This window comes from Alosa alosa, chromosome 3, assembly GCF_017589495.1.
Source record: "Alosa alosa isolate M-15738 ecotype Scorff River chromosome 3, AALO_Geno_1.1, whole genome shotgun sequence".
NCBI lineage: Eukaryota > Metazoa > Chordata > Actinopteri > Clupeiformes > Clupeidae > Alosa > Alosa alosa.
The window spans coordinates 7,211,247-7,280,769 of record NC_063191.1 but is presented as its reverse complement, the minus strand read 5'-3'; the positions used below and the strand labels follow the sequence as shown (position 1 = coordinate 7,280,769).

Genomic DNA, 69,523 nt, shown 5'->3' with positions numbered 1-69,523 from the left:
TTTTGGGTAGAAATGGTGACATGGAACCACATTTACAGAAGTTAAATGTCAAGCTAGGAAATTCAGACTAAACCTAAAAGAAGTGACTGGTCCTGCTCTCTATTAAGATTATTGTCTGGCACCCACCAGAAACTTGACCAACTGAGAGTTAGGGACCGTTCGTTATTTATAAACGGGATCACCGGAGGGATTTTGAGTGCTTCCATCAAAAGTGGCATGACCCTCCCCTGTCTGCTATTTAATTTCCAGTGACCCTTAAGCAGCATTTTCAAAATGACATGACTCCCTGGCTAATTGTCGATGTCTTCCGCCAACTCTCTAACGCACTATGAAAGTACATCAACTTATACTATAGCCCTTAAACCAACCTCGCTTTCTGATCTTACACATCACACTTCACCAAGATGGTGGCCATTTCAGTAGATTTACTCACTAACATTGTTGTGGAAACACAATAAGCATGGAAACTAAATGCACACTTCCTGCAACTGCATTAGCCTAACGAGAAAAGTTACTCCTCTAGTAAGTATTCACATGAAATAAAACAATAAAGCATTGAGACCATTCAACAAAGCACACTGGGTAATAACAAATTCAACACATGAACTTGTTGCTATGGACTCGTCTCTAGGCTTTCTCAGTCATTGTAAAGCTGCCGAAGCTGAACATTATCCAAAACTCAATTTCTCAGGCGAAGGCGTCAATTTGGGAGCTTACACTCCTTCCTTCTCAAATGACTTGAAAAGGCCGTTTGCACGATTTCACAAATAATCACAGGGACATGCCAACTTTTTCCGGGTTTATCATTTTAACGTTTCCCCGCTGTCTTGCCGTTTTAATATTTTCCCGTAGAATATCCCATATTACTGTAATAGGCCTACTCTCATAACATTAGTCCTGCATTCTGGCCTGTCTCTGTTTTGTCCTGTTGTTACACCTTGCCCTTCCAGTGAAACAGATGTATTCAAATCATCGTTTTGCTTGCTTGAATGCGAACTCAGAGTGATGTTAACCTAGGCCTATTTAAGTTAACGGCGTGGTTGTCGTGGAGACCGCGATTCATTAAGCTTGCAGTGTTGGCCGTAGGCTATGCCTACGTGCGCACCTGCCAGGCTACTCAGCTAGACAAAGAATCGTATATTCACTCCAAGTTGGCCTACCATAACTTACCAACTACACTGTAGACCATAAACTGGCTATTTATATGACCAAATGTATTTGTTCAACTTTATGAAGCAGAATTACGTACTGCTACTTGGAACGTAACACATTTGTGTTGGCAGGAGAGAGAATGACAGCGATTAACAAATTGCACTTGTTGCTGGTTACCAATAAATAGGCCTACTATATATTTTTTTGCAAACAACAAAAACAGAAAGGATGGAGACAGCAAAGCTAGAGATGGGCAGGAACGAGGTCAATTGGTATTAGAAATGCTTGTCAAAACGTTAGGAGCTGGATGTGTGGATGAATGAAGCACAAGTATGTTAAGCATGCACACTGTTTAAAGTTAGGCTACACGGTAAACTACAAGTAAACCAAAGTTAAATTTAGCCTTTTAGGGCTGGATAAAGTTGACCAAATGGATATAGGCTGTTAGGGCGTGAATAAAGTAGGCTACTTTGTGGCTCCAACCCTTCCAACGTTAATGGGGGCCGAATGTTGACATTTTCAGATTATTTTTGCGTGAAAAACCGGGGAAATCTCCCTTATTTTCATTGTTCAATGTTGACAGAGCTATGGAACGAAAGAGAACGTTATATGGCGACAGAAATCAACAATCAAACAAGCCACCACAATTTTTTGCTGTTTTCATTAATACAAAAGATGGGTGATCCTCCCTCCTAGACAAAAAAAAAGTTAGGTGACCCTCCCTTAACAAAGAATAAAAGACATGACCCCCTATTTTCCTCCGGTGACCCGTTTATAAATAACGAGCGGTCCCTTAGTTAATACAAGTAGCCATTGCAGTATTGTATCAAGGGATGAAAAGGAACCATTACAGTTAGTTTATGCTAATTATGTGAGGATGTGGTGTTTTGTTGATATAATTGTTCATCAACATACATGTATGTACTTCCCATTGACTCACAGTCTTGTAAAGTCTTGCACAGTACAGTCTAGCTTGACTTTATGTAAACATTACATGTAGCTTGCAGAACCCAAAAGATAGCCCTTCAGGGAAAAGGCCTAGCAGTGATCAGAGAGCGGCAGCTACAGTCAGATGTCGTGTGGGTGGGTGTAAAATCTAGAGCAGTCAGTGGTCACTCTGGTCACTCAGTTCAGACTGATTATAGATAAATCATCATATATAGATGATTGTAGTTCATTTAGAGAAGTTTTGTCAGAACATGGTAGCCTTTGCTGAAACACACAAATCCGACTGTTAGATCAATTAAATGACAAAGCCTACTGACATAGGCCTTTATCACAGCAGCCCACAGGCAGCTGAAGCAGGGCTGTTCACTTCCTGTTGGCAGGCAAACCACAGGTGTTCCTAAAAACATTAACGAGGCCTCTGGTTGAAGTAACTGTGGCCGAATCTGACACTTAATTAGAAACAACTTTGCTCACACAGAAACAGGGCTGTTCACTTCCTACTTCGGCTGCCATGATAAAGGCATATTGCAGTTTCTCAATGCCAACCTATTAAAATAATAATAACTAGATGAAAATATGACTGCCGCTAAGTCCTGTACATTCTCTCCGCAAAAATAAATCACGCTTGTCAAGATTATAGATAAATCATCATATATAGATGATTGTAGTTCATTTAGAGAAGTTTTTGTCAGAACATATGGTAGCCTTTGCTGAAACACACAAATCCGACTGTTAGATCAATTAAATGACATAGCCTACTGACATAGGCCTTCATCACAGCAGCCCACAGGCAGCTGAAGCAGGGCTGTTCACTTCCTGTTGGCAGGCAAACCACAGGTGTTCCTAAAAACATTAACGAGGCCTCTGGTTGAAGTAACTGTGGCCGAATCTGACACTTAATTAGAAACAACTTTGCTCACACAGAAACAGGGCTGTTCACTTCCTACTTCGGCTGCCATGATAAAGGCCTATTGCAGTTTCTCAATGCCAACCTATTAAAATAATAATAACTAGATGAAAATATGACTGACTAAGTCCTGTACATTCTCTCCGCAAAAATAAATCACGCTTGTCAATTTGTCTCCATCTACTACTCGATCCCCTACTCTGCATGTGTGTGTTTGCTTTTGTCTATATATGTGTTTCTCTGTGTGTGAGTTTTCACTTGTGAGTGTGTGTGTGGGGAAATGGTGTGTGCGCGTGTGTGTGTGTCTGTGCGCGTGTCTGCTTGCCTGCATTTGTGTGTACATATGGAGGCGTAGGTGCCACCTTTACCCCTAATGTGCATAATGGACTGGATATTGGCTGCTGTTGTACACCTTTCTATCAAATTTGGATTATGCCATGATATATGCTTATCTTCTAATCCAAATAAAGAATTTAAATGTGTCTGTGTGTGCCTGCTTGCCTGTATTTGTGTGTTTTTATGTGTGTGTGTGTGTGGTTATGTATGTGTGTGTGCGTGTTTGTGCATGTGTGCATGTACGTGCTTGTGTTTATGTGTGTGTGCGTGTGAGTTGTGCTAGAAGCAACAGAGATAGAGAACGACTTCAACTTCTTAAGCAAGTGTCAACATTGAATGACAAAACAGTAGGTAAATTCCTCTACGCTAAATTCGGTTTAATGCTGACGTGCATGGGTAAATGTAAGTTGCTAGCAGACGTCTAGCTTGTTGAAAATGTGTTATTTTACCTTCATTTATTAACGTGTTTTGTTCTTTCATAGCTCATATGATGTCTTCATACCTTGAATTACCGGTTACTTGCCTACTACTTACCCACTGAGGCTAGTAAAGTGGACCTTGGTTAGTTGCGTAAGATAATTCTCTATTTACATCAAGCTTTACATTGAGGTAAAATCAATTGTAATTTCCAAGGAGATGAACTCTCATAGGTGCCAACTCTCACGCATTGGCCGTGAGACACACGCATTTGATTAGTTTCACACACTCACACGCCACACCCCCGATTTCTCACGCTGAAGTGTCAACCCGGTCGGTCAGATGCCTGAAAAATGAGTTTAGACTATCTATAGATCTACCTGTTGAGCCACGGTTATGCTTTCAGAGGCGGTGAGAGGGTTCAAGAGCACCCCTGTCTGTGGAATTTTCTCAATTTTTCTCTCATTTGCGATGCTACTTCAGAAGCCGTCCCAGTCGCATTCATTCCCCAGCATTTCCCCGGCTTCAGGTATGCTTTGAGTGTTATTGAGTATTTTTCACGCTGAAGTGTCAACCTGGTAGGTCAAATACCTGACAGATGAGGTTCAACTAAACTAAACCTATACATATGTTTTATATGGTTCGCGAGAAAATTAACATTGAACCGACGTGCAATTTAGGCTAATCATATTTGCATTTTGCACACAGTGCACACCCATTACTCACACAACACGTGGCAAACCCAATATCACAATAAACAGCAAACCGTACCGAATACGAGGATATAAAACATGCCTCTGTGCAATAAGTGGTTCCTGAGTAATCCGGTTTTAAAATTGCAACACATTTCTACATAGCCTCATTGGGGCGAAATTATAATGTATTCTAATGTAAACTATTTGTCAGTAGGCCTACATACATTTTTGTAAATTGCTCAGCCATAGATTATCCCACTATCATGGTTCTTATATTGTCAGGTTCCAGCCAATCATATTACAGATACATGAATATATTTATATTGGCATGCTTCCTAGTGACATTAATGCAAAAATATGAAGAAAATCAAATAACGAGATACAAATATTGATATAAAGCCTGACATAAGCCATATGCAAACATTCACATCATGCAGATATGGGTACATCCTGAAAAAGGAATAGCATGTACTGTAGGCTATAGGCTATGGCCATTACAATGACCAATATATTATCTTAAATAAACTAGCTGAATAACACAGGTGACCACTTCTGCATAATTTCATGGACACACATTTCTGAACATTTCTGAACTGTGAAATGTAGCATATGTTTTTGTGGTTGTGAACTTATTGCAATATCACTATAACTATTCCACCTGTGTGTGCATGGTTATAATTCTGAAGTGCAAAAATATCTTAGGCTACAGCACAAATATTTCCATAAAAAATAAGCAAGTCTGACCTCTGAATTTATTTTGAAAGTGCACCTGATTGATGCATTTAAAAGTTAAAATATACAAACATTTCTTAAATTCTTACAAAACACACACCAAAGTGCCAAATCCTCTGCAGTGTTGAAGAGATCAGTCATCCCCCTCACTTTTGATAAGGTAAAAAGCCTTATAGGTACACCAAATAAATAATAACCTATAGGTTTTACGGCTAGGCTATGTAAAACTCCCCATTACCAGCATCCGTCACTAACCAAGACTGCACAATCTCTATTCACTCTGTTGGATATCTGAAGCCAGTTTGTCTACTTAGATACTGTAAATCCTCAAATTATGGCCGGGGTCTTAAGACAAAGCATAGGCCTTTAGGGGCAAGATTGTATTTGAGACAGCCCTTTATTTCTTATGCGAGTTTTATTTTGAGACATGGATTTTCTTGAGCTGCATACTGGTAGGCCTTCAAAAGCATGACATTTTCGGTTTAGTTTGATATTTAATTTACTTTTTTGGACCGTTTGATTATATTGTTAAATGTTGGGACTGATGGGCACTGAAATCTGGGGAGGTATTTGATGATCACTATTACGTTACATGTAGTTGAAAGAGTGTCGGGATTTCAAACAAACCATCTGCTTTCATCGTTCATTGAAGCTTGCTGTAATGGAAACCTTATTAAGTATAAAGTTATTTTAAATTATGCATGATTTACTTGTTATTAATTTCATAGGCTGGCTTTATTTTTTCTTATATAGAAGTATCTAAATAACCTGTTAAAATGTACCAGAATTCAGGAAATTGCATCAAAAAAAATTCCCTGAAATTTAGATACCAATGTTCATTTAACTCTGGGACCCTGGTCCCAGGGATGGATACTGCGGGCCTTCCAGGCCCAGACCCAGGGGCCCAAGGTGTCAGGGGCCCTGAAGCCCAAAGCCTTTGCATGGAATCATTGCCTCAATATCAACACATCAGGATGTAGGCTATGAATCTGATTGAATTTAGTATTGGCCATCCCCAAAATGCTAGCCTGGCAGCCAGACCCACATTAAAATGTAGGGGTCTGGGCACTCGCCCGTAGCAGTGCTCAGTCCGAGGGGGATAATCGGTTGTCTTTCAAATTCCCTCTGCACTAATGGGACAGCACTGAGTCCCATGCGTTTTCCCACCAGCGAGGAGCTAGTTGGCTAGTTTAAACTTTTGCCATCTCAAAACAAGCTTAACTCGTGTCACACTGTTGGCCAACAGCAATATCCATCTTCTTTGTTTTCAAGTAGCAGGGAATTCAAGCCAAACTGTTGCAACTGTGCCATTAATCATTATGTTATGCCCCCCTAACGACTCTATAGACTCTATCGAGCTCACAAGCCAACGGAGAGTTGCTAGACTAGCCCTGGAAGCATATGTAATTTGCTGCCGCTAGGGTGTGTCTAGATTTCTAAGCTACCAAAATGCACCAGAATACAGGAAATCACATCAAACAAATGAAACAAATTCTGGGGGAAGACCCCCAAACCCCCCTTCCACATATGCGACAATTAGTAGGGAGCCCTTAATACATGTGGGCCCAGGGGCCCAAAAGTTCATAATCCGTCCATGCCTGGTCCCTACACCTGAGAACCACTGATGTATGTTTTTTTTACTGTACGGTATAATGCTGAATGAGCCAAACAAAAATTTCCGAATCAAAATTTTGGTTGGCCCCACCAAATCTCACTCCAAGGTTTTTTGAAAAGTTGGCAGCCCTGAACTCCATAGCCTAGGTGTCCATTCTCATTTTATCTTGAATAAATTATTGTGCCCTTTTGAAATTTGTTTGGCATAGATCCTGTGTTGTTTTTATATTATGCACAAGAGGGTCTGATGTAGCTAAGCCTACATAACATCAGTGAAACCTGTGGATGGAAACATAAAAAGAGCCAAGTAGCCTAGGCTAAATAGTACATAGTATTTGAATTTGATTTTAATTGGTTAGTAATTTTTTTACATTCTGTTATTTCATATTTTTGGTTTGATAAATGTAGTTTCATCTGAGAACCCTGATACTATGTTAATGAAACTAGGATTTGATTTTATTCACAGAGACACTATGAGGAAAAGGAAAGGGCACACAGACATCAGGCACTTTTTTGCTAAAAGGTGCTGGAAAATATTAAAAGATCTACAAACAATTACATTAAAAGGTGTAAAAAGGCACCTGTGTGTGTGTGTGTGTGTGTATTGGAATCATGTGCGTGTGTTTGCATGTGTTCATGAATGTGTGTGTAGTGTACAGTCACTAAATGTACACATATATTCTTGAAAAACATGCATTTTTTGATCCCACAACTATGCATTGTTTTTTGCTTTTTCATTTTTAACTATGTGACGCTATACATCAAATGAGTGGATATGGGATGGATTGACATGGCTCCGGAGGCCAACATACAAAAAAATGGTCATCCTAGGCCATACGTTTCTTGACATATTCTCAGAAAACTGTGTTCGGCCATCTACAGGCCAGTTGGTGTACAGTCAGTATACACATAAATTAATTTACAAAATTCCATGAAACTTGGCTTGCATTTAGAGGGTATCGTAATGATCCTACACCTCCAATTTAAATTTTTTTTGGCTATGTAGGTCACAGATACCTCACGATTACAACACCTCATTTTGCTTTTTTTGTTTTAACTAGGTGGCACTATAGAGTGGTTATGGGATGGCTTGGCATGGCTCCTTCAGAGCAACATACCAAAAATGGGACTCCTAGGCCCTACGATTCTCGAGATATTCACAGAAAACTGTGTCCACCCTACCCTCCTTTAGGGGTCCAGTCGGGCAGGTGTGTGTGGGGGGGGACGGATCAAAACAAAAAGCAATGATTCCGTGTCCTCCTTCTGGGGCTACATGCCCACCAAGTTCCGTGCACCCCGGTCTTTCAGTGTCCCGGGAATCATTGATACGAAATCACTGAAGAAAAAAAACATCTGACCCCACATTATAACAGCCCTCACATCTGACCCCACATTATAACAGCCCTCACATCTGACCCCACATTATAACAGCCCCAAACTCACATCTGACCCCACATTATAACAGTCCTCACATCTGACCCCACATTATAACAGTCCTCACATCTGACCCCACATTATAACAGCCCTCACATCTGACCCCACATTATAACAGTCCTCACATCTGACCCCACATTATAACAGTCCTCACATCTGACCCCACATTATAACAGTCCTCACATCTGACCCCACATTATAACAGTCCTCACATCTGACCCCACATTATAACAGTCCTCACATCTGACCCCACATTATAACAGCCCCAAACTCACATCTGACCCCACATTATAACAGTCCTCACATCTGACCCCACATTATAACAGCCCCTCACATCTGACCCCACATTATAACAGCCTCACATCTGACCCCCACATTATAACAGCCCCACATCTGACCCCACATTATAACAGCCCCAAACTCACATCTGACCCCACATTATAACAGCCCTCACATCTGACCCCACATTATAACAGTCCTCACATCTGACCCCACATTATAACAGCCCCAAACTCACATCTGACCCCACATTATAACAGTCCTCACATCTGACCCCACATTATAACAGCCCCAAACTCACATCTGACCCCACATTATAACAGCCCCAAACTCACATCTGACCCCACATTATAACAGTCCTCACATCTGACCCCACATTATAACAGTCCTCACATCTGACCCCACATTATAACAGCCCCAAACTCACATCTGACCCCACATTATAACAGTCCTCACATCTGACCCCACATTATAACAGCCCCAAACTCACATCTGACCTTCACATAATAAGTCCTCACATCTGACCCACATTATAACAGCCCCAAACTCACATCTGACCCCCATAACAGTGACCCCACATTATAACAGTCCTCACATCTGACCCCACATTATAACAGCCCCCAAACTCACATCTGACCCCACATTATAACAGTCCTCACATCTGACCCATTATAACATTATAACGCCGCCAGGGCTCAGTGGCCTGGTGTGGGCACTGACTGGGACTGGAGACTGAGAGAGGAAAGAAAGGAAAGTTGGCTGGGAAGTTTAGACATGATCTATAAGTGACATACTACTATGGTCCAACCCCAGGCTTGATAGGGCACACTTGTGTTTCTCTATAAGTGACAATCAGCATTGCATCTGAGCCACCGGACCACTAGAGCACTTACCAGCAGGCCCCCTCATGCCCTCCCCCCTGCTCTACCTCAAACCTCAAGCGCCAGTGCTGTAACAGACAGGAAACACTATAAAGATGCATTCAGAAGCAGTTTAAATTACAACTCACTTATCCACTACAGTTATTGTTCTTATTAAAATCCATGTTATAACAAATATGACTAATGCTTAGTAGTAGTAATAATAGTAATAATAATAATAATGATGATAATAATACATCGAGAGAGAGAGACAGAGAGAGAGATGGAGAGAGAGAGAGAGTTTGTGTACGTGCCCCAATGTTTATGTGTGTTTGTGCATGTGTGCTTATGCGTGCTTGTGTTTATGTGTGTTTATGTGTGTTTGTGCATGTGTGGAGTTATGCGTGCTTGTGTTTATGTGTGTTTGTGCATGTGTGCGTGTACGTGCTTGTGTTTATGTGTGTTTGTGCATGTGTGCTTGTACGTGCTTGTGTTTATGTGTGTTTGTGCATGTGTGCGTGTACGTGCTTGTGTTTATGTGTGTTTGTGCATGTGTGTATGCGATGCTTCGTGTTTATGTGTGTGTTTGTGCAATAATGCGCGGCACGATGCTTTGTGTTTATGTGTGTTTGCATTGTGTAATGATAATTATGCGTGGCTTGTGTTTATGTGTGTTTGTGCATGTGTGCTTGTACGTGCTTGTGTTTATGTGTGTTTATGTGTGTTTGTGCATGTGTGCGTGTACGTGCTTGTGTTTATGTGTGTTTGTGCATGTGTGCGTGTACGTGCTTGTGTTTATGTGTGTTTGTGCATGTGTGCTTGTACGTGCTTGTGTTTATGTGTGTTTATGTGTTTGTGCATATGATTTAATGCTTGTGTTTTGTGCATGTTTGTATGCGTATTGCGTGTACTTGTGTTTATGTGTGTTTGTGCATGTGTGCGTGTACGTGCTTGTGTTTATGTGTGTTTGTGCATGTGTGCGTGTACGTGCTTGTGTTTATGTGTGTTTGTGCATGTGTGCATGTACGTGCTTGTGTTTATGTGTGTTTGTGATACGAAATCACTGAAGAAAAAAAACGAAAACGAAAAAAAAAAACATCTGACCCCACATTATAACAGTCCTCACATCTGACCCCACATTATAACAGTCCTCACATCTGACCCCACATTATAACAGTCCCAAACTCACATCTGACCCCACATTATAACAGTCCTCACATCTGACCCCACATTATAACAGTCCTCACATCTGACCCCACATTATAACAGCCCCAAACTCACATCTGACCCCACATTATAACAGTCCTCACATCTGACCCCACATTATAACAGTCCTCACATCTGACCCCACATTATAACAGCCCTCACATCTGACCCCACATTATAACAGCCCCAAACTCACATCTGACCCCACATTATAACAGTCCTCACATCTGACCCCACATTATAACGCTCAGGCTCAGTGGCCTGGTGTGGGCACTGACTGGGACTGGAGACTGAGAGAGAAAGAAAAGGAAAGTTGGCTGAAGTTTAGACATGATCTATAAGTGACATACTACTATGGTCCAACCCCCAGGCTTGATAGGGCACACTTGTGTTTCTCTATAAGTGACAATCAGCATAGCATCTGAGCCACCGGACCACTAGAGCACTTACCAGCAGGCCCCCTCATGCCCTCCCCCCTGCTCTACCTCAAACCTCAAGCGCCAGTGCTGTAACAGACAGGAAACACTATAAAGATGCATCCAGAAGCAGTTTAAATTACAACTCACTTATCAACTACTGTTATTGTTCTTATTAAAAATCCATGTTATAACAAATATGACTAATGCTTAGTAGTAGTAGTAGTAGTAGTAGTAGTATAGTAGCAGTAGTAGTAGTAGTAGTAGTAGCAGTAGTAGAAATAATAATAATAATGATGATAATAATACATCGAGAGAGAGAGAGACAGAGAGAGAGATGGAGAGAGAGAGAGTTTGTGCATGTACGTGCTTGTGTTTATGTGTGTTTGTGCATGTGTGTGTGTACGTGCTTGTGTTTATGTGTGTTTGTGCATGTGTGTGTGTACGTGCTTGTGTTTATGTGTGTTTGTGCATGTGTGTGTGTATGTGCTTGTGTTTATGTGTGTGTGTGCATGTGCTTGTGTGCGTGCCTGTGTGTGTTTATGCGTGTGAGTCTGTGCATGCATACCTGTGTGTGTGCATGTGCCTGTATGCGTGTGTCTTTATGTGTGTTTAGACAAGTTTAGACATGTTGAGAAGTTGATCTCTGCATCTGTGAGAAAATGGTTAGTGCTGCATGATAGCAACCTCAGACTCGCCTACTTTTAGGTCACACTAGGCAGAGATGGGTTTTGAAACTGGCCTCGGTTTGTTAAAAAAAAAAAGTAATGACATCATAGAGTCCACCAATTATACTAATAATAATGCTTATAATTATAATACATAATTTAGTAACAGTACTCTTTGTCTGTGTGTGTGTATGAGAGAGAGAGGGATAGAGAGAGAAAGAGAGAGAGAGAGAGACAAAGACAAGACCAGCCACCTAACCCTGGGTATAATTAGAATGATAAACCACCCATTTTTCTTTTCCCTTTGGCACTGAACTGGTCAGAACAGATACTATTTGTGCTGTCTCGCCGTGTGTAGAGATAGAGTTTGTGTGTCTGTTTTTCACACACCATGATCAAACCACAAGCGGATGTAACACAGAAACGAGCATTCTATTCTATTTGTGTCCCACCTGTTTTACACAAGATGCTTTCCATGAGTATTGATCTTCTACTCTGGCTACAGAAAATAAAAAGTGTGCTACACTCTGCGAGCATTTTCAAAATCATTCTCCCTTTGCTCATGAACACATGCTTCAGGTTTCTTTTCCCCTGGTCTTCGTCTGGTGGTGAAAACTGATGCTCAGGGTCTTTTGTTATTTCTAGTACGTCCATTCACTTTGAGGATCTGAGTAGTTGTGGTCTCAAAGGCCAGTGGATATGAGAGCACAAACACACACACACACACACACACACACACACACACACACACACACACACACACACACACACACACTGTCTCACTAAATTGCATTATCCACACTCAATTCTCACTGGTACCAAAAAACAAGTACCAAAACATGATTAGTTCATATGTATATCATATTTCACATGTAAAATTCATTTTATACAACCCCACCTCCATCTTGCCTGTTCATAATTCTGAGAAATTCTTGATTGTTTGTGTTATGTTATGTGTGTGGGAGTGTGTGTGTGTGTGTGTGTCGTGCTTGTGTGTGTGCCTGCGTATGTGCCTGTGCATGCAAGCATACATATGTCTACTGTGTGAGTATGTGTCATACGTATGATTACTGTGAATGTATGTGTGTGTGTATCTGTTTGTGCACATGTGTGCACATGAAATGGGTTAACATGACCCCTGGAGGCAAACATACGGAAAAGAACTGTGTCTGCCCTACCCTCCTTTCGGGGGGTCCAGTCCAGCGGGGGGGCTACAGATCAAAATGAAAAACCACGGTTCCATGCTATCCATGTGGGGTTACATGCCCACCAAGTTTTGTGGTCTTTCAGTGTCCCGGGAATCCTTGTTGGTGTACGTCACTAAATGTACACATAAATTATTTTATTGTAAGGCCCCCCATGAACGAAAGTACAGAAAACTTGGCATGCATTCGGAGGGTGTCATAATGATCCTACACTTTTAATTTTGTGCAGTTTTGACCTTGTCAGCCAGAGATATTGTGATGAAAACACCTAATTTTTTGTTTTTTAATTTTTTGCTAGGTGGCGCTATACATGAAATAAGTGGTAATGGGATGGGTTGACATGCCCCCTTAAGACCAACATACATAAAAAAGGTGGACCTCCTAGGCCCTACGGTTCTCGAGATAGTCACAGAAAATTGTCTTCGGCCACCTACAGGCCAGTTGGTGTATAGTAACATAAATGAATTTATTGTGTGGCCCCCCAAGAACCGAATTCCATGAAACTTGGCGTGCATACAGAGGGTGTCATAATGATCCTACACTTCCAATTTCGTGCAGTTTTGACTATGTTACGTCACAGATACCTACGATTACAACACCTCATTTTTACTTTTTTGTGTTTAACTAGGTGGCGCTATACATGAAATGAGTGGTTATGGAATGGGTTGACATGGCCCCTTGAGATCAACATACAAAAAAATGGTCCTCCTAAACCCTACGGTTCTCGAGATATTCACAGAAAACTGTGTCTGCCCTACCCTCCTTTCGAGGGGTCCAGTCCAGCGGGGGGGCTACAGATCAAAACGAAAAAAAGATGGTTCCATGCTATCCATGTGGGGTTACATGCCCACCAAGTTTCGTGTACCCTGGTCTTTCAGTGTCCCGGGAATCATCATCTAAAAGAAACATTCACAAAAAATCCATCCATCCAAAAATGACCTTTGTTTTTGATAGCTGTTGAAAACGGCATGGAACTGACAGAGATGTTTTTGTTTATAAATACATAAAAAATAAATAAATAAATAAATAAATAAATAACATTATGCTGATACCTTTTGCTTTTCCCAAATACAATGTAGCCTACAGGTGTAAGTGACCTTTCATCAATCCAGTTGCAATAGATAAACTGTGATGAACTGCCCTACTTGTGATTGTTTAGAGATTTTAAAGGTTTTATAACAATGCTACATCTTCTTTGGCTATTCTACAATCTATTCACCTTTTCAGCACCAGTAGGCTACTTTCTGTGCAGCCCTAACATAATACACTCAGGCATACCAAACAAGCATACACAAAAGTTTCAAGAGTGGGGGATGGAGTAAAATATGGAGACAAATTGAAATGTGATTTATTTTCGCGGAACGGATGTACAGGACTGAGCGGCGGTCATATTTTGTACCGCTATGCGGTACATCTAGTTTTTGAAAGTGGTTGGTCAGATCGATTTCAATATTGATATTCTGTTTTTAAGTGACAGCCCTTACAAGCACATAGTCTATATCAGCAGTGCACCGTTGACAACCCTGCAGTTGCAATGTTGATTTTTTTTGTCCTGCTAAAACAACTTTATTGTTTACAAGGGATGGGCCCTGGGATGTCTGGCTGTCTTTCCACTTTGTATTGTCTGTGTGTAGTAATGTATGGCCACCTTTATACGGCCACATTTACATAATGTGGAGGAGCCATTCTTGAGAAATGCCTCCATCTAGTGGTAACTGAGAGCAGGTTCTACATAACAAGTAATCTAATGAATAGAATGGTAATTACATGTAACTGTAACAAGACATATTTTTATTTGAAATCGAATAATTCATTCATCATACATCCAGGGGAGCTTCACTTCTAATGGTGCCTTGTTGCGTAGCTGAGAAAAACACTTCCGTCAAGACATCTTCAGCTTCACGTATGGCAGGCTTGTACAGGTTAGAAAATTTAGAGCTGTAACAAAGTTGTCAGGGGGTGAAAAGCTGTTAGAAGATGATATTGTCACAAACTCAACAAAATATCCTTTCCATTTAAAATTATAATACTGAATCCGTTTAAAAGATGCCAATACTAAATATTTGTTTGAAATGTTTTGGTTAATTAGTGTGTACATAGTTGTAACAATATGTTGCCAAGTTTAAATGCACTAATCAATTGAAATGCACTGATTGTTTAACTATACTTAAAGGTATTTCTTGTTGTATTTGATTTAAGGTACTAAGCTGTCCTTCACGTGACCATGTACAGTACCATCAAAATGAACATGGAGATATTAACATAACTATAAAAGCAGGCATCAAGCTTATTAGTACATCACTGCAAAGTGTTACTTTAATGTCTACATACATATATATGATAAGTGTTTGAGACTAATGATTTTTGCGTATTGCACAGTGGTTCAATTTGTTATCAGTGATTAATGCATCATGGAGGATGATGATAATGGTAGCAGTTTGACAGTTACAGCCCCTCACCTGGAGGGGGTGCTGTAGCCCCCTCAGCACCTCTACTTCCAGCTTCTCTTTCAATAGTACATTTAAAGTGTAGATATTAAAGCAATTAAGCTGTGGTACAAGGCCTATACTGTATAGACCTGACACATTTCCCAGTAAATAAAATACTAATGAATTAAAGAGCACCTACCTGTAAATACATAATATGCTACAGATGATGATGAGGATTGTCCCTGATATGGCAGCAGTGCTGATGTAGATCAATTGGGATGGATCTGGTGAGACTATGAGTGATAAGGCAGGGATCATTACTGATGTTACATCAATGTGCTCAATGTACAGGAATGCATATGGAATGACTAAGAGCAGTTACCTGAAGTAACGGTCAAGTTCCATGTTTCTGTCTTTTGGGCTTGAGAACCTAATACTTCACATGTGTATATTCCCTCATCAGAGACCAGGACGTCGGATACATGCAGCACCGTAGTAGAAGGATCAACACCCATCCTTTCTGAAGTGAAGCTTGTTTTGATTTTGTCTTTTTTGTCTTCCAATACTGGGCTATATACAAACACCTGGATCCCATCCTTTGCCCATTTGATTATTGATATATCCATTCCAGATGTGTTACAGTGCAGCGTGACATTCTCCCCCAGAGGTGTGTTGATGGAAACCACTTTATCTGTAACATCAAAGACAATAGCATTAATAACTATATGTGATAATTATATTAAGATCCTAACAGTTAACAGTGACAATACTGTTGACTAATCTTCAAGAGAGCAGTGTAAAATAGCAGTGTTAATAATGACTCTTACCTCCACTTGAAAGATGAAGCAGAGGTTCAAGGTTCAAACAAATTGTGTCATTTGACAAATTCCAGATTGACAAGGGAATGGTAGAGTAATGTCTATGCTCAGCTTGACTTTAAGAGCACAACTCCTTACATTTGTAAGGCTTTTGTTTTAAAGTCAGCAAGTTCCATGGCCATGTCACATCCATAACATTTTATAGGAAAAGTTTATGCTACACATACAGTGTTGATGCGACAATGTCCATCAGTGTCTGTGCAAAGCTGATTTATATCAATGTAAAGTGTGATGACCAAATTGTGCCCCTTTCTTACTTTTAAAACCTTTAATGGTGCTTATGGATGTGACTTTATGGATGTTACATAATGTGAATTTACAAGACTGGAGACTTTGTTATACCTCAAAGCCGATAAAACGTCTGTTCTAGTGGCATGTCAGTTTCAACGCATTTCACCTTAGTGTTTAGGCCTACAATTGACATTTCAAAGATTATTAGGTTGATCAAAACCACAAGGAGGCCTTGCCTAACTATTAGCAAAACAAACATAATATTAAAAAATACCTCCAGTGATTAGCCAAGCCATAGCCTATTTTCTGTTGCAGATCTGTTCAGCCTGCCGCTCACGTCTGCTTAACACAGTTTAATTTTAAATGACGCGATATGCCAGCATTTGAAGTGTCAGGTCCTCTGTAGCTAATACCCACAGAGTAACATTAGTAACGGCAGCAATAGACTAGATGTACCGCACAGCGGTACAAAATATGACCGCCTCTCAGTCCTGCATATTCTCTTCGCAAAAATAAATCACGCTTGTCAATTTGTCTCCATCTCCTACTCTTGCAACTCATGTGCATGTAAATGAGTGTGTGCTAATGTCAGTTTGCTTTTGTTTATAAGAGTGTGTGTGTGTGTGTGTGTCTGTGCATGTGCGTATGCGTGCCTGTGTTTGTGTGTTTATGTGTGTGTGTGTGTGTGTGCGTGTGTGTGTTTCCATGCGCACATGCGTATGCGTGCCTGTGTGTGTGCGTTTATGTGTCTGCATTCTTGTGGGTGGGTGTTTGTGCATGTGTGTGTGTGTGCTTGCCTGTCTGTATGTGTTTATGTGTGTGTGTGCTTGCCTGTCTGTATGTGTGCAACTGTGCGTGCGTGCGTGTGTGTGTGTGTGTGTGCGTGTGTGTGGATGTGTGTGTGTGTGTGCACATACCATAAATATTTTGTCATCTTGGGTGCAACGGTTCAGGTAGGGCTAGTTATTCTGTGTTCCCTGGTGTTTCAGTAACCCGGGAATCACTTACCAAAATTGATGATGGTAAAAAAAAAAATATATATATTTTTTATATTTTAAATGACTTGTTGTCCTGATTCTTCCTGTGGATCTTATTGGGCACTGAGGAAGCAATAATTTCATCGCTAGTTTTTCATGATTACTATTTCAATTGTTTCATATAAAAATTCACTACTTAATTATGTGTTTTATGTAGTTTGTCGAGGACTGGTTCAGACATGTCACATCCATAACATTATGAAAACCACATCCATAACGCCAGTTTTTTTTCTACATAATGCATTACGAAAATGACGATAGTTTCAAAACACACTTTTTTGTGTTCATTCAAGTCTCCTTCATGGTACATATATCATAGTTTCGGCAGTTTCCTTCAAAATTCACAGAGTTTGTAGAAAACCTGTAATCTCTCACAAAAGTGTGTCCATTTCATGTCACATCCATAACGCTGATAAAATGCCTTGTATTCTTAGGATGAAATTGATTATATGAAATTTGAGGATTTCTCAGTATTCAGAGGACAGAGGTTGCATTAAAAGTTATGCAAATTAATTCAATGATACTAATGTTGTCCCCACTCTAAGGCATTTTGTTTACCAATATGAGTCCAGTTGTCACATCCATAACGCTGGAACTGCCCATATGTAAACCCCTGGATGCCCCTTTAGCCATCTGGTTTTTGCTACATTCCTGCCAAATGTGTTACAGTGCAGCGTAACATTCTCCCTCAGATGTTTGCTGATGGATTCCACTTAAACTGTAATGACCAATATAATAGCATTAATAATAACATGTGACAGTGATACTGTCCCTTTTCAGTAAATCACCGAATGTACTGTCAATGTTGGCAATGACAATATTGCTGACCAAGCATCAAAAAAGCAGTGCAAAATCACAATGCTTATAAGGATGTTACCTCTACATGTAAGATGCAGCAGAATTCCGCACAAACCCAGATACTGTAGCTGAACCTTTTTTGCCATAGAAGAAAGTCCTACACTGAAGAAGGCAATAATGGTAATCATCAGCTTGTGAACAACTGTAGTCCAAAAGAAAACCATACATAGGAGGAAGTGGTTGGCAGCCCTGCCCCATCAGTCAGTCTTTGTACTGTATTTCTTAAGGTAATTCTGTGTTTTCTTTTCTGAGAGTGCAGGAGGATGATGCTAGAAGTGCTCACTTTGGCTGGAGATTTCCGCATTGTCCAAATTCTTTCTTAAAAGGACATGATGAAGAAACAAAATATAACATAATACAATCTGAAAAAGATGATAAACACAAACATAGCATTTTGAATCAATCTACCTACCCAGTTACATAAACAACAAACCCAATAGCACCCTTCACTTCCCTTATTAACCCCCTACTATCCATATCTTACTCTGATACCTAAGGGCAGGGCCGCCATTGGGGTGGGTAGGATGATTCTAAGGACCCAGCACTGACATGGTCTGTGTAAAAGCAATTTCTTAATGCCAATCTATTCAAATAATAATAAATTAATAGTTCCTATAATGGCATTCTCTTTGACTATAGATGATAACACGCGTAAACCTGTGGGCAGCACCACAATGAAAGCTGTGTCTGTGTGTCTCACCGTGCGGTTTTCTATGGAGCTGCACTCAAGAGGCCTGGGAGCAGCAATTAGACAGGACATTGAATGATTGTGGTTCTGTATGTGTTTTTACACAAACCTTTACATTTTAAGTTTTAATTTGAGGTATTTTACAAACTGGAAAGCAAAAAGACATGAGGACAACAACAGCACTGAACTGAAACAGTCCCAAACTCTCATCTGACCCCACACAACAACAACACTGAACTGAAACAGTCCCAACCTCTCATCTGACCCCACACAACAACAACACTGAACTGAAACAGTCCCAACCTCTCATCTGACCCCACACAACAACAGCACTGAACTGAAACCGTCCCAACCTCTCATCTGACCCCACACAACAGCAGCACTGAACTGAAACAGTCCCAACCTCTCATCTGACCCCACACAACAACAACACTGAACTGAAACAGTCCCAAACTCTCATCTGACCCCACAAAACAACTAGGGTGGCCATCCGTTCAGATTTCGTCCGGACAGTCCAGTTTTTGAGCCCTCTGTCTGGATAGAGAGTGTGTCCTCCTTTTTGGACATTTATCCAGATTTTGGCATGAGTGGCCATCTGTCCGCATTTCATGAGCACATACTTAGGCTACGCCTCATTTCAAGTCCTCTGTACCCATTTCTGTTACATGTCATCATTTCTGGCCCTCCACCACCGTAGCATGGGACACAGGGATGGATTACTGCACGGGCCTAGGCCCAGGAATCATTGCCTCAATATCAACAAATCAGGATGTAGGCTATGAATCTGATTGAATTTAGTATTGGCCATCCCCAAAATGCACCAGAATACAGGAAATCACATCAAACAAATTAAAAGAATTCTGGGGGAGGACCCCCAAACCCCCCCTCCCACATATACAACAATAAGTGGGGGGCCCTTAATACATCTGGGACCAGGGGCCCTGAAAGTTCATAATCCGCCCATGACGGGACATCACAAAACTCCACCGATTTCCTTTTTGCGAAGCAGTCAATGCGACAACTCCCCTCGTAAATGAATGAATGAATGGTATATACATGGCAATGCATAGTAAATCCACAAATGGATCTTGATGGCAAAATGATAATGAGGGGCCGTGGCCTATTAGTTAGCGCTTTGGACTTGTAAGGTTGCCGGTTTGAATACCGACCAGTAGGCACGGCTGAAGTGTCCTTGAGGAAGACACCTAACCCTTCACTGCTCCCCAAGTGCTGCTGTTATTGCAGGTAGCTCACTGCGATTAGTGTGTGCATCACCTCACTGTGTGTTCACTGTGTGCTGAGTGTGTTTCACTAATTCACGGATTGGGATAAATGTAGACACAAAATTTCCCTCACGGTATCAAAAGAGTACTTATACTTACTTATACTTACCTCAAACCTCAAGTTCCAGTGCTGCAACATGCAGAAAACATAAAGGTCCACTCTGAAATGTAGTGTCATTTTACTTACTCACTTAAATACAAATATGCCTAATGCTTAGCAATAATCTTAATCATAATCATACACCATGCAGTAACAGTGACCACTGACCACTTTGTCTGTGTGTGTGTGTGTGTGTGTGTGTGTGCATGCATGTGTGAGTGTGTGTGTGTGTGCATGCCTGCTCTCCATAAAGATTACCCACCAGAAACTTGACCATGACCACACGTCTCTCTTTAAAGGATGAAAATGAACCATTCCAGTTATTATGTTATGCATGTTAATTATGTGTGTGAATTCGGTGTTTATTTGATACAATTGCTCATCAACATACATGTACTGTATGTACTCTCCAGCGACAGCGTCAAATTCCCATGAAATTTGCGGAAATCTAAAGCCTAGTGGTGACCAGAAAGCAGCAGCTGCAGTCAGATGTGTGTGTGTGGTTTTAAAATCTTGAGCAGACAGTGGTCACTCAGTCCAAGTCTCCACATTAGTGAGGAAGAAAAGGGGGGGGGGGAATAAAGAGAGAGAAGAGAGAGAATTCCAAAAATAATTCAGTGGAAATGCATGGATTCCAGTTGCTGCTACTGGAAGAAACTGGAATCCATGCATTTCCACTGAATTATTTTTGGAATCTGATCCCTTATCATACCTGTTCATTCTTACTCGTTGGTCGACTTATCGTGACTAAATTCAAGATGGCTGCAAACGCTAAACTTTGTGAAGATACTGTCTATATAAATCGTCTTGTAAGTAAACTACCAATTGCTTTTTCAAAGTTCTCAGTGTCTCGTTTTAAATGTCAGGGCCCTCAGAAGTCTACCAATGAAGTGTGGAGATACATGGAGCCTCGTAAATGGGTGTAAAACAGTGATTTATTTGCATGGCTAGCCCGATGCCGAAGCACCACTATTGAAAAAGCTGTTGGTAGCATCGGCTAACTAGCGCCAGATTTTGGAGTGCAGGGGACAAGCCGAGATGGGCTATGAGACATACGTTCACACTCTGTATCATGTTTCAATACACTTCAGGTCAATATCACACCGGAATTCCCCTTTAACAATATCTTTGAGAGAAAAATAATTATTGGACTAAATCGGTCACGTTTGACTGGGAACACAACATGAGGGTTAACTACAACAACAGTAAGCTACATCAACTGTCCGTCAAGTCCTCCTTTTCTGTCAGCATATGGCACTGCAGACTCTTCGTTCTCCTGTACTCTCCAAATGCTCAGTGACAGTAGGGTGTGTGACACTTTACTTGACAGTATCGACATAAGAGTGACATGACCCTGTCATGACACTTGAACCCGAACCCTAAACCTAACCCTAATCCTAACTCTAATTTATGACAAAAACCGAATGTCACTTAATAACAGAAGCATAATGTCATGAACGTTTATGACTTGTTTATGGCACGTTCATGACAGTGTCATTTCACTCTTATATCGATACTGTCAAAGTGTAACCATGTTAACACTTGTGTTAATTAATGGAATGCTGTCCTTTCATCCTGTTGGTTACACATTTGTGTGTGTAGATTTGAATGATCGGTAACACAATAGTAGTAACAATCAAAAGTATAATTTTGGACAATAAAGGTACCAACATTGGTGTTCCTACAGAGAACGATGACAATTTTTCCTTTTCCTAGGGGTGTGACTTTCGAAACCGATGTCTCGAATCAGTGTCGAGTCTTCGAAGCAGAAGTGTTTCGAAACACTGCTTCAAAACGTGGTTCAAAACAGCCATGTCATGTGACCACTACTTTGAAACATTGTTCAAAATCCCCATGTCATGTGACCAAAAACCCCATTTCATGTGACCAAAGATTCAATTAAAGTGAGACTATTCTTAAGATGTAACCATGATGGTGCAGTGGTTAGTGAGGGCGTTTTTTGCACGTTAGGCCTAGCCCAGGCTGCTCAAATGTGGTTCGATCCCCGTTTGATTTAAGGTATTGTTTCAGATCGTATCTGTTTATGTTTTCTTACTTCATCATTAACCACACAGTAGACTGGACGAGATCAACGAGACAATAACGGGGAACAGGTGTGGAAGCAGAAACGGAGGGAAAACTAACAAGACAGGAAGCACAGACCAAATAAGGAGATGGGGCGGAGACAAAGACAGGTGACAGGCAGGTAACACAAAGCACATGGGGAACCAGGCAAACACAGCACACACAGGACACTACACAAAGTGGCCACCAGGGTGGCACAAAGTCACTCCATCCAGGCAGGATCCTGACACATACTGTACATACAACACTTCTGAAAAGAAGCATTCTCAACTGTCACTCAGTCTCACCATGTTTGACGGGCACAACAGACTCGTCAATTTAGCCACCCACAGGTGCTCATCATCATACCTACCTACAAGCCTCTTTCCAACCTTTATCCCCTCTCCTCCTCAAGCTAAGATTTCAGTGGAACATTCTCACTCCCTCTCTCTCTCTGACTTGCCACAGATAGAAACGAGTGGGGGGTGGTATAACGTATGACTTTTCATTGTGGGACTTTCCTCTCTCTCTCTCTCTCTCTGTGTTTTTTTTCTCTCATCAGTCCAATGTAGGTGAGAGTTCTGAAGAATAACAAGACTTATTGTTATCAGCCAACATTCACATCACTAGACTCCTGCATTAGAACCCGTAGGTGGACCCATTGTCCCCCAAAGTACAAGTACTGTGTAAGCCATGACTGGATGGTCAGAAGCGCAAAGTTTATAAACATTAAAGGTGTTGCCAGTCCATATTCAATAATTTAATGGCATGATTTTGTGATTTTTATGTTAATCAGACATGGGTGTTTTGTTGGGCGTGACATACTTTAAACCAGGGGTGGGCAAACTTTTTGGCTCAAGGGCCACATTGGGTTTTGAAAATTGGCAGGCTGCACAACAACCATACAACAAAAAGGAGAGTGAAAAGCAGTTTGCAGTAAAGCTAACCAACGTCGTCTCTATTGCAGGAAAAAAATAGCGAGCAGCCTGATAACCAAATGAAATGCTCAGCAAGCCGGATGAAAGTGCTTGGCGGGCAACAGTTTGCCCACCCCTGCTATAAACCAATGAGAATGACATCTGTCATTCCCTTTAAGAGCAAGCAGCGCAACTTCAAACAGCGCATCGGTATTTTAATAGTCAACGGCGCATTTGAAGGAATCTGCTTGCACGCAAGACCGTATGGAACAGGGATTCCACTAAACCTTGCTTTACTAAAACCTGTTTGTGACTTGCAGAGTATAGCCTACATGCATCTGGACTCGTCTAATATTTTAACTCATAGGCAAAGTGAAACTAACTTCACCGTGGTCTCATAGTCAATGACACGACAGTTCCACACAGTTAATTACTTTTGTCATTGAATGATGAGGGATTACCATCAAAAACATATCCTGAAAGTGACACTTTTCCCACATAGCCTGAAATCTACACATACCCCATTAATGTTTGAATGACTGATTAAAAATCCTAAGGATATCCTTTAAACCAGGGGTGGGCAAACTACGGCCTGCAGGCCGGATCCGGATTAGTTTTACTGCAAACTGCTTTTCACTCTCCTTAGAGAACATTTACAATGTCAATGTCAAAACATCATGTTAAATAGACATGATAGGCCTACTATTAGTTATCTCCTGTGCGGCCCGCCGGCCAATTTTCAAAACCTAATGTGCGCAGAAAGCTCAAGAACATGGGGAAATGCTCATATACTGTTTACAGTTACCCAATAATAATAATAATAATAATAATAATAACACATTTTATTTAAAGCGCCTTTCATGACACCCAAGGTCACTTCACAAACAAAAAAGTTGTTAAAATTATATTCATCTCATAATATGAAAATAAAAGTCAGTCAGTCAGTCCATAAGCCATCTTGGTTTCAGATGGCCCTTACTGTAATATTGCGCCCTCTCTCCCAGGGTGCTGAGGTTCACACTGGGGACTTGCAGTAGACCTGCTGAGGAGAATCTAAGTGAGCGGGCAGGGGTGTAAACTTCCAGGTCAGTGAGGTAAGTGGGGGTATAATTGTGTAGAGCCTTGTATGCCAGGAGCTGGATTTTAAAACGTATTCTGTAGGCAACTGGAAGCCAGTGCAGTTGCATAAGCAATGGTGTTACATGGCTAGTGGATTTGGAGCCTATTATAATCCTATAGCTGCAGAATTCTGAATGAGTTCATGCAAGCTGGCACAAACTGCATCTTTTCAGCACCACTAGATGGTGACTGTGAGTCACAAAATAACTTGTAGAAACACAGGGCCTCTCCAAAACGAATCCCTACCTACTCCCCCTTGGTTATGGAGTTAACTCGGGTGGGAAGCACTCTCACAGCTAAATGAAGTTCCCTTCATTAGCGCGTAAGGTATAATACCGCATTCAGCTTTGGAACAAATTTCACTGTGCTGAGCGGAAACTGGTTCTGACGCAGCCTATGCATGGATTTGTTGTAGCCAACTCACACAGAACTCGACATGCAAGGGGGCATCGGTGTTCACTCAGCATTGAAGGGTTTATAACTCACTACCACTTAACAGTAATTGGTTTTGGATGGCTCTCAATATGGCAGACCCTTCTTAGACCACTATTAATATAGGTCTAGAGACGTCCAGATAAAGATTTCTGATGAATTGAGGGGTTATTTACACATAAGAACACACCATGTTATTCAAGCAAAGGGTAAAAGATGTACGATTTCCCAATGTGTGAATCAGTATCATGTGTTGTGTTGCACTGTTAGGGCCCCTTTCTGCCACCGAATGAACAGGAGGCCTACAGTATGTCGCAGAGGAGGTCAGAAGTGAGAGCGACAGCTGAGACATTTAATGTATGCAGTGGGTTATAGACACTGATAGCACAAAGATCTTCTTACAGTAAGTTGTTGCATGTTTTTGGCCATTTCAATGTATGGAATTACCATAATGTGTCATGAGCTCTCTCTCTGCCTGGTAACACGCGCTGATTGAAGTCTGATGACCTCCACCTGTTCCTGCTCTGCTCTGCCTCACCCTCGTTTACCTACCAGCTGCACTGCATTCACCACTCATCATGCCCGGTATATAAAGCCTTGCTTTTCAGTCCACACTTGTCAGATCGTCTGCAACCAGCACCAGTTACATGCCTGTTTTGGAAAACGCCTCTGACTCTTTGCCTGTGATCCCGGACCCGCTCGACTACTTCTGTGTTCTCCAGCCCCGGTAATCTTGACCTGCCTTCCGTCCCTCTTCTCACGAATACCGCCCTAGTCCTTGACTGTACTGCTGCTTCGTTTCAATTGCTGTTGTGTGTGTGTTTCCCCCAGGACTTCCCGGATCATCCAGCTCCTGCCATCGCTGTTCGGCTACTGGGGGAACACACACACGCAGACTCTTGGAACTCCTGTACCCCCCCCGGAACCCCTGAAACCCCCAACCCTTAAATAAACTTTTGAACGTGACGCTTTTGTGGTCCTCGTCCTGTTTAGTGCCTGACATAATGCTTATAATGGAGTCAAACAGGTTTAAACAGGCTTAAGCAGGTATTCAGAATGACTTTTATATAGCTTTAATCCATTATTGCTTTTCTGAAAACATTCAACAACCAGTCAAAACCTCTACACCAGCACTGATAATGGAAAAACATGGTTTGCATTTTAAAGAAAATCCATGATCCATGAGGAGTGACCTACTGTATTCAGTGTTGACTGTTTTATGTTTTTTTTTTAAATAAAATACAAGAAATGTACCTGTATTCCCCTAACTGATATTGTGTGATAAATGTTATGTTTTATGCCACTAAGCTAAAACTACAGGATATGGAATCAGTGGATATTTCACTTCACTAAACTAACTGACAGCACTGCATGAAACTTACATTCTAATCAAACTAGGTGAACCACAGAAACAATAACAACAGCCAAAGCAATTAGAAGTCATTTTAATCAAATGAGATTGGTTTGCAAAAAAAAAAAAAACTCCTCAGACTATAAGGCCCATTATAAGTAATGGTTGTAGAAAACCCTGATGTCCTGTCTGGATCTTCGGTTTTGTGTCCCTCAGCTGCTGGTCTTGCTACTGTAACATATACAGTGCTGGCCAAAAGTATTGTCACCCATGCTAAAGTTCACTGAAAAGAGGAATATAAAATCATCTTTTGGAAATTTATCTTAATGCCTTAAGTGAAAAATGAGGAAATATCTAACCTTTAAGGACACCAATTTTCTTAGTGAATGAATAATGTATCATAAATAAATAAATGTTCTTCCTTAAAATACAGGGGTCATAAGTATTGGCACCCCTATGTTAAATTCCCATAGAGACAGGCAGATTTTTATTTTTAAAGGCCAGTTATTTCATGGATCCAGAATACTGTGCATCCTGATAAAGTTACCTTGGCCTTTGGAATTAAAATAGCCCCACATCATCACATACCCTTCACCATACCTAGAGATTGGCATGGGTGTTATTTCAGTTAGCCTATTAGCTGGTTTGATTTGCATTGAGCTCAATGAGCATCAAACCAGCTAACAGGGAATTTAACATAGGGGTGCCAATACGAAACTTGGTGGGCATGTAACCTCACATGGATAGCATGGAACCATCGTTTTTCGTTATGACACCCTCTGAATGCATGCCAAGTTTCGTGGAATTCCGCTCATGGGGTGCCACACAATAAATTAATTTATGTTACTATACACCAACTGGCCTGTAGGTGGCCGGAGACAGTTTTCTGTGAATATCTCGAGAACCGTAGGGCCTAGGAGGTCCACATTTTTTTGTATGTTGGTTTTAAGGGGACATGTCAACCCATCCCATTACCACTTATTCCATGTATAGCGCCATCTAATTAAAAATGAAAAAGCAAAGAATTAGGTGTTTTCATCACAATATCTCTGGCTGACATGGTCAAAACTGCACGAAATTGAAAGTGTAGGATCATTATGACACCCTCCGACACTGCATGCCAAGTTTTGTGAACTTTCGTTCATGGGGGGCCTTACAATAAAATAATTTATGTGTACATTAAGTGACCGTACACCAACAAGGATTCCCGGGACATTGAAAGACCGGGGTACACGAAACTTGGTGGGCATGTAACCCCACATGGATAGCATGGAACCATCGTTTTTCTTTTTGATCTGTAGCCCCCCCGAAAGGAGGGTAGGGCAGACACAGTTTTCTGTGAATATCTTGAGAACCGTAGGGCCTAGGATGACCAATTTTTTCCGTATGTTTGCCTCCAGGGGTCATCTTAACCCATTCCATGTGCACACATGTGCATAAACAGATACACACGCACACACATACATTCACAGTAATCATACGTATGACACACACATACTGCGGTTTGACACCCAAACGAGGCCATGACACCTTCGGATTGCTTGTTTGCATGTTTATTACTGCTACTACTGTGTCCATGTGAAATGGTCCAAATGTAACTATTATAGCACAGATTTGTGAGAATGTGTGTTGTGTGTGTTTTCTCTCTCTCTCTGTCTGTGCGGGTGGGTGTGCGTGAGTGTCTCTCTCTAGCTACTCACACATCCTGTGTCGGTCACAAGGTGCAAAAATCCAACAGTGGAAAGTTCTAGTTCTAAAAACAAATACTAAAACATGTCTGAATGGAGCACTGTTTAATTTTCCCCTTTAAAGGTCTCATCTCATCGTTTTTTCATTAATTTTGCAGTGGTCTGTAGTGTTGATGAATGCCCTGTGAGCCGGTTTTGGTGAAAAAAATGCTGTCCTGCGTCTGTTTCATGCTGTTCTAGTTTGGTGGGGAAGGTGGGAGGGGAGGAACGACAGGATTTGCCTCTTGCTCATGAATATTCATGACATGTTAATGACCTCGCCTCTGATTGGCTAACAGTACTGTGACGCTCCCTCCAGTGCATCCTCATCTCAACTTTACAGTGCTAAAACCTGGCTAAAACTCGAGTCAAAACTGTTGCACAAAATCATGTGTTTGATCCTAGTATCCGAGTTGGAAGAAGAACCGCTTCCTGATTGTTTGTCGTGAACGTTGGTTTAATAGAATGGTAACAATTGCATGTCAGCTTAAATTTCTCCTAAAAGAGGTAAACGTTTGTGGCAATCGTCATCTTGCATTCAAGTAACAAACAGTTGGAAACGTTTTAAAATAAAGACCTATTTCTTTACAGTCAAGTCTTTGCAATCTTCCTGATAGATATTTTACTTCACAACACAGGTTATAACCACTAAATGCAGTTCTGCCACTGACCTAGCCTGCTAATTGTATGCTATCAGAATAGATAGTTATGGTTTGAATTCCATGATACTATCATTGAAAGACCACTTGGTTATAGCTCAATATAAATCTAAATGCAAACACACTTACCTACTCCTAGCTATATTTCGCTGGAATTGCACCAGAATGCCTACAGAAGCAGAGAATGTGTGCTGCAAGACTTCTCCAGTAATGAGTATAAACTATGGCTTTGATAGCCTACATTGGCAGAGGTTAGCCTACTCAAGTTGTTTTCTGTCACGTATGACCCTTAGGAAAAAGTACTATAGGAATCTTATAGTATAAGACTACTATAGAAAAACTATAGCAGTTATAGGATATTATAGAGTTATTAGTAGTACTTCTACAGTATGTCCCAAAATACGTATTCCTATAAGATTACTACAATATTTTGTGCCAAAATTCCTAGATTCCTATACTACTTTTTCATAAGGGGATTGCTCATGTGGTTAGAAAAATGGGCAACACCAGTACCCCTGTTGTCTGTATGACCCTGTACCCAGGATTAGAACCAGTCTGCCTTAACATAATGTACTCCCTTCAAAATGCACTAAACATTCGACTATGACCACTATGGCCCCCTGTGAGAGAAGATATGAAAGGCAAGATAACCTTTAGCCTAAAAGGGACAAAAACTGATGCAACTCCTAAATAGTAATATAGTAGTATATAGTAATAAGTAATATACAAAACAGGTCAATTTTCAATAAATAGCTTTATTATATTTACATACAGCAGTGGTACTCAAAGTGTGGTCCGCAAGCTCTCTCAAGTGTTCCACAAGTAGATGTGGTAAAATAAAATAGATGAGTTGTTTGCAATATTGAGCCAACTTGTATGTACAGTAAATCCAAACAGGTCTGCAACACTCATGTAACCTACAGTATGCCAGTTTAAATCATATGAATCCTCTGACAGCATAAGCATGGTGCAAAGACAATAAGCAAGGTGGTTTAGTGAGAAGGCCTATTGTGTAATATACTCTTGAAGTAGGTCTACTGTTTTTTTTTTTTTTTGCTAGGTGGTCAGTGCAGTGTTTCCCCTACAGTGTATTTAACAGCGGCGCAGTGCCGCTGCTGGATTTTTTTTTAGCGCCGCTGCAACATAATATCACAAGATTCACTTAACACACTCTAAAAGCACAACGGCCAACGTCATCTCGAAATTGTTTTCTGAAAGTCTTGAGTAAGTTAAGTGCATCAAATCCGCACTTAGCCTCTCATTATTCAGGACATATATGCGGCATGATGTGTCAGGTGATTACAAGGCCAAAGACAAGTCTGCAGCCCATATGGCTAGCCTACGTTCTGAACACGGTTACATTGTTTAGCTATCCGACTGATGGGGTCTTGCTCCGCCACAGTGTAGCCTATGGTGTCATCGTTCACTTGTAGGTTACACAATAAATAGCCTACTTATAGGCCTGGTGACAATAAAAATGATATCAGTTATATTTCATCGAAGCTGTTTGTATGCCGTGAATTAAGCTTGTAGCCTATGCCATATGTTAAGCTTGAGCAATTCCTCTGATCCAAAGCCTGCTTTGACACATTGACACTAATGTGAAACATGCATCCTCCTCTCTAGCCTACATCAAATAAAAGAAACCAATTCATGATTACCGAAATGAATTTAACATGGGGAAAAAAAAAGTTTGTTGCGATTTAGCCTACTGTTGTGATGCGGTTCTTTCTGCTGATTGGATTTCGTCGGTGTCGTCAACTCTGAGAACTCTTGCTCGGTTGACAATTTTATCAGAGAGCTGATTTCCCAAAGATGAGCCTCCATCAACATTCAACGACAAATTATTAAAACGTAAGTAATGGAATTGAGTAAACCAATGTGCTACAAGGTGTATGGTCTTAACGTTAATTGTAGCCTAGACTTGTAACGTTAGCGTAGGGCTACATGTAATGTTTGCATGGGAAAGCTAGGCGAACACAGTCTAGGCCTGTTTAAAATTTCTGATAGTTAAAGGAAATATGAGCATATGTTGGCATATACGTATAGCCTAAATTCTGTCCACTTAGCTATAATAGGCGATCACAAACAGACTTTTTCTACGTTTGCGGCATTAGACATAGGAGCCTACATTCTCTCATCAGAAAGACGTGTTCTCATAACTTCAGCGTTCTCTTGACGGTGAGACGAACGGTCGCACTTCAATCAAGTAGCCTAGGTCCTTTTCGAGTTAATTGTGAGTGAGTTGTATGGTAACTGTGAGAGTGATGTAGAAGAAAAGTGAGTATTTACTTTTTTACACGTGGGTTTGTTGTTTTGGGACTGAGAAATAGACTACAAGGAGTGCATCTGGCTACGTGCATGCGTGTCAGCATTAATGGCCCCCCAACAATTCAATTCAATTACCCAGTGGCGGTTTTAGGTACGGGCGAACCAGGCGGTCGCCCGGGGCGGCATCTTGTAGGGGGCGGCACAAGCGCTTAAAAAAAAAAAAAAAAAACGCCGTCGCAAAACGATTTTCTATTATCCATCACTTGTGTGAGGAATTAGGGAATTGGCGCCCCTGTTGCTCAGAAGGTAGGCCTACTGCACTGCACTGTGCAGAGGAAGGGCGAAGGGGGAGGGTTTTGCGGGGACAGTTCACCTCTGGGTCTCCTTAATGAAACGGGAAAGGGGGGATGAATGGGGATCCACTGTATAGTAGCCTACAACAGTCTATTAGTGGGCTAAAATCAGTCACACCTTGACTTTCTTCCAAACAACGCACATCTCATAATGTTATGAATGCAGACCTATGATTCCTGCACATTTAATTAACTGTGTGAAATGGCTAATAAAAATAGGTGACAAAACGATTAAGAGGTCACCCAGGTGAATTGGTTTGGTCTTGACTGTGGTTGCGAGTGGATCATGGGAATTTGTGGATTGTTGTCGACTGTCGAGTGCCAAACACGATGGACAGAAAGCGGTCAAAGCCATCAGGTGCCCAGTTCCGAAAAAAAAGAAAAGTAGAAGAGGAGAGGGATCTCGCCCGGGGAGTAATTGAGTCTAGAACCGCCACTGCAATTACCAAAGAGCCTTAGAGATGTTCTTTGAAAAGCCCAGAAAAATTAAGTGCTCGCAGATTGGGTGTGGCCTTTGCCATTAAGACAAATTTAAATAAATTGTAAATAATCTTTTTTCTGGGTTGTGCCATTTCATTTTTCTTCTATCATTTTTAACCAATAATGTAAAAGAAAGCTGAAAATGTCCACAAAAGAAACACGAAGGTATGATATAAAAAATAAAAATAAAAAAAGTAATAGCACCGCTGCTGGAAAAATTTCTAGGGGAAACACTGCAGTGATCTTTTTTTCGTTTAAATTATTATTGATTAAGTGGTCCTTGGTCTGAAAAAGTTTGAGAAACACTGACAAATAGTAATATTGCAGTCTATTAAAATAATGCAAACACAAAACAAGAACATCCAAACTATGCACAGAATTAACAATGTCCTCTTTTTGCCAGACGATGCAGACATCTGGCCTACAGATCCTTTGTAAGATGGTGCTGGGATTATTTAGGGAAAAAGGTCTGAGTTGTTGTTTCGGCTTGTGTTGTCCTGGGTATCCGAAGGGACAACACAAAAAAACACATTCGTTGGCTGTGATGATTCTATTACATTGCTCATTGATTGCGCTAGAAGTTAGAAGATTATAGGTTCAACAAGCTAAATCTCTGGGTAGTGTGGTCATACAGTTTCTTATGAGTGTAGCTACACCAGGCACGTAACTGAAGCATTCCGTTCGCGTTGCGTCTTCTGCAACAATTAGCTTCAAATAGGTCTAATCAATGGAAGTAGCTACACCTGGCGCGTGGCCTGTAGGCTACGTTCAAAAAAATAGACCATTCCTCTAATGGATTTTACCAGAGCCCTTCCTATTAGACATTCTCTGATTTTACACGTCGCAAACAGAACACTTCAGTTACGTGCCTGGTGTAGCTTCCTGTAATATAGGCTAGCCTAAGCCTAGCTTGTGCCCTTTTCATGCATGCTAACGTGAAGAATATGAACATGCTATTTTGTAACAGTCGTTAGGTGGAAAAGTTTGTTTGTACTTACAGCCTGTGAGCTGGTGGTCGATCGTCGTGACGTACAGGTCCAGGTTTTCAGAACATCGATGCAAAACCACTTTCTAACTGTAGGCAGGCGAGTGATCGAGGGAGAGATGACCCACTCTGCTACCAGTCCACATTGATGGGGTCAATGTGGAGGTGGTTAGCACCTACAAGTATCTGGGTCTCCACCTGGACAATAAACTGGACTGGTCAGCCAACACTGATGCACTCTACAAGAAAGGGCAGAGCAGGCTGTACTTCCTGTGGAGGCTGCGGTCCTTCAATGTGTGCAGTAAGCTCCTCAGGATGTTCTACCAGTCTGTTGTTGCCAGCGTCCTCTTCTATGCAGTAGTATGCTGGGGAGGAAGCACAAGGAAGAAGGATGCTGGGCGAATTGACAGGCTGGTAAGGAAAGCTGGCTCTGTAGTGGGAGCTGAACTGGAGTGCATCACTTCACTATCTAAAAAAGGGCCCTGAACAAACTGATCAACATCTTGGACAATGAGTGTCACCCACTCCACAGCACTATTGTTAAGCAGAAGAGCCTGATCAGCTGGAGACTTCGCTCACTGCCTTGCACAACCGACAGACTGAGAAAGTCATTTGTCCCCAGGGCCATTGAACTGTTCAATGACTCACTTAAGGGAAGAGGAGAGATAGACTTCTCTGCATAGTCTGTCTGCCTCTCCACCCCCTCCATGTTTGGTACCATCTGTCCACTAGCCACTTGTATCACTGTCTTTATGCCTCACTGTTTGTGTGCTATATTAGCACATATGCACAAACCCCCTTCCATGCCACAGCCGAACTGTGGCCACACTTATACATTTTCTTAAATAGTTAAATATATAGATATATAGACTTTACTTTATTTCTGCATTGTTGCACTGTTGACTTACTCATTTGCACTATCACCATGACCACTATCACCATTGCACACCACCACCATGACACTCATTCACACAGAGCACCTTAGAGCACCTTACCATACCTTACTATGCACAGAGAATCACAGGCTCAGTCCCTGCCTCAGTCATTGCAAGCGCCTCTGATTTATTAATCACCACTATGTGGATACTGTTTTTAGAATTGATTTAGATTAAGTGTTAGTTAGTATAATTTGTATTTTTGTAATTTGTATTTTAGTATATTTTTATATATTGTATTAAGTGTGAGTATAATTTGTATTTTAGTATATTTAGCATATTCTTTATCTTCTACTGCCCTTACTGCTTAGTTGTGTTTTTATATTATATACTTTAATTACTCTTTCTGCTGTTAAAGAATGTGTTTGTGTTGTATGTATGCTGCTGAGACCTTGAATTTCCCCTGGGGATCAATAAAGTATCTATCTATCTATCTATCTATCTATCTATGACCTCTGTTGATATGATCTGACCTCTGTTGATCTGCAGCTCTGTAGGTTGCAGATTCACTCACAGACACACACACACATTGAGCTCTACCAACTATGTAATGTGTCCAAAAGTGACGAAGACAGTGATCAGGTCAAATCCAAAGTGCTGCAGAGATCTCCATGTCCTGGAAGAGACAGAAAACACACACGATTATCTGTGTGTGTGTGTGTGTGTGTGTGTGTGCTCATACTCTCCATCATCGTCAGGGTGATGCAGAATGTTTCTGCCAAATGGGAAAAAAAGTGTTGTACTGGGCTTGATCCTGCATTCTCCGGCCGTGCTGCTGCGTCTCCAGGTGCCATGGAACTCTGGAATGCGTCTCCATGTGTCGTGGGACTTGATGGTGTTCCAGAAGCTGCTGTCGTCACTCAGAGCGTCCGCTGTCATATTACAGATCTCCAGCCACGACAACTGACGCTTGAACTCATCAAACAACATGAAATGGAGGAGAGGAGAGGATAGAAGGAGGGAGAGGAGGAAGAGGAAGGAGAAGAATAGAGTATGATAGAAGAGGGGGATAAGAGAGGAGAGGGAGAGATTTACAACATTAGCTAGTTTTTGTCTATTATCATAATAGTAATCCCCTGTAATCCCCCATTTCTTAGTCATACTGTATATATGTTTGTGTGTGCAGGTTAGATTCTTACCAGAACTCTCGCTCAGCAGGGCTGATAGAGTTCCACTCCGAGGAGCTGGCATGAAGGTGCGCACACACACACACTCTCGTGAAGTTGTCAACTGCAAAATAGTAAGACTTGCATAAATTAGTACCAAATATATATTTTTTAGGCAAAGAATTAGCATTTTGAAAACAATAAGCTTCTTGAGGGTGGTATTAAAGGACAAATGTCCAACAGCACAAAGTACAAGGAGGTCCGACAGTACATGTCGGACCAGCACAAAGTTCCCTTCCATTTTTCGCTTCCATCAAGAATACAAGACTTACAACAGTATATTCTGAGCATGTGCAGAGATGCACTGACTTACGTTTGTTGTTCAAATGGATGCATGGGAAATCTATCCACATCCATTCCAAAAGTTGGGATGTGCACACGCCAAGATCATAAACATAACAAGAAAACAAGAAGTCATACTTGGAAAGTGTTGCTAACACCACTGGACAGACAGAAGCAGACATTAAAAGCCATATAAGCAAGGCAAGGGTGCTGTTCAACACTCTCTGGAGCAGAAAAAGCATCTTAATCAACACAAAAAAACTATGGCATTTACAATTACTATCAGAAACATGGCTGCAAACATCCATAAAGCAAGGCCTGTTTAGTGGAATGCCCACTCACCACATCAAGGTACAGGCCATGAGTGGGATGTTAGTAAGACTGTCATGAGCTCTCTCTCTGCCTGGTAACACGCGCTGATTGAAGTCTGATGACCTCCACCTGTTCCTGCTCTGCTCTGCCTCACCCTCGTTCTTCTTCTTCTTCTTCCGTCAGGTTTTATGGCAGTTTACAGGCAAAGTGTATTACCGCCATCTACTGGACTGAGATGCAATCAATTGGATGTTATTTCAAGGAAAATCATAAAAATAAAAATAAATAATAAAAAAAAAAAAAAAAAAAAAAAAAAACACACAAAACAACCAACTAAATCCTATTTGCTAATTGTGTTTCTTTGATAAATGTGATGACAGCACTAGTGATGTTTCCTGATCTAGGCTCACCTAATAAGGTGTCTAAAGAGAAGGCTTTCTTGGCTGCGTTCACTTCCCTCTTTAGCTTTTCTCTTTGTCTGGAGAATCTTAAGCATTTTAAAAGAACATGATCTACATCCTCTCTCATTCCACAAAACTCACATTTTCCAGTTGGATGTTTATTTACAACATGTAAGCTATTATTCAAACCAGTATGGCCTATTCTCATCCTTGTAAACCAAACCTCCTCTTGTCTGTTTGGGTACATAGGTTTGTTATTTAGGATATTCTTTTGTATATTATATAAATGTCTACCTTTCTTCTCCTTATCCCATTCAGCTTGCCATATTAAGTTAACTTTGTGTTTGATGATTACCTTAACTTCTGATCTGCTGAGAGGAATGTGCTGAGAGGAATGTTTAACTGAACTTCCTCTTCCTTAGTTGCCTCTTTTGCCAGCTTGTCTGCTTCCTCATTACCACCAACAAGCTTTATGAGCAGGTACCCATACAAACTGGATTGATATTCCCTGTTGACTGATTGCAAATATGATATTATTAATTTCATTCAATAAATCCTGTCGGCATGATGATTCTCCATTTTGTATAGATGTGAGAGATGACATTGAATCAGAACAAATAACTGCTTTAGGGGGCCTAGCTTCTTCTATCCACTGTAATGCAATAATAATAGCTGTCATTTCAGCTGCAAATATGGACAGATGGTCTGATGTTCTCTTTTTAATTGAGATTTTGTGATCAGGGATATATGCTGCAATACCTGTTTTACCCTCTGAATCTTTAGATGCATCTGTATAGACCTGTGTTGTATCATAATACATACTTCCTAGATATTGCTCTACGTTCTGATACACTCCTCCAGATTTAGCTATCTCTTTGGTTTCCATAATTACCATTGGAGAACAAAACAACCAAGGTGGAGTTCCTACCAGGGGCACAGTCTTACTACAATTGATACCATCTATTTCCAATTGGTTTGCTATTTTATTACCATCCCAACCAAAGCTACAAATCTGGGATCTACCATATTCCCAACACTCGTTAAGAACTTTCTTAGTGGGGTGTGATACATCATGTTCCTTTAAATTAATCCAGTAAGCCATACTCAACTTAATACATATAAGGCTTAAGGGCATTTCTCCTGTTTCTATTTGTAATGCTGGTATTGAAGATGTTCTAAATGCACCACAACATATCCTCAGACTTTTAGCCTGCATTCTATTGATTTCACCAATCAATGTCTTAGATGCTGAACGATACACAATACATCCATAGTCTAACACTGATCTTATCAGTGCAATATAAATTATTTTAAGGGACATCCCTGGCTCCCCAGTTGTACCCTGACAAACATTTCAAAACATTAATGCCCTTTTGCACCTCTCATTTATTTTCTGTATGTGTTCCTTAAATGTTAACTTGACATCAAACCACACTCCCAGGTACCTAATAACGTTAACTTGTTTTAATGATTGATTATATAACTTAAGTTCTAGTGTGGGATTTATTCTTTTCTTTGAAAAACAAATAAATTGAGTCTTCTCTATAGACAAATGAAAACCCCACTCACATGCCCATTTTTCTACCTTGTTAATAGCCAGTTGCATTTTGGTTGTAATATTATCAATATTAGTCCTTTTACCCACAAAGCTCCATCATCCATATAATGCTCTATTAATTCTAATGTCGTCTATTGTATTGAAAACATCATTAATCATGATGTTGAACAGCACTGGACTGCATACACTACCCTGAGGTGTTCCGTTTTCTATTGAATAGATGTTAGAAAAATTAACCCCAACTCTCACTTCTATTGTTCTATCCTTTAAAAAGTCTCTAATCCAGTTAAACATCTTACCACTGATACCCATTCTATTCAGCTTAATTAACAGTCCCTCCTTCCATAGCATATCATACACTTTCTCTATATCAAAGAATGTTGCTAAGACTGATTCTTTACTGACTTGCGCTTTCCTTACTTCATTTTCTAGACATACAACAGGGTCCATCGTGAAATGCGTCCATTACGGAACCCACTCTGGTGTGGGGAGACAAGACCTCTTTTTTCAATTTCATACATTAGTCTTCTAGTGATCATTTTCTCCATAAGCTTACATAAGTTAGATGTTAATGCTATTGGCCTGTAACTTTTAACTTCAGTCTTATCTTTCCCTGGTTTCCCAATAGGAACCACTACAGAATGTTTCCAGCCCAAAGGCAATCTTCCTTGCTCCCAAACCTTATTGTAAAGACTTAAAATTATCATTTTAGCCATATCATCGACTTCATTAATCATTTTATAACATACACCATCCTTCCCCGGTGAAGTATTCCTAACCCCATTTAACGCTCTCCTAAGTTCAAATAACGTAAATTCCTTATCTAGTACACTCTCGTTTATTACATGTTTCCCCAGTAGCCCTTTACTCTCATCCATAACTTTAACTCTCCAAGACAATTCCTCATCAGTTAGGTTTTTTGAACTATGAACCTTAACAAAACTTTTTGCAAGCATCTCTGCTTTCTCTTGATTAGTTACTGCCTCTTTATCATTATTTTTAATTACAGGTAGAGAAAATTCCCTTCTAATGCCTCCCATCTTTTTAATCATGCTCCAAACATCACCCACTTTGACTTCTGCTCCTATTTTACCACAAAAGTCACGCCAAAATGTCCTTTTAGCTTCTTTTTATGACTCTTTTAACCCTTGAGTGTAATTTTTATATTCCATTAAGTTGGTATAGGAATGATTTGATTTAACAATTTTGAAAGCTCTATGTCTGGCTTTAATTGCTTCCTTACAATCATCTGACCACCAAGGTACCATTCTTCTTTTCCTCATCCCAGAAGATTTGCCAAGAACCTTCTCCGCTGACTCACATAAAATATTTGTAATTGTTGAATTTAACTCATCAACATCATTACTCATTTCTGACATTATTCCCATTAGCCTGCCACTTGCCTTCATGCTATATAACCCCAGTTTGCTTCTTTCATTCTCCATCTTGGAAACCAATTCTCTTCAAGGCACACATTTTGATTTCTAATACCTAACCAAATAATATAGTGATCACTGCCAAGAGAATTTTCACTAACCTCCCATTCACTTACCCCTGCTATCTGATCAGATACTAATGTAAGATCTATTGCTGATCCTGTTCCATGAGACGCATCATACCTAGTATTCCTTCCGTCATTTAAACAAACCAACTTATAATCATCCATAAACTCCTCAATAGTGCTCCCATTTTCATCCACCTTAGTACCTCCCCACAGAGTGTTATGTGCATTAAAATCTCCACATAATACTAGCTTCCCATTTCCCTCCTCACACATATTGTCTAGCATTTCTCTCAGGATTCTTTTACAAGGGTTATAAAAGTTGACGATTTTAATCTTAGTTTTACCTACCCAGATCTCAACCAGGACTGTTTCAACCTCTTTATCTGCATTTAAAGCTCTGTAATTAATCCCCTGCTGAATAAATGTGGCCACTCCACCTCCTGCAGTATCCCTGTCTTTACGTACTGCTGTATATCCATATATTATGAAATCAAGTGATGATTTTAACCAGGTTTCAGATAATGTTGGGTTTAATATCTAATTCCTCAATAAAGTTTTTAAGTTCCTGACCATTAGCAATTAAACTTCTGGCGTTCCACTGTAAAATTGATAGACTCATTACGAACTGCCACCTGGTACCTGGCTATCAGAAATTCCTAATACCATGTTATGAATAGAGTCAACTGACAAATCATGAATCTCTAGATACTTTTCTGCTGCTCTTTTAATTATTTTAATTCTATCACTTCTACTTGCCACTTGGGCTGAACAGTTAACCACTTCCACCATAAAAGCAATGAAACTTTTCTTATCCACAATTAAAGTATCTTCAGTTACCTTACAACATTTCTGGGTCGTTTGAGCTTGACTAGGGGTTAAATCTAAAGGGGCCATACCTACTTTAACCCTAGATTTTGCTTGGTTTTCTTTGTCAACCTTTTTAATGGCTTCAGCATAGGTAATGATCTCTTTTACCTTAACATTTTGCACTTGAACTGTTGAACCCTTTGTAGGCCGCACTATGTTCACCTCCGCAATTACAGCACTTGATTTTCGTTCCTTCCGCACATTTACCATATTCATGTTCGCCTCCACATTTAGCACATCTGGGTTTTGATTTTCATGCAGAAGAAATATGTCCATATCGCTGACATTTAAAGCATCTAGTTGGTGGGGGGATGTAAGTCCTCGTCATATAACTTACATACCCAATCATGATTCGTTCAGGCATCTTAATCTCATCCAACACTAACAAGACAGACAAACTTGGTCCTTTACTTCCATTCCTAAGTACTTGCAAACGCTTGACTTTGCTGACTCGAACTCGTTTAACATTGCTTTTAATGTCTTCTTCTGACAAGTCTATCGATACTCCAGATATCACTGCCATTATTTTACCCCTTTCTTCCCAGTCTTGGGCTTTAACACTTTTTCCCCAGTAACGTTTTAAGTTTCATCAATCCCATTCTCTGATCACTGTCTTGACAAACCACTAACAGGTTACCATCTCTTAGCGTTCTGACGGAGCGAACTTCTCCTATTTGCTTATAAATTGCTTCACTGACTTTTAATGGGTTTAATACACAGGGGGTTTGAAATCGAATCACTACTTTAACCTCAGTCCTAACTCTTTTCGTTTCATCTAGTTTAGTATTTCTTTTTCTTTTCTTCGATGCTCTTTGAATTAAATTCCATTCACCTTCGCTTATAGTACTCTCACTATCATGCTCCCCTGACAACTCCTCCAAATCATTAGATCTAGTTTCAAACTTATCCATGCTTAACAATCCATGATCACATCCCAGTCCACCAAACGCCATTTCCAATGGGTCTGGCGGCTTTTTCGCATTCCCGGAAGCATTCATCGCTTCCGACGCCCTCCAAACAACTCTCGTCCCTCACCCTCGTTTACCTACCAGCTGCACTGCATTCACCACTCATCATGCCCTGTATATAAAGCCTTGCTTTTCAGTCCACACTTGTCAGATCGTCTGCAACCAGCACCAGTTACCTGCCTGTTTTGGAAAACGCCTCTGACTCTTTTGCCTGTGATCCTGGACCCAGCTTCGACTACTTCTGTGTTCTCCAGCCCGGTAATCTTGACCTGCCTTCCGTCCCTCTTCTCTGAATACCGCCTAGTCCTTGACTGTACTGCTGCTTCGTTTCAATTGCTGTTGTGTGTGTTTCCCCAGGACTTCCCGGATCATCCAGCTCCTGCCATCGCTGTTAGGCTACTGGGGAACACACACACGCAGACTCTTGGAACTCCTGTACCCCCGGAACCCTGAAACCCTGAAACCCCCAACCCTTAAATAAACTTTTTTTGAGCGTGGCGCTTTTGTGGTCCTCGTCCTGTTTGGTGTCTGACAAAGACGGAAGACCGTGATAATGGGAAAATGAACATTCCCTTGTTTGTTAAGACAATTACTGACAATAACAAACACATTTTCAAGGACATGATGGAAGACCGTGTTAATGAGAATATTAACATTCCCTTGTTTGTTAAGACAATTACTGACAACAAACACATTTTCAAGGACAAATTGGACATTCTCAGCAAATGGTGCCATTTGAGGGTGGTAACCTCGTCAAAAACAATTATCGCTCAGACCCAGTGTTGGGGGTGACGCGTTAGAAAGTAACGCATTACTGTCATTTCGTTACTTTATTGGGTAGCCATTACTTTGAGAGAGAGAGAGAGAGACGGCGAGCCAGCGAGTGTGACAGCAGTGTAACCAGTGGCCATCAACCTGCCAAGCCGGTGGATTGCATGCTTTTGGATACATCATACAGATAAGATTTATGAGATCTCCAACGTTCTTACACACTGCCTGGGTAGTTAAACAAGGCCTTTTATTCAACAATTCCATTTTTGAGTTCAACAACCCCACAGGAACTGAACTGAAACTCAATTGAGTTGAACACTGAACTAATTGACTGGACTAATTTTTCTTTTTTTTTTACTGACTGCTTTGGGGGAAATTCTAATTTCTAATTCTGTTTTCTATGTGCGATTCACCTTGTGGAATGTAAATAAATGTTTTGATAAGCTTTTCTATTCAAACAGTGGTTGTAGCCCATTCACTCTAAGAGCCGAACCTTAACCCCGATTTCTGTTGTTTAAATATAATCAATATAGGTTATTGCTATATCTTAATTGATGCTTTAAGTTACGTTAGTTACATCTAGTGGTGCAATTGCAGCAGTAGATTAGAAAATCGGTAGATAAGCAAACAAAATCATATCAAATATCTCCGACTGTTTTTTTAAATTGTCAAGGACATAACAGAAATAGCAAAGTAACATAAAATGCACATAGTATTGAATCATTAGGATAGCTTATCTTTTTGTTTTGAATCAACTAACATGGCAGGCTAGCAAGGAATTTCCCTCCTGTTGTACTCACCGGAGATTCTTAAACTTATCCAAAAGAAAACAAAAGTGTAAAAGGCTGTTCACGATAACTAAGGCTTCTAGACACTTTTACTAGCTAATTTCAGTATTGAACGACTTTTTCCTGTGTTCTAAATGGTCAGTTTCATAATGTTTATTTCACTCGTTTCTTCATATGACGATTGACTTGACGAGAGGGAAAAAGGGAAAAGGATAGTTAATCTTCTCTAGCTACACTACATAGGGTGGCTCAGCCAACAAAGATTAAGCAGCGCCATCTAGGGGAATGGAGAATTGCAGCAATTACAATACTTTGGCCCTGTGCATTTTAGGTGGGCTACATCCTCCCCCCCTGAATGTGCATGCGTCCTGCATGTACCTATACATACTTAAATAGTAGTCATTTGATCTGTTCCTAAAGGTGTAAACTTCAGTGTGGGATGTAAGTCCAAAGCTTTTGTAAAAGCCTGATCAAGACCCTTCAACAAGGAGTGCATAACTAAAGTCAAGGGGTTTCCTAACGTCTGGTAAGTCAGCTGGTCAGGCTCTACCCTATGTCTAACTGATCTTCGCATTTCTGCATCTTCCTGTTGTTGGACATCATTCACACTTAAATCCTCCGGTTCATGTCGCTCTGATTGTACATCATGGTTTTCTTTCCCTACAGGTTCCTCTTGGTCTCCATGTTCTTTTTCAGGTCATTAGGCAAGTCATCACCCTCTTCCACTTCCTGAAGCTCTTCTTGCCAGTTCTCTGTTGGCAGAAATACCTCAGCTTCGGGTCTCAGACTTGATTCCCCAGGGCTTGCGTTGAGATTTTCCTCTCCTGAAAAAAGGCCTACGGTCAGTCTGAGGGATTTCATGGACAACAGTGACAGGTGGGTAAGTTGTCACCAGCATTTCCCCTGGGTATTCGTAATCGACTTCCTCCTCACTCTCGTATGATTCCAGCTGTTCTTCAATAACAAAGTAAGTTAACGCATTACAATTTTAATTTCAGTAATTCGTTAATTACTGAATAACTGTAACGTCCATTCCTGTGTTACTCACAACATCTGTAATGGGTTATATTGACTTATTTTTTCCATGATTGCTTATTTAAAATATAGATTAGCCTACATTATTTAATAGAGGTGTGCGTAGTGTAGCACGGGGACTGTACAGAGGTATTGATGGCATAGTTTAACAAGTAATCACATTTGCCATTATGTGATTCATTTTCTTTAATAATGTTAAATGTTCCACCACTTTTTTTTTTTTGCAGAGCTCTCACAAAGCTGGTGGGCAACAAGCCTGAGACGTGGGACCTCCACCTCAAGTCTACATTGTTTGCACTGCGAACTAAAAACACTTTTCAACACAGTTCTCGCCCTATTTTTTAATGTTTGGAAGAGAGGCGCGTTGGAAGCAATGAATGATGAATACTGTGTATACTGAAAGAAAGATTTTTGGAGTGTGGTGTATACAAAGACTTGGTTATGCTTTTGCAAAAGGACAACTACCTGACTGCATCTCAGTGCAGTGACTTTGAAAAGGGTCCCAAACCAAGAGTCCAGATGACATTTATGTAATACGGAACAAGTACACCTGCCGTGCGAAGTACAGGCCGTACTGAGACCCTTCTGCATTCTTTCTCAAACATATGTCCATGAAAACTACAATTGTGCCCAAATCCGCTAGATTATGGGATACAGAACCTCGCAGAGCAAAGAGAAGACCGAAGAGTGCAATTTTCACTTACATGTTTTTTTCTTGAGGGTATTAAAGAACAAATGTCCAACAGCACAAAGTACAAGGAGGTCCGACAGTACAAGTACCGGATCATTTACGATGTTGCAACAGTCGGGTTACTTTGTTTCGGAAGCACCGAAAGAGCTCGGCAGTTTACAATTGCTGGGCTAACGTTAGAGGTAGAGTTGAAGAACAACAACCACGTTACGAACAAACAAGCCAGCCAGCTTCTCCTCTTTTCTAGTTCAGCGTGGGGTATACAAAGATCTTGTTCTGCTGTTACAAAAGGACAACTACTTGGCTGCATCGCAACTAAAGACCAAGGTAGGTCTTGAATCACGGATCACAGATCATCTGTGGTCAGGGCAAGGCTAAGATAAAGGGAGAGGGGAGAGTAGAGTGGATTATGCGAAATCCCTGACTGTACATCTAGTGGGTATATGTGGTGATTTATGAAAAGAATGTAAAGGCTATAAAAAATGTAGGCTCAGCTGGAGAAGTTTGGAGAGAAACAAACACTCTCCCGGGGAAGGAAGTGCAATGGGCCCTGATAAGGCTGAGGAGACATGGCTGAGCAGGAAGCCAGGGGGAGAGAGGGGGCGAGGGCTGCCCGACAATACAGTTCAGACCACCACCAAGTTCGCTTTTATTTTATCACACGCATATATTCTGAATATGTACAGAGAATTTTGGAGGACGTTGAAAAAGGTTCCAAACCGGATTTATTTTTAAGAAGAGGATATCTCAAGATATCTTTTTTTCATATTACTTTATTCATATTATTTTGAATATTATCATATTATCTATTGACATCTATTTGCTGTACAAAATGTGTATGTAGATGTGAATGCTTGTAATGTAAACATGAAAAGAGAGTAAAGAGTGTGTGCTCTTTGATGTTAAAACATCAACATCATATGGTGGTTTTTCATATAAGGATTTTCATATAAGACCATGACTGGACTACCTTCACATCTGCTTTTTATAGATATTGGGACAAAGAAACGCTAAAATAGGGGTTAAAAAATGCTATATTTTAGAAACCAATGAAGCTAGAGATATCAGACTGGTACCAAAAGATGCGCAATAGCCACATTTATATTCAACTTTCATTGACACTGTAGGCCCACTGTAGGCCTAAATGCATTATTTACGAAAAACTGATTTTTCCAGAGCGGGGATACAGGCTCTGCTAAGAAGCAACTTTAGAGGCTTGGTGGACCCCTTAGATACTATTCAATCCAGCTAATATTCTACACATTTTATTTTCATTAGTATTGTCACATTTTAAAATTGGGTACAAGTTGAATTTCCAAAATTGGGGCAAATGATGCACCCTAATATAGACAGAGAGAGAGAGAGAGAGAAGCAACATTTCTCACTCTGACCCACATGTGTGGCCCCAACACACACGCCATTAGACCCCGCAGCACACCTGCCGTGCCCAGTACAGGCCGTACTGAGACCCTTCTGCCTTCCCTCCGATTACATTTTAAGATTAAGGTTTTTTTTTTTAAAGAGTTTTACGCACCAACAAGCCAGCCAGCTTCTTAAAAGTGAAAGAAATACCGATACCAGTATATCAGTAAATACTGATCCCAAAACTGAAAGACATACTGATACCATAGTGGTATTTTAATGTAGGGACATGACGGGTCGTCTAAGCGTTTTTCTTCGACATAAATTGTGTATATTGTATATATCCATTTTTGTAAATATTGTTTTAAAGTCTAGACTAAAACCAGAGTAGTTACTTTTTACATGATCCTGAGGCAGCTATAAAAAGGATTTCCCCAATAATGCAACCTCCAGAGGCAGACACCTGATCTGTCAGTATATGGACCCTTTCAAGAGAGTTCCATTATCAGCATCATAGTTGGCCCCACAAGACTTCCTTTTTAACATTCCATATGTTATCTTAATGCAGAGGAAGTAGATTGGGGCCCAAATAGAACGTTCAAGCATTGTTTTTGTTTACCTTGTTGAAAGGGTCCATATAGACAGAGGAGAAGGAGAGAAGCAACATTTGGTGAGAATGACCCAGATATAAGGAATTAGTAATTCACATTAAATCAGACATAAAATGTAGTCTTAACCCTTCAATGTGTACCGACGGAAATGTTTACAAATGAATGTCCTAAAGAATATCTGTGTTCTTACTGTAATGGATACTTGTTTATGCTGACTATCTTTGAAAAAAAAAAAAATCAGTTAAAAAAAAGAAGGTTATCTGGGTTCATTGAATTCAAACACACTTGTTTATCCTTCAATTGTTGTGGAACAGAATGATCAAAAACCCACACCTTTGAGGGTTAAAATACTGCAACAAACATGAATTAATATTTTTTGTGCGGGGTGTGAAAGACACATCAGAACATGATCTGTCAGTGAAAAAAACAGTAGAACACTGCAGTAGAACACATAGACATAACCTTCAACCATGCCCCTTGGAGGGCCGTGCGGAAGCCTATGCTTTGAGAAGTCGTCAATGAAGGTGGTTACTATGACACTTCAAGTCACACAAAATGCAAAACCTTGGAGTCTGAGTTCCTGAGTTCAACCTGGGAAACCTACAAATACTAACAAACTCTTCAAGTCAATCGTCAGTTTAAGTGGTTACTATGAAACTCTTCAAGTCAATGCTCTTCAAGTCAATGCTTTCGATGCTGTGGCCGTTTATGATCCAATCAGCAGCATATGCACACAAAATGCAAAACCCTTATGTAGCACCAACCAGCAAATTCCTTTGTCAATCCTCTCCTAACTTACTGTTTCTCCCTGTCTTTTGTTAGTTACTTGACATGACGAGCAAAGGCGATCCAGCCGATCCTGTCATAGAGATTGGGCGCCTCAGGCCCATCCGTTTTCCGGCTGAGGGCTATAAAACTTTCACACAGGATTTCTCCCAAACCCCGATAATGTCAACACCCCTCAAGGGCCAGAGGCAGATGCCTGATCTGTCAGTCGCTCTGGATGACTCTGGCCTCAGCAGGAGGCTATCCCTATGTTTGTGGAGGATAGCTAAAACACAAGCTAAAACACAAGCTAAAACACAGCTAAAACACAAGCTAAAACACAGCTAAAACACAAGCTAAAACACAGCTAAAACACAGCTAAAACACAAGCTAAAACACAAGCCATGGTGGCTGAACAAGTGGCAGAATTTAAGAGTGAAATGGTGACCATGCGGACAGACACTTCGAAGTGTATGGAATACATGGAGGCAAGTGAAAAGAGCCTGACTGAAGTTGACAACCGTCTATCTGCATCGCTGAGCAGGCTAAAGGCAATGTGTGCCAATCTGGAAGATAAGGTAATTGACATGGAAGACAGATCACGTAGAGACAATATACGGGTGCATGGGATTCCTGAAAACACGGAAACGTTAAATCCGCTCAGCTATCTGTCTAGCGCTATCCCAAAGTGGTTTCCAGAGCTGGGTTCTGTTGAAATAATGTGTGCACATCGGGTAGGCGCAGCTAAGGAGAACGCTAACGGCAAAACCATTCCCTGTACTCTCCTGTTGAAGCTGCTACGTTTCACCGACAGAGATAGGATCCTAAGCACCACAAGAAAAACGAGTGTGGATGTGATGGCTATTCGCTTTACCCCAGATTACAGCACACAAACTTTCAGACGCAGGCTGACCTTTTCTGCTTCAATGAATGCTCTACAGCAACTTCCGCACCTTTCTCCTTTACCCTGCTAAGCTGAAAGCAACGCGTGGAGGAGCAAGCCACTTTTTCAACACTCTACAAGAGGCTAAAGATTTCATTGAGTCTCTTAATGAGTAACACTTTTATTTACTTTTTTACATCGGGGGAGTGGGTACTCCGTGCTACGTATATTTTCCTTTTTACGATCTAATACTACTGTATTACCATATCGTTAAGAATTATTTTGCGCATTTCCTCAGAATTGCCTGTGATATTATTTGTTCTTAAAATAACTTGTTTGGCAAACAGACATACATACAATCCGCAACTACTTCCATCTCTCTGTTTAATAAACTCAATGCACTCATTGACATTTCTTTGAATAAATCGAACATTAACTACTTCTCCATAACACGCTAAGTACTGACAGACTAGATACCTTTGCAAAGAACTAAGATGTTCTCTAATTGTGCTACTGCGTGTAGTCAAAGAGTCCATTACATCAATGTGTAGATCCACAACCCCATCTACTTGCTCTTTTTTACTAATATAAATAGCTGCACATACCCAGTGATTACCATTAACATTAATAGGAATAACAATGGTATGATAACCCCACCAGTTCCTGTCACTTCTGGGTGTTGAAGGCATCCAATCATAATTGCTAACATATAAACTACCAAGACCTTGGGTAACAAATGTTGCTGGTACCCCAAGAATGTTTGCATGTCCAACTTCATTTATCAAAGAGCGTATGTAATTATCAATAACGGAGTCATTTAACCAACTGGAGCCAACAGTTAAACACCTCAAGTCCGCTGCACTTAAATTACATAAAACTCTCTGGACATCGGAATTTGCTATCATTGAATTATATTGGGTGACCTGACATGTTTGTGTAGAAACATGGTTCTCTGTAAATACAATCTAACACACACTGAATTTCTATCAAAAATTGTAAAAATTGAGCTGCTACCAGCTATCAATTCCGAAAGTTGTTCCCATATCCCATCATTTGAATCAACTCCAATATATAATCTTCCAGTCTGCCTATCCAGTCTAACTAACATCAAATGTGGCATCTTCTCTAGACACAATATCATGCCAGATAGTGTATATGTATATTTCTTAAAAATTGTGCTAACTGTAAAACTATCTTCAAAAGAACTACATGGACTATCGATTCCCACTATAAGACTCTCTGGCAAATAGATAACAAATACTTCCTCACTTAATCCATTGCCACTACATACTTTTTACATCTACTTTGTTCACTAATGGCAGCACTACTTAAAACAGTTTGAACATCCTGAAGATCAACAGTAGTTCTGACTAATAACACTACACTGTCTTTCACATTAGCCACTGCTCTATGTCCACACACTGCACAACGGAACACATGCATCTTTTGCACCTCAAAATAATTTCTAAGAAGGTTTGTGGCTTTGAATGTTTCCTGACATAATTCCCTCTTCAAAATGCACTGTCATGTTACACTCTTCAATAACCTGACTATTACAATTCAACAGTGCATTATATGTTTCAGTCAGAGCAGCTGACACCGTCAGTTTGCTCGCTCTATCTAAGTCTTCCACTGATCTATGGTAACCTGAACAGGAAGACATTAACAGCTGAAATAGGCAACTAAGAACTGTGGTGGTCTTGACATGGCTTTGAGGTGCTTCAATGCTTTCATCCCTGGTGGTCCTAACATGACTTTGAGGTGCTTCAATGCTTTCATCCCTGTCATCTGCACTACTTTCAACTGCACTGTCAACTGCACTGTTGTCTTCACAAACTGAATTCTTCTCGAAAATGTACACCACTCCACTTTTCCCGACTATGGCTGAGTTCAGAGACTCCTTGGTTATAGAGGTGTCATTCACCTTTGTACAGCTAGTACCATCATATATACCACAGTCCAATAATGCCCACTATTACACTGGCCTCTGTGACAGATAACAGACTTCTTTGTATACACCACAGAATTATTCTCGTTTACACCTACAGTTAAATACTGTCCACATGAAAATGACTTTCTTAATACTGACTTAAGCTGAGCTTTTGGAAGAGTTATAATTAAAATGTCTGGTGTCATGCCAAGTACTACCCCGCTGCTACTACTACACACACTACAAAGCAACGCTCTCAATTGTTCTTCTAATTTATTTTGCACTAGTTCATCTATGCTTCCTGCCTCATGCATGTTTACAGTAAGAGCACAGGGAATACTTAAGTCCTTGCATAGATTGCATTCACCAGCCTACAACTGGATACACTAAGAAGTCCATTACGTCATTTTGTTTGTAAAATTGTAGTTGTGTGAAACACTTTGATAGGTCCTCTAAGACTGGAATTATCTCTGACATTCGCACTACTCTACCTGTATTTTTTATTATTGTACTAAGAAGATTAACATATGACCAAGGTATATTACTTTGTATGGGTTGCTCTGCATTTCTGAGTACTGCTTTCTGAAAGCATTGTAGATGCAAGAACGCCTGTGTTACAGCATTGAACCAACAATTACTAGCTGAATTTTCTATTTTTGACACTACGCTCACTAACTCTGTCTGCACTGTTTGAGGACAATTGTTATTAGTTTTACTGTTTAAGAACATAAATTTACCTTTTGGGGGGCTCTGGAACGACTTTTTTAGTTTATCGGGCATTTGATCTTTCTTAGTCCAACCTTCTGTTGGCGGAGGGATGGTCACTTGTGTTTTTTTACATACATTTATTCTTAACTTATCACAAAAATCTTGCTCACGAGCCCTGTACATCACAAATAATTTCTCAACAGCTTAATCTGTTCTGAACTTCTCATTTTTAAAATATAACACCTTTGTTTTCTTAAATGATACCTCACACACAGACATTGTGTCGGTTTTGACACATTGTGAAGATTTATATTTACATAGATTTCTTTGCAAAATACTGGACCAGATTGGTATTGAGGGGATAAAATTATCAAACATCTTCTCCAACAGAAGAGGGGCAAAATATTGATTCTTGCACTGTTTTTCACTACGCTCTACATCATTCATGGCCTGGGTTCTAATTTTATTAAAATATTAGGCCCACATCTCAAATTCACATCAGCAGCCAAGATCTCTCCATCCACTCCATCCACTCCAAATGACAACTCCTTGACACTACTCATAAAACCTGTCTGACCAATGTCAATGACACTTTCCCTGCCTCCGCCACTTAGACCACCACTTTTCCGACACCGTCTCCCACTACGGACACGCACACACAAACCTCCACTTGGCCTTTCCCCCACGCCACCACGTCGGACACGTTTACCACGACGCACACGCCCACGCACAACATCACCAGACACAGCCCCTTCTGAATCTGGACCTCTGGACCGGGGTAGCAGAGGACATCAACACCTTCAATATGGCACCTCACACCTCCACTCAGTCCCTGAAAATTCCAGCAGATTTGAGTTAGAAACTGTACAGCATTTACAAAATTAATTTAATTAAGTTAATTAAGAACAGCACTTACAAAAGTAAAGCTAATAAAGTTGTTGCACTTACACCACACATCTCCTTGAACTGATACTCTGCCACAGTCTCCTTCACACCGTGTTTAACCTACATAATTCATATTTCAGCAGATAATGCATCATATACATCATATACACATTTATACACCCTGTTTAACCTACATGATTCATATCTTGGCAGATAATGTATGATATACACATCTCTGTTCTGTTCAACTTTTGTTATATATAGCCTACATCTTAACGGCCAACCTTAAGCCAACCTTTGTGTACTTGTAACACTTAGTGCTGCTTCCACAACTGCTATGACTCAATGTTTAGGAACATTCACTTACCACTGACCAGGCAGATGGATCACAATGCCTCATGGTCCGTGAAGTCCCTGAGACAAGCACCCTTGGAGTCACACGAACCGTGGACATTCACGGAGCTGGTTCAGGACTGGTCAACGGTTCAGTGACAGAGTAGAGGCGAAGATATGATGCGCACCACAGCAGGTCAACAAAGCATGGCATGCCATAATCATTATTCAGGTGGATGCCATCCCTGCACCAAAGCTGACTGTTGTTAGGATGGAAGTGCTCGGCAATGGAGAGGTAGCGCACCCCAAGGTGAACAGCTACGCGGTGGAACTCCTGCCGCATTAAGTCCTGATAGTCGGGGTCCTCACATAGGCGTGGGGGGAAATCTAGCACAAATACCTGTAAAGTAAACAAGACAAAAAAAACAGACAATTCATAGCAACACAGCATTAATTCTGTAACAGGTTATAACAATAGTTGTAATAGATCAGCCATAACAACAGTTGTAGTACCTAGTTGTAATATGTAAAAATAGACATTAAATTCCAATCATTTACATTACGCCGCGGTCCACAGGGAAACACTGATTTACATTATGCAGCTGTAATTGTAGTTTACCTCGGCCCAACGGTCCAGCGCGCTTCTGATGAAGCCTGCAAATTCTTTTCCAGCTTCCTCGACCGTTCGACTACCGGTAACATTATTACCTGGGGCCAACAAGCAGACTAGATCGGGTGAAGATGGGAGCTGCACATTCCTCAGCTCCATCGTCAACCCTTTAGCTGTTGCCCCAGGTGTGCAGCAGAAGCCGAAGGACAAACATCCCTTTGGCATCTCCATGATCCCATCAACAAGGCTACGGAGATGTGAGTCCCCATAATTCATCATAGAAAGTTTAAAAACATAAGGAGAAGCTTATGTTTTTAAACTTTCTATGATGAATTAGCCAGTTAAATAAAGCTTTTTATATTTTTGAAGAAGAGTGCCTTGGACCCCCTTTTTTCTATTTACTATTGGATTCCCCAACCCAAAGAGCACCTTTAAATTTCTGATTGGAACTTCCTGAGCACCCTGGACTTTTTTGTCTCTCCAATTTAATCCAGTTCCCACTACTGACCATTTAAAAACTGTGAGAGGGCACAGCACTAGCCATAGCGGAGCAGGCAGAAGATCATTGAGAAATAAACATGAATTAGTGAATTTAAAAACGTTGCTAGGCTGTTGCTAGGGTAATTATAATGGTTGTGCGTTTGCATGCACTGTAATAAGTCAGAAGAAGTCAAAGGAATAACAATACAGTGCATTTGCATGCATAAGTTAGAAGAAGCCAAAGGAATAACAGTGCATTTGCATGCACTGTAATAAGAAGTCTAGAAAGAACATTACAGTGCATTTTCATTATCCAATTTTATCCAGTTGCTTTTTGGTAACTGTCTGCAACGCAACCGACACGCTCAGGCCATGCTCAGGCCACGCTCACGCCATGCATATGCAAGCTGCGCCGAAAATGTGTGCATGCTACAAATAGGACCGAGGCAGGCAGAGTCAAAGACATTTCTGGTGTGCGAAGAGAAAGACATAATGTAAATATAACATCTACATAGGTTCATAAATTTGATTATCTCACCTTCATCCCTGGAGATGCCTCAGGGAAAATGGTACAGTACATGTACCCTGTGAATTCAGACCTCGACCAGCTCTTCACCAAGTGACTCTCTCCATATTTCTGTCACGAGAAGTTGCCTATTTCATTTAGTGCATCGACGTATTTTTTTTTTTTTAAAACATTCCATGAAAAACAATTACATGACACAACAGCCTTTGCAGATCAATTACAGTGGCATTTTCCTGCTGATGGTATAATAACGTGACCTGCCAAATAACGTTAGCTCAGTCTCCCACAGAAAAACCTACCGAAACTTGATCAAATGCATGTACAAAGTAATATGTTGGCTACTTGTGCGATTTGTGTTAGGAAGCAGTATAGATGTTAAATGGAAAAAACATCACAAACTACAACTTCATCTGTGCATTTTTGCATAATTTAGTGTATCACATCAGCAACCACGTTAATTTAGTTAGCTAGCCTGCCGTGCGTTGAATCCTAACAAGCTAACAGTTAACGTTACACAAAATCGCATTGCATAGAATAGGTCTGTAGCCTATCACGTACAAATAGAATAGACATGCAAAACAAACCCTTTTTTAGCTCAGAAGATCAAACGCATTTTTCAAAATGAACGCAACAATCGCTGTATGACTGTATCGACAAGCAATGATTGCATGCAAGGACTGATTGCGTGTCATGCATGGGTTTATATATCAAAACGAGATGTCCTGTGATTGGTCAATTCATGTAAAGTTTCCCAGGCTCATTTTAATCATATTATCATATTAGTACTACAATTTCCAAATTCTTTTTCATTAAAATTCTGTTGTCTCTTCAGCACAACACATGTAAATACTGATAAATAATTTAATGAGTAGTCTACATGATAATGAACTTCAACTTGTGCTTCAGTGAACTACAAATTGCAGCGAACTCGTGGTAAGCACGATTGAAATGAACGGTGTACGTCATGGGAAATGTAGTCAAATTACATAAATAGCTATATTTTGCAAATCACGTAATAACAGTATATATAACACAACAAAATGGCTAATATTACTAACATTTGTCACCTGAATATGAAATGAAAAGCTTGCAACTTTTGGGTTCGATAAATTGTTCGATAAATTTCAGTGGTCATCAGGATCAATATGACAGAGAAATTTGGTAGGCCTAATGCTTGATCGTGGTTTAGGTACATTAAACCATGTTAAGCATTTTCATAATTTTCACACATCAAACAACTAACTGATTAATTGGAGACTTGGATTCTTTAAGGATGGAGAGTTGGGGCAAGGTGGGTTCACCCTCTATTTGAAGCGCTTAAGTCATCCGTTGTCATCTCTCCTTTTTCCAGCTCCATCCCTATCCATCCCATTCCATCTCTCTCTCTCTGTATTTCTCAACCTGCTTTGTTCACTGAAGAGCTCACGTCCCTTCAACTCCATAAATACAAATCTTGACCCTTAACCTCCAGGTCAGGGCTTTGAGGCCTGTGCCACGCAGGACACACACACACACACACACACACAAACACATACACACAAACACATCCCACAAAGTGAATGAGGGTCCTTACTAAACAAAGTCTACAAGTCTACAAGGTTTTTTTTTTCCTAAACAGAAAGGTCAACATTGTCTCTTTTTGTTTTCTGTGGTTGTGTTGCTGGAGAGGAAGAGGGATTTTTTAGGTTTCTTTCTTCTTTGTCTGTCTTCTCTCCTCTCCACCCACGCCTCTGTCTCTCTCTCTCTCTCTCTCTCTCTCTCTCTCTCTCTCTCTCTCTCTCTCTCTCTCTCTCTCTCCCTGTCTTCCTCCACCTCTCCGTCTCAGGGCTTCTTAGTGTTCTTGCCAAACTTGTCACTGAGTTGTTGGATCAGGTCGGCCAGTTCGCCTGTGGCCTGAGATTTCTCCTCCAGGAGCTCGTAGTGCAGGCTGGAGATGTCCTGCTTGATCTCCTTCAGCTCGCCTGTGAACACGGAGGCAGGGAGAAATCAGCACTGTTACTCACACGAACACGCGCATAAACATACACACACACACACACACACACACACAAAATACAAAACAAATATGCAAAACACAGATACAGAGATGTACACACAAATACCCAGACACCAAGACACATATGCACACACACACTTACACACACACACACACACCCAACCACCCAGCCACCCACCCAAACACACACACACTGAACAAGAGCATGTGGTATTTGATATTTCCAAAATGAGGTTATAGATTGTTTTTATGTTGGGACTTTGTAGGACTATGTGGGAACAAGCAATAAAAGACAACTAAAATACAATTTCAAACCATATTTTAAAAGCTGTCTGTACTAGGGATGTATTCTCCACAAAAAGTATACACACACACACACACACACACACACACATACAGACACACACTCACACATCATAAAATGTGCATTGTGGATATAAAAGTGATGGATTTTTACCTTCAATGACTTCATCATTCTCCCTGTCTACCTGAGCTTTCAGAACATAATGTTTAATGAGGCGCTTCATGATTTTCTGTTAAGAAAGAGCAGGAGAAGGGGAGGGAAGCAGGAGGAGAGGAAAGGAGGAGGGGAGGAGGAGGAGGAGAGGAGGAGGAAAGGAGGAGGAGAGGAAAAAGGAGGGAAGAGGGAGGAGAGGGGAGGAGGGGAGGGAAAAGGGAGGAAGAGAGGGAGGAGAGGAGAGAAAAGAGAGGATATTACTAGTTGAAAAGAAGTGAGGTGTCTTTAATCACATGTGCAGGCCAACAGGCACTTCTTTAAGGCAGAGCAACACACTGTGCAGACCGTCACTGATAGCATCTCTGGTCCAGGGAACATGAATTTATACCCCTGCTGTCTCACACTTTCATTCCTACTCACATGCAGAAACGCTCAATGGTGTTTTAAGCCCCCACCGTCGACTTCAAGGCAGCGCTGCGACCGTCGACTTCAAGGCACCTAACCCTAACCTTAACCCTTGCCTAACCCTAGTGCCTTCCATGCAGCGCTGTCTGGAAGACGACGTTGGGGGCTTATATATGCAAATATAGGCAAATATGCTCTCTGAACAGTGATTTCTGAGGATTTCTTGTGCCTCAAAATTCCTACAGCATCTAAGATAAGTGAAATTGTGTTTATTTCAGCACAGCACACCTCTGTGTATCATAATCAATTAAACTATGGATGTTTTGATGGTTTGTGTATGATTTAAGAACTTTTGTTGATCAACATTTGTAAAAAATATGCTCTGTAAACGGCGGTTTCTGAAGCTTTTTTGTCCATCAAAATTCCCACAGCATCTAAGATAAGTGAAATTGGGTTTATTTCAGCACAACACACCTCTGTGTATCACAATCAATGAAAATATGGATGTTTTAATGGTTTGTGTATGATTTAAGAACTTTTGTTGGTCAACATCGGTCACAAATATGTCAATAGTAATTGCAGTGTGCAAATACAGGTCAATAGGTCATTCGGTTTGAGGCCTGCTGGTGCCACGCGGAAAAAAATCCCCCCAATTTTTTTTCAGAACGCGGTTCCCCTCCCTCTGATGAATAGATGACACCGATATGGGAGATAGACATTTTTTAGTTTTCTTAGCCTAACAACTTTTGCGTTGACAGTGTAATTGCATTGTGCCAGTACAGGTGAATAGGTCATTCGGTTTGAGGCCTGCTGGTGCCACGCGGACGACAATCCCCCCAATTTTTTTCCATAATGTGGTTCCCCTCCCTCTGATGAATAGATGACACCGATATGGGAGATAGACATTTTTTAGTTTTCTTAGCCTAACAACTTTTGCGTTGACAGTGTAATTGCATTGTGCCAGTACAGGTGAATAGGTCATTCGGTTTGAGGCCTGCTGGTGCCACGCGGACGACAATCCCCCCAATTTTTTTTCAGAATGCGGTTCACCTACCTCTGATGAACAGATGACACCGATATGGCTCTTTGAACTTGAATGTGATTGGCTCATTCACAAAACTTTAAGAAATAAAATAAATTCACAAAACATTTGTGTAACACTCTTTTCCTATTCTTACAGGCATTTTTAAAGCATTTTAACATATTATTAAACAACAAATATTTAATATTTTAAATGCTATTTTCAGTAAACATGAACATTATCCAATATGCATTTCTCTTATTGAGCAAACTCATAACGTCATTGCTGGTCAATGAATCTTAACCTTTTAACATTACATTCTATTTATTAAACTATGAAATTATGTATTCAAATCTTATATTAATGTATACATTTTCAACCGGATTACATGTATATGGGGGAATAAAGCTGTCAAATGCTTCGTAGCGGAGAAGCAATCTGTTCAAGACCATGGCTCACTGAGTAACCTATGTTCATGGACTTAGTCAAAAGCTAAGCAGCAATATCCTTGGTCAGTTGCTAGATGGGAGACCACATCAAGTGACACTTGTAGCTTATTACTGTTGCTAGTGTTCTCATTTTTCTTCTCATTTAAATGTTGCATTGCTTCATTTTTGAGCATTCTGAGAGTTTAGTTGAAACTGTGTGTTTAGTGATAAAGTAAGAAGCTGACCATATAAACAGATATCATCTGAAACTATACTTTACAAACCAAACGGGGAGCAAACCACATTTGAGCAGCCTAGGCTCCCATGCAAAAACACCCATGATAACCACTACACCATCATGGCTATGGATTAAATCTAATTGTAATTAACAGTCTAACAGTCTAAGTAAATGCATGGGCACATAGCAGCTTGCTGCCGAGACTGGTGAAATGCACCAAAGGTTCACTTGGTCTTGGTCACATGACATGAGCGCTTTGAACAATGTTTCAAAGCAGTGGTCACATGACATGACTGTTTTGAACCACGTTTTAAAGCAGTGTTTCCAAACACTTGTGCTTCGAAAGCTTTGAAAGCTCCAAACTGATTCGAGAAGTCAGTTTCAAGCGTCACATCCCTACTAAGAGCCAGACTCGTTAGTTTGCCAGTGATCTATAGAGAAGTTACTATGTGTCAGGGAATCACTCGAGAGAAAAAAGCCGAACAGGGAATTAGGAATTAGAAGGACCAGGCTTATATTTGCACAGGGTTGACGAGGGCAGATCCACACAGAAGTCGAAGCCCTAACCAGTAGGCCACAGCTGCCCCCCCTGGTGCCAAGTGCAAAGCAAGGCTTGTTCCTATCTTAATCCCAATTCAGTGATGAATTTTTTGCCATGCGTTCCAATTCAAATGAACATTGCGCCCAGGCATGTCAATTAAAAATCAGAAAAACCTGGTCTAAAGCGAAAGGTGCATATAAAGCACAGCTGAAGACGTAGGCCTACTGTGACACAGCCCTTAGCAACGAGTCCCAAATGAATATTTTTTTTTTTATTAAGTCATTTATTGGGGTATGGTATGGTCAGGTATGCGTTGCTTTTTTTCAGGCTATGTTTTTGATTGTAACCCCTTGTCAGTCAATAGTTAAAGTAAATAACTGTTTTGTCGTTGCCTATGAGACCACAGTGAAGTTAGTTTAACTTTGCCTATGAGTTCAAATACGGTAATAGGCGAGTGCAGCTGCATGTAGGCTATCTTCTCTTACCAACCAACAAGCCTGATAGGACGCGCATTGGCTTGTGTCTCTCTATTAGTGAAAAACTGGCATTGTATCGGAGCCACTGGACCACAAGAGCTGAAATAGATCATATTCAAATGCATATTTATAGTGCTTCCGGCAGGAAGCAGCGAATGACGTGATGCTAAGAAGCAGTGTAGTTCAACTTAACCTTCCTGTTGTGTTTGTTTCATGTTTATTAGTTTAATCAGTGTTCACGGTCAGAATGACCTCTGCATTGTAGTTTAGTGTAAATCTATAGTCATATCATCTAATGTTGTGGTAAACCTTAGTATCAACACAGATCTCTGTTTCTCTAGGTCACTGAGTACTGCCGGTATACAAAAAAAAATCTTTAGAATCATTCCCCCAGAATGTAGCACTGTTTTTTTTTGCTAGTACCGGCAGTACTCAGTGACCTAGAACAACAAAATTGGCAAATTGGCGGAATTCTCCTTTAAGTTATTTTGAATAATACACATTTTGAACTCCCATTTGCTACATGGCCTGCAGGCCTCGTTGATCCCATACAACTCAGAGGGAGAGAGATTATATTGAGGACTGCCATAGAAGCAGTCAGAGTTAAGGTGCCATAGAAGAGTCAGAGTGAAGGTGTGTGTGTATGTGTGTGTGTGTGTGTGTGTGTGTGTGTGTGTGTGTGTGTGTATGTGAAGGTACACAAGCACAAATACTGTCAATCTGACCAATAGGTATGTGAGTTGAGAGGAAAATATTTATAAATCGGTTACATTTAACCAGGAACACAACATGAGGGTTAACTACAACAACAGTGACTGTATGAGCTGTAGCTTGCACTTAGCCTCTTGAGTTCTGTCTCTTAACATGTGTGTGTGTGTGGGGTTAGATTGCTGCCCAGTCCCCTGTGTGGCTGATTAGCAGATCTTTAAACACACTACTGTACAGTCTGAATGCTTTAACTCACCTTTAAATACTTTTTCAGGAATTGCGAACACGCCAGATATTGTTATTATCTCTAAGAAAAGCAAAACAGTTAAAATATTTGAGGTATCATTGAGATTAATTTGACTTGTTTATGGAGGACTCTTACTGCACTAAGATTCTAAAATACCAGTCATTGATATCCAAGAAGCTTGGCTACAAATGGCAGCTCACTGTGCTAGTGTTTGGTAGTCTAGTCTTAGTCTGTGTTGTCTTGCATGTTTATTTGGAAAATATGTTTTCTATATCCTTGAAGTTGTAAATAACATAGCAATGTGCTGTGTTGTCTTACTGTATTTGTTGGATCATTCAGAACATTTGATTCCTAAATGAAATTTGACTTGTAATGTTGGATCAAATAAAGTAAAATATGTGTGTGTGGTCGTGAGTGTTAATGTTATGTGTAGGACGAATATGTTATTTCAATTAGTAACTGTATTTCTGTTAAGGTGTTTAACCAGCTCACCTTCTCAATGTTCTGTAGTATTGTGTTGTGTTATTTCTTTCTTATTGATTTGTCACTGGCAGGAGGCCCTTCCCAGGGCTGCGGATAACCAGTGTCCCTGTATTTGTTACTTTATGAACTATTTTGTTATTCTGTGTATTTAGTTTTGTTTGTTTGCATTTCACTGGCAGGAAGCCATTTTGACAGCTGCAGGGGTGCCTGCAGGGTGCATTGCGCTGCAATTGCAATGGAGGGGGCTGCTCATTGACCCATTTCAACACTTTTCAAAGGAATGGATACCCGTTTAGTGTCATCTTGCATCATGTTACTTTAAAAGTTTAGTGCATTATGGATGGAGATATTTGAGGAAAACTCTGAAATTGTTCAGAATAGTTTTGAATGAATATATTCATGACTATACCGCAAGCTGGCACAGACATGCTCCATCTTCTCAGCACCACTAGACGGTGACTGTGAGTCACAAAATAACTTGTATGGGTAGAAATACAGCGACACACACATACACACACACACACACAGTATGTCATGTGTCATGTCAAATAATATGGTCAACATTGAAGGACAAGTAATTAATATAGGCCTAAAGACTGAAGGTTGAGTGACCAGATGAATCGAGGGGTACATGTAGAGACGCATCATGTCATTCAAGCAAATGGTAGAAGACGTACGATTTCAATGGGCATCAGTATCATGTGTTGTGTTACACTGTTAGGGCCCCTTTCAGCCACTGTAGAACAGGCCAGAAATAAAAGCTACAGAGATTTAATGTTGGTCCAGTGGAATATAGGCACTGATTGGACGAAGATCTTCTCACAGTATATTGTCAAATGTCTTTGGCCATTTCAATGTATGGAATTACCATATGCATTTAATGGAGTCTTTTATATATGCAGACCTACCGTATTCTGCATAAACTTTTGTTTTATAAAAACAGGAAATGTACTGTACACGTATACTCTTAACTGATGAATGAAGGGTTGAGTGCTTTTATGCCACTAAGTTAAAACCATGGGATATGAATTATGAAATCAACTATGAAACTATGGATGTCACTTCACTAAACTAACAGACAGCACTGTATGAAATGTACATTCTATTCTAACAAAGTGAACCACAGAAACAATAACAACAGCAAAAGCAAAGTATAAGTAGAAGTTCTTTTAATTAAAAGAGATTGGCTTGTAAAAAAAGGAACTCCTCAGACTATAAGGCCCACAAAATCAATGGTTGTGGAAAACCCTGATGTCCTGTCTGGATCTTCGGTTTCGTGTCCCTCAGCTGCTCTTGCTACTGTAACAAATAAGACCAGTGGTGGAGAGAGTGGGTCTGGGACGGGAGTCCATGCACAACTCAAATGTGTTGACCTCTCAGTTTTAACACCATCAGGTGAAAGCAACGACAACAATAACAACAACAGCATGTGTCTCGGTAATGTGTCACTGTGTAACTAGTCAAATATTGGCAAAAGCATACAGTATGATATTATTGTGCCACCACCACCACATTGCCTTTCCATCTACTAATCAATGTCGGGAAATTACTGGGTAAAACTATGACTGTAACTGATAGACAAATAGAATTTACTCACCTATAAATACATATTATCGCACATACAATAATTTTAATTATCCCTGATATGGCAGCAGACATGATGATCTGTTGAAATGGTGAGAGGCTGTCATCTGTGAGTTACAAGAAAGTATTGAGTCGAGTGTTACAACCAAGCATTCACCAAGTTAAACCAAGTTTTCCAAATTTCTGAGACTAACATAGGAACAAAAATACCTGTGTAGCTGGTCAGGTTCCATGTTTGTGTTAGTTTGTGTTTAAGAGTTATTGCCTCACAGATGTATATTCCCTCATCATACGCATGTACGTGAGATATATAAAGAGTTCTAGGAGTAGCAGGGTCAACACTCATCCTGGCTGAGGTCAAGTTCTCCTTTGTTGTATTTATCAATGGACTATAGGCAAAAATCAGGGTGTCCTCCTTTTTCCACCTGATGAGAGTAAGATCACCAGACGTGTTACAGAAAAGAGAAACATTTACTCCTTCAGATGTGTGGAGGTTTGTTGTCATATTTATATCTGTGTGGCAAAACAGAGGACAGGTACATTAGTATTACTTACACATTTAACATATTTGTCAGTATGATTGTAAGAGACCCGAGTAAAGCATCACATTTGAAGCATTATGTTTTTACCTCTGCAGCAGAGTGAGTGGAAAGCTAAGCAGAAACCGAGACCCATCAGGAACGCTGTGGATCCTCGCATATCAACCAGCCCTGCACCGTCTGTGAAAGGAAGGGGTTACTTGCGGATGGAAGAGAACCCATAGAGAGATTTGATCTTTGCATCACTAGGGCCTCATATGGCTGCTTATGATTCAGTATTGCCTGGTTTATAATATCCTACACAATGGATGAACTTTCAAAGAATGCATGAATGCATTTCTGAGAGGAAGCACAAATTCATATTCCATGCATATGAAAAATGTATTTGTGACCTTACTCTGAAATATAAACATTCTTATGTCTCACTGCATTAGAACAACATTTCAGTCAAACTGTAATGTTACAAAAAAGTTGTCTATTAGCAGTCAATTTAGAGGCTCATATACTTGCAGTATCTTGTAGCAGAGATGTTTAGGGTCACACTCACATTGTTTGCTGTAGAGACCACCAAGACACCAACACCATTCAGAGCAGCAACACCTTACCTATAACCTTTTTATCTGATGGTTTCATGATGACGGAGACCTCTAAAGTGCTTCAAGAGGGCTGGGAGCAATTTTGAGACAGGAAGTGGCCAGCCGACCAGCTGAAGGGGTGATAATCACATGCATTTACACATCAGTTTGTGCATACATATCAACAGGCCTCTGGTACGTTGGGTACACAACACAAACAGCCTTCTGGTCACAACTACTGAGTAACTGTTCATGAGGAAAAAACTGTTCAGGAGAAGTGCCACAAAGTCTTGGTTTAGTAGTGCATGAACTGTGAAAAACTGGCATTGTATCGGAGCCACTGGACCACAAGAGCTGAAATAGATCATATTCAAATGCATATTTATAGTGCTTCCGGCAGGAAGCAGCGAATGACGTGATGCTAAGAAGCAGTGTAGTTCAACTTAACCTTCCTGTTGTGTTTGTTTCATGTTTATTAGTTTAATCAGTGTTCACGGTCAGAATGACCTCTGCATTGTAGTTTAGTGTAAATCTATAGTCATATCATCTAATGTTGTGGTAAACCTTAGTATCAACACAGATCTCTGTTTCTCTAGGTCACTGAGTACTGCCGGTATACAAAAAAAAATCTTTAGAATCATTCCCCCAGAATGTAGCACTGTTTTTTTTTGCTAGTACCGGCAGTACTCAGTGACCTAGAACAACAAAATTGGCAAATTGGCGGAATTCTCCTTTAAGTTATTTTGAATAATACACATTTTGAACTCCCATTTGCTACATGGCCTGCAGGCCTCGTTGATCCCATACAACTCAGAGGGAGAGAGATTATATTGAGGACTGCCATAGAAGCAGTCAGAGTTAAGGTGCCATAGAAGAGTCAGAGTGAAGGTGTGTGTGTATGTGTGTGTGTGTGTGTGTGTGTGTGTGTGTGTGTGTATGTGAAGGTACACAAGCACAAATACTGTCAATCTGACCAATAGGTATGTGAGTTGAGAGGAAAATATTTATAAATCGGTTACATTTAACCAGGAACACAACATGAGGGTTAACTACAACAACAGTGACTGTATGAGCTGTAGCTTGCACTTAGCCTCTTGAGTTCTGTCTCTTAACATGTGTGTGTGTGTGTGGGGGGGGGGGGGATTGCTGCCCAGTCCCCTGTGTGGCTGATTAGCAGATCTTTAAACACACTACTGTACAGTCTGAATGCTTTAACTCACCTTTAAATACTTTTTCAGGAATTGCGAACACGCCAGATATTGTTATTATCTCTAAGAAAAGCAAAACAGTTAAAATATTTGAGGTATCATTGAGATTAATTTGACTTGTTTATGGAGGACTCTTACTGCACTAAGATTCTAAAATACCAGTCATTGATATCCAAGAAGCTTGGCTACAAATGGCAGCTCACTGTGCTAGTGTTTGGTAGTCTAGTCTTAGTCTGTGTTGTCTTGCATGTTTATTTGGAAAATATGTTTTCTATATCCTTGAAGTTGTAAATAACATAGCAATGTGCTGTGTTGTCTTACTGTATTTGTTGGATCATTCAGAACATTTGATTCCTAAATGAAATTTGACTTGTAATGTTGGATCAAATAAAGTAAAATATGTGTGTGTGGTCGTGAGTGTTAATGTTATGTGTAGGACGAATATGTTATTTCAATTAGTAACTGTATTTCTGTTAAGGTGTTTAACCAGCTCACCTTCTCAATGTTCTGTAGTATTGTGTTGTGTTATTTCTTTCTTATTGATTTGTCACTGGCAGGAGGCCCTTCCCAGGGCTGCGGATAACCAGTGTCCCTGTATTTGTTACTTTATGAACTATTTTGTTATTCTGTGTATTTAGTTTTGTTTGTTTGCATTTCACTGGCAGGAAGCCATTTTGACAGCTGCAGGGGTGCCTGCAGGGTGCATTGCGCTGCAATTGCAATGGAGGGGGCTGCTCATTGACCCATTTCAACACTTTTCAAAGGAATGGATACCCGTTTAGTGTCATCTTGCATCATGTTACTTTAAAAGTTTAGTGCATTATGGATGGAGATATTTGAGGAAAACTCTGAAATTGTTCAGAATAGTTTTGAATGAATATATTCATGACTATACCGCAAGCTGGCACAGACATGCTCCATCTTCTCAGCACCACTAGACGGTGACTGTGAGTCACAAAATAACTTGTATGGGTAGAAATACAGCGACACACACATACACACACACACACAGTATGTCATGTGTCATGTCAAATAATATGGTCAACATTGAAGGACAAGTAATTAATATAGGCCTAAAGACTGAAGGTTGAGTGACCAGATGAATCGAGGGGTACATGTAGAGACGCATCATGTCATTCAAGCAAATGGTAGAAGACGTACGATTTCAATGGGCATCAGTATCATGTGTTGTGTTACACTGTTAGGGCCCCTTTCAGCCACTGTAGAACAGGCCAGAAATAAAAGCTACAGAGATTTAATGTTGGTCCAGTGGAATATAGGCACTGATTGGACGAAGATCTTCTCACAGTATATTGTCAAATGTCTTTGGCCATTTCAATGTATGGAATTACCATATGCATTTAATGGAGTCTTTTATATATGCAGACCTACCGTATTCTGCATAAACTTTTGTTTTATAAAAACAGGAAATGTACTGTACACGTATACTCTTAACTGATGAATGAAGGCTTGAGTGCTTTTATGCCACTAAGTTAAAACCATGGGATATGAATTATGAAATCAACTATGAAACTATGGATGTCACTTCACTAAACTAACAGACAGCACTGTATGAAATGTACATTCTATTCTAACAAAGTGAACCACAGAAACAATAACAACAGCAAAAGCAAAGTATAAGTAGAAGTTCTTTTAATTAAAAGAGATTGGCTTGTAAAAAAAGGAACTCCTCAGACTATAAGGCCCACAAAATCAATGGTTGTGGAAAACCCTGATGTCCTGTCTGGATCTTCGGTTTCGTGTCCCTCAGCTGCTCTTGCTACTGTAACATATAAGACCAGTGGTGGAGAGAGTGGGTCTGGGACGGGAGTCCATGCACAACTCAAATGTGTTGACCTCTCAGTTTTAACACCATCAGGTGAAAGCAACGACAACAATAACAACAACAGCATGCGTCTCGGTAATGTGTCACTGTGTAACTAGTCAAATATCGGCAAAAGCATACAGTATGATATTATTGTGCCACCACCACCACATTGCCTTTCCATCTACTAATCAATGTCGGGAAATTACTGGGTAAAACTATGACTGTAACTGATAGACAAATAGAATTTACTCACCTATAAATACATATTATCGCACATACAATAATTTTAATTATCCCTGATATGGCAGCAGACATGATGATCTGTTGAAATGGTGAGAGGCTGTCATCTGTGAGTTACAAGAAAGTATTGAGTCGAGTGTTACAACCAAGCATTCACCAAGTTAAACCAAGTTTTCCAAATTTCTGAGACTAACATAGGAACAAAAATACCTGTGTAGCTGGTCAGGTTCCATGTTTGTGTTAGTTTGTGTTTAAGAGTTATTGCCTCACAGATGTATATTCCCTCATCATACGCATGTACGTGAGATATATAAAGAGTTCTAGGAGTAGCAGGGTCAACACTCATCCTGGCTGAGGTCAAGTTCTCCTTTGTTGTATTTATCAATGGACTATAGGCAAAAATCAGGGTGTCCTCCTTTTTCCACCTGATGAGAGTAAGATCACCAGACGTGTTACAGAAAAGAGAAACATTTACTCCTTCAGATGTGTGGAGGTTTGTTGTCATATTTATATCTGTGTGGCAAAACAGAGGACAGGTACATTAGTATTACTTACACATTTAACATATTTGTCAGTATGATTGTAAGAGACCCGAGTAAAGCATCACATTTGAAGCATTATGTTTTTACCTCTGCAGCAGAGTGAGTGGAAAGCTAAGCAGAAACCGAGACCCATCAGGAACGCTGTGGATCCTCGCATATCAACCAGCCCTGCACCGTCTGTGAAAGGAAGGGGTTACTTGCGTATGGAAGAGAACCCATAGGGAGATTTGATCTTTGCATCACTAGGGCCTCATATGGCTGCTTATGATTCAGTATTGCCTGGTTTATAATATCCTACACAATGGATGAACTTTCAAAGAATGCATGAATGCATTTCTGAGAGGAAGCACAAATTCATATTCCATGCATATGAAAAATGTATTTGTGACCTTACTCTGAAATATAAACATTCTTATGTCTCACTGCATTAGAACAACATTTCAGTCAAACTGTTATGTTACAAAAAAGTTGTCTATTAGCAGTCAATTTAGAGGCTCATATACTTGCAGTATCTTGTTGCAGAGATGTTTAGGGTCACACTCACATTGTTTGCTGTAGAGACCACCAAGACACCAACACCATTCAGAGCAGCAACACCTTACCTATAACCTTTTTATCTGATGGTTTCATGATGACGGAGACCTCTAAAGTGCTTCAAGAGGGCTGGGAGCAATTTTGAGACAGGAAGTGGCCAGCCGACCAGCTGAAGGGGTGATAATCACATGCATTTACACATCAGTTTGTGCATACATATCAACAGGCCTCTGGTACGTTGGGTACACAACACAAACAGCCTTCTGGTCACAACTACTGAGTAACTGTTCATGAGGAAAAAACTGTTCAGGAGAAGTGCCACAAAGTCTTGGTTTAGTAGTGCATGAACTGTCAGTGAGTCCAAAGTAGGGGTTGTTTTTGTGATACTAATCGGTTCCTGTCACCGCTCTTTCAATTTTGAACTACACTGCTATCATTTACCATTTATCAATACTATTATATTATACTAGCCTGGAAGCCAGCCCAAATTTACCCCGCCCACAAAATAGAACTGAGTCTGGCTCCGTCAGGCTAATAGTATACTATACAATGGCCTACAATTGGCCAAATTAACTTTATTTGTTAGTCCTTGATGAGAGATTATTTCAACTTAGAGTTGAACTGCTCTTTCACAGAGCAACTCAGTAACACAGTTTGCAGATATGAGCCTTTGTGGTCAGGTGAACTCAGTGAGATCAGTCTTCCGTGGGCACTTGCTTGGACCTACGGTTTGACACCCAGACAAGGCCATAACACCTTCGGGTTGTTTGTTTACATACTGTTTATTACTGCTACTTTTGAAATGTGTCCATGTGACGTGTTTGAAAGCAGCTCATGTGAAATAGTCCAAAGGTAACCATTTTAGATAGGTAGGACAGATGTGTGAGACAGATGTGTGAGACAGGTGTGTGTGTCTGTCTGTCTCTCTCTGTGTGTGGTGGGTCTCTCTCTCTCTCTCTCTGTCTCTCTCTCTCTCTTTCTCTCTCTCTCTCTGTAGCTACTCACACATCCTGTGTCGGTCATAAGGTGCAATAATTCAGCAGTGGAAAGTTCTAGTTTTAAAAACAAATACTGAGTGCTATGCGTCATCATGTCTGAATAGAGCTCTGTGACATTTCCACCTTAACATCTTTGCATTATTCACTGTGTTTGCTCTACCTAAAGCAGTGTTTCTCAAACTTTTTCAGACCAAGGACCACTTAATCAATAAAAAAAAGCCTCACGGACCACCTAACCTAGCCTGAAGTAGACCTACTTCAACAGAAGCCTAAATTACACAATAGACCTACTCACTGAACCACCTTGATTGTCTTTGCACCTTGCTTATTGTGTCAGAGAATTCATATGATTTAAACTACATAGGCAGTGTTGCAGAAATGTTTGGATTTACATACAAGTTGGTTCAATATTGCAAACAACTCATCTATATTCTATTTTACCACGTCTGCTCACGGACCACTTGGGCTAGCTTGCGGACCACCAGTGGTCCCCGGACCACACTTTGAGAAACACTGACCTAAAGTGATGCAGGTCCCCAGGTCTACACTCCACTGGTAATACAGATAGGTGCGGGGTGAGACGTGGCTCAACTAGTTATAGTGCTGCACCATATTCCACATGCCCACCACGTGCATGCTGGGTTCCCGCCCCATCTCTCTCTCCCACACGCTTACTGTCACTCTCTTCACTGTCCTTTAATGTATTGTTATATAAAACAAGGATAGAATAATTGGGAGTGGAAGTTAAGTTTTGAATATTTGGAAGTGAAAAGTTTTGCCAGAGCCCATGGTTAAGTTGAGGTGGCTCAATTCTTATTTTCTGTCAGTAGATGTCACTAGTCTCCCAGCACCACTCAACAAACTAGGTGACAGTAGGGAGTGTGTGTATATACCTATAGGTCTGGGGTTGGGGGTTGAATAAGGCATTCGTTATGGGTATAGGGTGTGTACTGTATGTGTAGCCATCCAGTCTCAGACTTGGGTCTTGTTGAAAACACCTACATGTAAGAGCCAGACTTGTTGGTTTAGTTTAGCAGTGGTATTTATAGAGAAGTTACTATGTGACATGTTACATGTACATGTACAGTACTCCACATGAAATATTGAGTTTGCTTGGATAAGCATTCATCCATAGAATACAAATTGGGGTGAACCTAGCTAAAGAAACGCATAACAAAATAGACTCAGATTGATTGATGGCATTACCTTTGAGAACTCAAGCCCCTTTTAGCCTATGTAGGTTGAACTACTGACAGGCAAATCATTTGTGCACATGTTTCCATGGTGATCTGGAACAAATGAGTCAGTATGGACATTCACTTAAGGAACAAATTATATTAAAGGGCTGACCAATCAGGGACGACAGAATGCTT

At 40.5% G+C, this 69,523-nt stretch overlaps 4 long non-coding RNA genes across 9 annotated transcripts; all 4 read right to left on the bottom strand.

Annotated features, from left to right (window-relative positions):
- Window positions 1-8,116: 8,116 nt before the first annotated feature.
- Window positions 8,117-11,053, bottom strand: LOC125292562. Its single transcript, XR_007193222.1, has 3 exons — window positions 10,479-11,053; window positions 8,812-9,011; window positions 8,117-8,564 (listed from the first exon to the last, which is right to left on the bottom strand). It is a non-coding gene; the product is annotated as an uncharacterized LOC125292562 (long non-coding RNA).
- Window positions 11,054-33,057: 22,004 nt separating this feature from the next.
- LOC125291581 lies at window positions 33,058-36,709 on the bottom strand. 6 transcript variants are annotated; one of them, XR_007193031.1, is made up of 6 exons: window positions 36,183-36,709; window positions 35,146-35,656; window positions 34,806-34,896; window positions 34,410-34,581; window positions 34,211-34,282; window positions 33,058-33,096 (listed from the first exon to the last, which is right to left on the bottom strand). It is a non-coding gene; the product is annotated as an uncharacterized LOC125291581 (long non-coding RNA). The 6 variants fall into 6 exon arrangements; XR_007193029.1 differs by having other exon boundaries at window positions 34,211-34,581; XR_007193027.1 differs by lacking the exon at window positions 33,058-33,096 and having other exon boundaries at window positions 34,112-34,282.
- Window positions 36,710-61,256: 24,547 nt separating this feature from the next.
- Window positions 61,257-62,354, bottom strand: LOC125291513. The gene is made up of 4 exons (XR_007193012.1): window positions 62,316-62,354; window positions 61,897-62,199; window positions 61,700-61,793; window positions 61,257-61,398 (listed from the first exon to the last, which is right to left on the bottom strand). It is a non-coding gene; the product is annotated as an uncharacterized LOC125291513 (long non-coding RNA).
- A 3,292-nt stretch (window positions 62,355-65,646) lies between these two features.
- Window positions 65,647-66,744, bottom strand: LOC125292694. The gene is made up of 4 exons (XR_007193255.1): window positions 66,706-66,744; window positions 66,287-66,589; window positions 66,090-66,183; window positions 65,647-65,788 (listed from the first exon to the last, which is right to left on the bottom strand). It is a non-coding gene; the product is annotated as an uncharacterized LOC125292694 (long non-coding RNA).
- Window positions 66,745-69,523: the final 2,779 nt, after the last annotated feature.